This window comes from Lithobates pipiens, unplaced genomic scaffold, assembly GCF_037356315.1.
Source record: "Lithobates pipiens isolate NorthernLeopardFrog02 unplaced genomic scaffold, aLitPip1_a1.2 Scaffold_16, whole genome shotgun sequence".
Classification (NCBI taxonomy): Eukaryota; Metazoa; Chordata; class Amphibia; order Anura; family Ranidae; genus Lithobates; species Lithobates pipiens.
The window spans coordinates 213,822,582-213,894,670 of record NW_027507748.1 but is presented as its reverse complement, the minus strand read 5'-3'; the positions used below and the strand labels follow the sequence as shown (position 1 = coordinate 213,894,670).

Genomic DNA, 72,089 nt, shown 5'->3' with positions numbered 1-72,089 from the left:
CAGACCCTAACGGCAGATATGCTATCTTGGTTTGTTAAATGTTTAATGTGTGTTTGACTCTGGTATGTGTGTATGTTCCACCGCCATTCTCCTTCCAAATATTGGACAGTATTCTACATGAAGCTGTACTGATAGCACAAGGCCCACTGCTGTTGATGGGAGATTTTAATGTGGTGTCGGATGGGGTTCTGGACAGGCACGGGTGTGCATCTGGCTCACGTAATACCCTTGCATCATGGCTGGACAGTTATGCTCTCACGGACATGTGGCGCTACAAAAACCCGGGGGTCATTGCATACTCGTGCCACTCGGAGACCCATAAGACGTTGACTAGAATTGATATGCTCCTATCCTCAATAGTTGGTCTCCCCATTATCTCCAGGGTTAGGTACCTTCCCAGGGCACTGTCGGACCACTCGCCTTTGGAGGTCACGTTGGACCTAAATATCCCTACTGGGAGACGACAATGGCGACTGCAAACACAGTGGCTGCAGGAGGAATATGTGACGTTGAAATGCAAGGAGGCTATGGGTCACTATTGGAGGGAGAATGGTGCTGTGACCACGGTAGGCCTTTAAAGGTCTTTAAAGCTACCATGAGAGGAATTTTTGCTAAAGAGACGAAAGACTTTGCAAAGGCCCTGGACTGTGAGGTGAAACAGCTAGAATGTGACATTACTCTTGCAGAACAGACATACATACAGGACCCATCCCCTGACGCTTATAAAGCATGGCAGGACCTGACGAGGCAGTTTAGATTGCTTCTGATGGACCAGACCACAAAGAAACAGCTCCGGCAAACCCGCTCCATTTTTGAATTTGGGGACAAGGGTGGTCGCTTGCTAGCCTTTTTGGTGAGACCTCTATATGCCCCTACATCTGTGTTAGGTATCAGATGCCTGGCGGGTGACCTAGTGACTGATACGCAGAATATCTTGAACACTTTTTAAAAATTTTACTGTGACCTTTATCAATCCCAATCCAACTGTACGGACCGAGACCTCTCCTCTTATTTAGAGGATATAGATCTTCCACTACTGCCCCTAGAGGACAGTGCTATTTTAGAGCAGTCTATCACCTCTGAAGAAATAGCTGGTGCCATTTCCTCCTTCAGACCGGGTAAATCACCTGGATTGGACGGTTTTCCGGCGGAATGGTACCAGCTCCACACGTAGAGTTTAGTTCCTCGCCTTCTAAAAGTGTTTGTGGCTGCAGAAAAAGAGGGTATCTTGCCGGAATCCATGTGCGAAGCTTTGATCGTTTTGATTCCAAAGCCCGGCAAGAACCCACAAGAATGTGAATCATATAGACCGATCTCTTTGATCAATACTGACGCCAAAATACTGGCCAAAATTTTGGCCGGTAGATTGCAGTCGGTGATTCTCAAACTGATCAACGCCGATCAAACAGGTTTTATCCCAGGCCGCTGCACTCAAATGAACCTCAGGAGACTCTATGTGAATATGCAAATTTCCCATGCTAATATCGGTAGTCGAGTGATAGCCTCACTCGATACAAAAAAGGCATTCGATTCGGTCGAGTGGATAAAATGGGTTTTGGTCCGAGGTTTGTGAATTGGGTTAGATTACTATATAATGACCCCCGAACATGTGTCAGAGTGAACGGACACATTTCGGACTCTTTTCAGATTGGGAGGGGGACACGACAGGGATGTCCCCTATCCCCTCTCCTTTTTGCTCTGGCTATAGAGCCCCTGGCTGCCAAACTTAGGACTCGGGTGACATTAAGTGTCTTTTGGTCAGGGAGTTGGAGGAACGTGTTTCGTTATACGCAGACGATATGCTGCTTTATCTTGGGGACCCTGACCAATCGCTAGCCAATGCATTCCGGGTGATCGAGGAATTCTGAGACTTTTTGGGGTTCGGATAAACTGGGCCAAATCAACGCTAATTCCCCTAGACCCGCAGCCAGGTTTAGTGCCCCCTCCTCGCTGTCCTCTGACAGTCACAACCCAATTTAAATACCTAGGGATACACGTTCAATTGCCTGTTGAGTCATTCACGGAGGTGAATCTATGGCCGGTAATTCGAGACTTTAGAGACAGAATACAAAAAATGGAAGGAACTCCCGCTCACTTTATTAGGAAGAGCCAACTTGTTTAAAATGATTTATCTCCCGAAATTTCTATACATAGTCTCCAATGCCCCGCGATTTATCCCTAAAAAGACTTTCGGTTATATTGACTCCTTGCTGACCTCCTTTTTATGGGGTGGCAAGGCAGCTCGAGTATCGCTGACCATTCTGCAACTACCGGTGGGGAGAGGGGGTCTGGCAATCCCTAATCTTCGAATGTACTACTTGGCGTCACAGTTAGTTCAGGCTCATTGGCGTATGTTTCCGCAGCTGAACAACGCAGCGACAGCAGTGGAGGCAGCTGTGGCTTCCTCCTATGAGACGCTCTTACATTTTTTCTTTACAGGTGAAGTACCGACGGAAAGTGGCATGACTGCACTCAAACCGGCTAAACAAGTGCTAGAGACATGTACAAGGCATATACGGGACACACCCTCCTACGTATCGCCAAATTCCCCCCTGTGGTTTAACCCCTGTTTAAAGATTTTTTCCTCCTGGACGATGGACATAAGTGGGCGAGGCATGGCCTTGTCTATTTGCATCAGCTCTTTGACAATGGGGACCTTAAAACCTTTGCACAATTGAAAAGAGAGTTATTCCTGACTCATGGGCATTCCAGTACGCCAGACTGAAACATGTGGCTCATGCTCAATTTGGGACTGGGCCAATACTTTTGGAAAACACAAGAATGGAAAAATTGCTTGCAGAACCGGAGCACACAAAACGTGTGTCTCTACCTATTATGCGGTCCTTATGGCCAAAAAACAGCCCAGTGAGGAAAAAATGAGGAGCAGATGGACGGAGGTGATTCCGGAGATGACTGAGGCCCAGTGGGAGGAAGTTCTAGCCTCCTATGGGCCTACAGTCATTTTAGCTCGGGACAAACTTATACAGTTACGATAACTTCACCAAATGTATTATACCCCACACAGACTATTTAGGATGGGCAGAAGAGATGACCCTACTTGCCACAAGTGCCAGGTGGCAGATGGCACCTTTATTCACATGGTGTGGGAGTGTGGTAAAGTAAGACTGTTGTGGTCACAGGTGTCCCAGTTTATTGCAGACACTTTTAATCTCCCAAATATATGTAGCCCACTCTTGGGACTCCTGGGGGTAATAGATGATGAGGTGATGAATAACAATACGAGACAGTTCCTACGATTGCTGTATTACTATGTCAGAAAACTTATAGTCTTGAACTGGATTAAGAGTGAGGTTCTTACCTTATCCGCATGGAAAGGACTGGTTAATGCAAATATTACCCTGTACAGAATGACTTAAGAAGCAAGAGGTAGTAAGATTTTTTTTTATAAAATCTGGGGTAGATGGATAAATTCTAAGGAAACTACACCATGCGACACCTAAAGGACATGACTATATACCACTGTTGAATAAATATTCAATGAGAGATGCTATTGGTGAGGGCATATCTGGGAGGGGGGGGGGGGAGATGACGGCACACAGCACAGATAGATGTGGGGGAATTAACCTCCATAGTTTTGGTTTATAAATTGTTTATTAGTTTGTTCTTTGCTTTGACATACCACATGCTGATGATGAACGATATGACCCGTAACTAATATGGGTAAATGGTAAATTATACAGAAAAAAAAAAGCTATATGTGCTAACATATCTTTATCTGTGGACCGTGCAACCTTGTAAACAGTCCATACTTCTGCTGCCTTGTTGACTATGGTTGAGATTGTATTCTGTAAATGATGCCTTCTTTTTTTATGTATGTACACTTGGCAAATAAAACTAAAAAAAAAAAAAAAGAATCAGACTGGCTGTCAGAAGAACCTTTATACAAAGATCCTGTAAGAAAACCCATATCCCATTTAATTTAGATGCTCGTGTCTCTTTAACTACCATGGCTTACTGGTTACTTATTAAAAATGTGTTAGTAACCTGTGCCCTATCAAGGTAATGATACCCTATAAAGCACAGCAACAGAGTAACTACCGTATTTATCGGCGTATAACACGCGCCGGCGTATAACACGCACCCCAAGTTTAGGAGGGAATTTTAAGGAAAAAAACTTTTAGGAGGGAAGTTTAAGGGGGAAAAAAAAAACTTACATTTATATGCCCATCAGTGTCATCTGCAGCCTTGTCCACCATTGCAGTCTTATGCAGCCTTGTCCACCATTGCAGCCTTATGCAGCCTTGTCCACCATTGCAGCCTTGTCCCCCATTGCAGCCTTATGCAGCCTTGTCCACCATTGCAGCCTTATGCAGCCTTGTCCACCAGTGCAGTCTTGTCCCCCATTGTAGCCTTATGCAGTCTTGTCCCCCATTGCAGTCTTGTCCCCCATTGCCGCCGTGTCCCCCATTGCAGCCGTGTCCCCCATTGCAGCCGTGTCTATTTTATTTTTAAAAAATGCTGCCGCCGAGATACAGAGGCGGATGTGTATCTCGGCGGCGTGCGACCACCTTCGGCTCTTCTCGCCAGCTTTCAGCCGCCTTCGGCCATTCTCGGCAGCTTTCGGCCGCCGAGAAGAGCCGAAGGCGGCCGAAAGCTTCCGAGAACGGCTGAAGGAGGCCGAAAGCTGCCGAGAAGAGCCGAAGGCAGCTGAAAGCTGCCGAGAACGGCCGAAGATGGGCGAAAGCGCAGATAATGGCCGAAGGCGGCCGAAAGTTGCCTTGAAGAGCCGAAGGCGGCTGAAAGCCGCTCAGAGGCTCAGAATTTCGGGGGATCGGCGTATAACACGCACCAACGATTTTCCTCTGCTTTTAAGGGGAAAAAAGTGCGTGTTATACGCCGATAAATACGGTAATTACTTTTCCAATGTAGTAACCGAGTTACTAACGCAATTACTTTTTGGGAGAAGTAATTTGTTACTTAACTCATTAAATTTTTAACCTCCCTGGCGGTAGGATTATTTCGGATTTTAGGTGCTAAAAGCGGTACAATTATTTTGCATGAAAATTTGGCGTTTTATATTGTAGTCCTGCAATTCTTAGGAATAACTCTCTTAAATCTGTTCAAACCAGAGTCTAGCAGACATCCCGGGTATGATAAAATTTGAAAAATGAAATCATAAATTATAATATAATAAATAACTATAAATAATTATACCAAATAATAATATAACAATAATACAAATTATTCAATAATGTAATCAAATCAAAAACACTCAAATTTGCTCAGTTGCAGAATTGCCACTATCATTACTTTTCAATATTTGATGGCGGATCTCCGCACAAATCGCTATCCCTCAATTCTGCGAGTGATTTCAATTTATTATCGCTGTTTTCTAGCTGGCCTAAAATCATTTTTGATGTAAAGTGTCAGCTTTGGTTGCTATGGACAATCTCCAGTTTCCAGGCATAAAGAACAGTTTTTATATTATAAAACTACATGCAGGACACTGGGCAGAACACTAGGGACAAAGGGGATGTGAAATAATTACATACAGCAATGTAATCTGTTACATTATACTGTATGTATAGTATGTGTTTCACTTTTTGAATTTGGTGCCGATCTCCGTCCCCGTGCATCGCGGGGGGACATCGCTGGATCCAGGGGACAAGGTAAGTAATCTCCTCCTGCATTCAGCGATGCGGTCCCGAGTCTGGCTCGGGGTTACCGCTTTTGGTACAAAACTTCCACCGCGAGCCAGACTCGGGAACACCGCCAGGGGGGGTTAAAGTGAGATGACCAACACAGGTGACATCCTACAAGGCCCTGCATGTATATTTATTTATTCACTTTGAATGTTTTAGTTTTCACTTTCACGGTTGTCACTTTTGATTTTATTATCACTGTTTGAGTATATTAAAAAAAATTCTGGATGAATTAGCACTACACTATTTTGCTGTATGTAATCTTTGGACTTTGTGTGAGTGTTAGCAGCTTTTTTATAATTTTTGGCTTTAGTGCAGTATTTTTTCACTTTCACATTATTGAGTGTATTGTCACATTACATGGGTTGCAGTCAGGGGTGGATCCAGTCTCAGGAGGGGCACTGCCAGAAAATACTTTTTTTGTGGGCAATTTATCAGGGAAATGGCTGGTGTTGGCGCCTCAATCATCCTGGCACCATGGTTGTTATGGTGGCATGATGATTGAAGCACATTATTTCTATCATTACATTGTTATATAAAATTAAATAGTTCAACTCACCTTAATGCAGAATCAGTGGGAACCCTGGGCATGTCACTTGCCATCGTCGCCTGCCACCAGATACAGATTGTCACTTGCCACTTCACCTGCCATAAGTTGCGGATTGTCACTTGCCACATGTTGCTGATTGTCACTTGTCACGTCACCTACCGCACTTTGCGGATTTTCACTTGCCTGCTACAATTGCCACTTGCTGTGTCACTTTCCTGCTAAGGTGGGGATTCTCACTTCCTGTGTCCCAGAGTGAAGTCAGGCAGCAGAGAGATGATGTAATCTCTCTGCTGCCAGCGGCTGCCTGCGCATTGAGAGCGAAACTGCAGGGATGCAGGGCGGGCGCCAGACGGTGAAAGATGATGTCATCTCTCTGCTCCCCCGCCCCCGCTGACCCACTGATTGGCCAGCTGCCCACTCACCCGCTGAGCCACCAACTCACCCACTGAGCCGCCTGCTCACTCACTAAGCCACCAATTTGCCAGCTGAGCTGCCCGCCCGCCAAACCGACCGTGCTGCTTGCACACTCATTTTAATAATTTCTCGGAAGGGAGGAGGGGGCTATTGCCCCGTTGCCCCCCCCCCCGATCTGCCCCTGGTTGCAGTATGTCCCTTTTTTTGTTTTTTGCGTTGCACTTTTTATGTTACTACTGTATGTAGGCTACATACTGTTCATAAAGCATACACAATGGTCACATCTTGTGGTGAAGGTAATATTACGTTTGGACGAGCTTGGAACTAACAAACTATTAATATTTCAATAAAAGCTGTAGAACGTAGGTATTTGGAAAGATATGGTGATTTTAGGTAACCTGGGCATGCTGAGAAAGTGCGCTGTAATGGGTGATCAACTAAATCAGGGTGATGGCAGACACAGCAGAGACTCAGTATAATGTGTGAGAATGCAGTGTGTTTGGTGACTACGCATACACTTTACAACCAAAGATTTGTTTGTGACTAAATCGAGTGTTGTGTGTGCAAACACTATATACACATTACAAATCATGCCTTCCACAAAGACAATTTGCTGTTTCTCTGTTACAAAGAATGAGATCAGAGCAGGAAAAAACATGATCAACAATCTTGTGATCTGTCTTATATTAGTGTGCCCTTTTTTAGCTAGAATAGCACATTTCTTGTTTCCAAGAGATGGTTTGTAAGGTTACAATTCCTACTGTACAGTACTCTGTTCACTGCAGAATTCCAATACTCTCCTTTCACCACCCACATGAATGCCCAGAAACACCCATAGCAACCCTAGGATCCACCCACATCATCTCCCAGAACTGGCACAAGCCCACCCTGAAATTACAGAGGCTCAAAGCATGATGGGACCTGTAGTATCAGGACCGGTAAAAGAAGGAAACAGGAGTAGAAAGTGACATCACAGACATAGAAACCACAGCTAAAAGAGGTAAGTTGCACATAATCTGACACTGGGGTTGCGATTCATTTACATGCACCTGAAATGGATATTTTGATGATAGGCAACTCCTATACTCATATTGATTAGTGGTTCCAAATTAATAACTACTGCAGTAGGGAACAGACACAAAAGATACGCTCAGTATCTTTCCAAATAACTGTTCTTCTTTATTATGACGCATGTGAAGGTTTTTATACACATGATTACGTAGGTATCACATTAATATTACAATTGTACGTTTATGGTAACAAGGGGCGTTACATAGGCAGGCTTATTCTAATCAGAAGTCGAAAGAATGCAAAACATGTACTGAAAACATTATTAGTGCCGTGTGCACAGTGAGGGCATTGTGCAATACATATAAAATAGAATACAATTATATACAGAACCTACAAATTTCCATTACAGTCTCCTCTCTTTTGATCAATATTTTGATCACTAACCATACCAGCTATCACCAGAGGCGTAACTAGAAACCTCAGGGCCCCGATGCAAGAAATCAGGAATTTCCACTGTAGAACAAAGTGAAACATTTCTGTGCAGCCTGTGTCCCGAGTGAAACCTGTGTCACCAGTGCAGTGGTGGTACTGGAGGGGGGTGGCGGTGGTACTGGAGGGGGATGGTGGTCCTGGAGAGGGGTGGCGGTCCTGGAGGTGGGTGGCGGTGGTAGTACTGGAGGGGGATGGTGGTCCTGGAGAGGGGTGGCAGTGGTACTGGAGGTGGTGGCGGTGGTACTGGAGGTGGGTGGTGGTGGTGGTACTGGAGGGGGGCTGGTGGTGGCACTGGAGGTGGGTGGCGGTGGTGGTACTGGAGGGGGATAGTGGTCCTGGAGAGGGGTGGCGGTGGTACTGGAGGGGGATGGTGGTCCTGGAGAGGGGTGGCGGTGGTACTGGAGGTGGGTGGCGGTGGTGGTACTGAAGGGGGGTGGCGGTCCTGGAGAGGGGTGGCGGTGGTACTGGAGGTGGGTGGCGGTGGTACTGGAGGGTGGGTGGTGGTACTGGAGGAGGGTGGCGATGGTACTGGAGAGGCATGGTGGTCCTGGAGAGGGGTGGCGGTGGTACTGGAGGTGGGTGGCATGGTGGTGGTACTGGAGAGGGGGTGGTGGTGGTACTGGAGGTGGGTGGTGGTGGTACTGGAGGTGGGTGGCGGTGGTGGTACTGAAGGGGGGTGGCGGTCCTGGAGAGGGGTGATGGTGGTACCGGAGGTGGGTGGCGGTGGTACTGGAGGGTGGGTGGTGGTACTGGAGGAGGGTGGCGATGGTACTGGAGAGGCATGGTGGTCCTGGAGAGGGGTGGCGGTGGTACTGGAGGTGGGTGGCATGGTGGTGGTACTGGAGAGGGGGTGGCAGTGGTACTGGAGGGGGGGTGGCAGTGGTCCTGGAGGTGGGTGGTGGTGGTACTGAAGGTGGGGGGCACGGTGGTGGTACTGGAGAGGGGTGGTGGTGGTCCTGGAGGTGGGTGGTGGTGGTACTGAAGGTGGGTGGCACGGTGGTGGTGGTGGTACTGGAGGAGGGGTGGCGGTGGTACTGGACATCAGGGTTCACAGAGGGCCCCCTTGCTTCAGGATCCCCAGATACCCCCCCTTACATCAGGGTCCCCAGAGAGCCCCCCTTACTTTAGGATCCCTAGACAGTCACCCCCCCTTAAAAAGGTTTCTCTGTACCTTGCTGGACTCCGATGTGCACCTTGGCCCCCAGCAGATCTCTGTAACCCCCCCCCGCACCTGGGGGAGGCAACGATCAGCAGCTCTATGATGTTGATAGGCGGCGGGATCTTCCTGAGTCTCTACACACACTGGAGAGGGGTCAGCACGGCTGTGAGTGGAGAGCGTGTCTGTCATTTAACAGCAGTGCAGAGACACCGGGACTGACGTTTAATTTTCCCTCGTTCTCTCTCCCAGGGAACACAAAACACACAGCTGATCTGCTCCCCCTTCGGCCCCCCTCCCCTCCTCTCCTGTGTTCTCCACGGGAAATGTGAGCTTGTTAGCTTCACACCTGAATGCCCGCGGAGAACACAGGAGAGGAGGGGAGGGGGGGCCGGAGGGGGAGCAGATCAGCTGTGTGTTTTGTGTTCCCTGGGAGAGAGAACGAGGGAAAATTAAACGTCAGTCCCGCTGTCTCTGCGCTGCTGTTAAATGACAGACACGCTCTCCACTCACAGCCCTGTGGATAGCAACCACGTCGGGCCCCCCCCACAGTGATGGAATTCCAGGGCCCAGTTGCAACTGCGACTGTTGCGACCCTGATAATTCCGCCACTGGCTATCACCTTTAACCTGGAACCTCCACACGTTTAGGTGGAGGTAGTCCTGGCCAAAGAGGCAAAAACTCCATTGTGGAGAAAATAATAGCTCAGCAGCTTTTTTCATTACAAAATGACTTTTCATTGTGAAAAACAAAGACATATTTACAGAGTACTGGCTGTACACTCCTGTGGCCAGAATTGCCTTCTAGCTTAATTGCTGGTATGCTAACTTATCAGCACATGTAAACACAGACAATTCTACATAAAATGGAAGAGGTACAAAAGACAAATATGACTTCAACATGGCTAAACTACTTTTCAAATATATATATATATCCCTTACAATTAAAGTAATTGAATCAAAAATTGCCCTAGACTGTGATCACAAGAGGGAAACAAATCAAACACAGATATTTCTTTCATTTAGTCATATTACAGTGTCTGGTGTGGATCCAGGTGACTTTTCCTTCAAGTTTTGCAAAACTGTACATGAAATAGATGCTGTATTGAGTCTCCAAACATTTCCTTATATATAAATGTCTCTTAACAATCCACATGTCACCTGGCTTTAGTTTTAGATCCTTCCAAACTTTTGGATCTGGAATTGGGGAGAAAACACATAAATAAGTTTGTCAAAAACCTTAAAAAATCAGCACCATTCTCTGTGAGATCCGAATGGAGGACTTCAGCTGGTGAGACAAAATATAAGCAAGTGAGTAACACACTCCCAAACCAAATCCCGTAGGGAGAGAGTCCAACATCCCCTCACGGGCTTGATAAAATATAATAAAACATTCAGGCAAAAGTTTTCTAGTTTCTTACTCTACTTTGTCCGCTACATTGTAGACAGTAGGGGGTGTAAAAATAAAACCTCAAAACTTCTAGTAAGGACTCTCCTATAAAAATGATTTCCTCTGTTACTCTCTGTAGATTCTGCACTCTGCACTTAAAAACTACTTCTGAGAACACCTTTTTACTGTGGCCTTTGCAGTAGCATTTGCCACTGGACATCCATAAAACATGTCCATACAAACAAAATACATACTCGTAAAATCCTGACTTGGGCATCTGGATATATCTTTTTGTTATCTTTGGAAGGGATGTTCAGCTTTTGGTAACACCTTTGGTAACAGGTAAAACAAAAAGTGGTATGTTATAAAAACAACTGTGGTGAACCCTGGCTCTATCCCACGCTCATTTACTAAGGCAGCCATAACTACTTGTGACTGATGACACGGTCCATGTGTCAAGCTGGAGGGAAAAGAGTGTCTGGCAGACATAAATGATCACCTTTTCCAAAGTCTTGTTTCGTAAGAAGTTGCCCTCTGTGGACCACTTGTGCTTCTCGTTCTGGGGTCCTTAAAGTTGAATTATTAATCCCAGCTATACTGGGCCAGAACTCGGGTGGAATCTGTGAGTTGCACAGACCCAGCAAGTGTCCGGGGCTGTAAATGCAGCATCCTTAGAGTCGCCTGGTCTGCTTCCATATGTGACTTTTACTGTTAGTATGGCTACCTCAGCAAGAACCTGGAAGGCTGAAAACAGCCAATCAAATTAACTTGGCATGCTTGATTGGTTTACACGCCGAAGTAAAAACAAACTTCTGGCCCTTCAAATGGAACCAAAAGCTCTCCCTATCTCAACTATCTATATAAATATATACTCTTTTTATAGCTCACAGGCTTTTCTAAAACATGGAGCTCTGCTTCTTAAGCTGGGGAAAAAGGATCCAATGACTCTGAATACAGAGAATCCTTCTGGGTGATAAACTTCATCCTCGGTATAAAACCAGGAATAACACTACAAAAAAGTAAATACTCGGGTCTTCAGGGAGTGTGTCCTGCACTGGGCTCACAGCAGCCGATTCCTATGTCATCAGTTTAACACATGTGCTTTTTCTTTGTATCCAGCCTCCTCCAATAGAGGCAATAAAGTGGCTGGATTCAAATGTACACATTTTTCATTGTTAGATTCATACATAAACACACAAAACAAATTCATATTTTGAACCTTTCATTAGACAAACACTTAGCTATATATTTGCTGTGCAGAATGTCGGACTATTAAAAATTAAATATTCAACCAAAATAATATCTGTAACTTTGTCTAATAGCAACTTTGCATAAAGCTACAGCTCTGATACATCGGAGTGAACCCTTGATTACTGGGTCCAGCTTGCATAAATATAACAATGGCTTGTTTTCTATCATGCTGTTTGTGTAAGAACTCCAGTTTCATGTTTCAAAAAGACAACTTTTTCCTAGCAATATTATAATAAATGATAAGAATACCCTGCAGTCATGCAGAGATGTCCATAAATCCAAAATATTCTTCTACTTATACCCACTGCACTTACAAGGAGAAGGGGCACACCATTTCACAATCCACACATTCTGCTTTGGATTTCAAAAATAAAAATACATAAAAACAAAAGGACCAACAATATGTATGATGGACCAGAAAGCACTTGGCCATCAAAAACTATAAACCAACTGGCTGCAGGCAGCAGCTATCCTAACAGGGTGTGTGGACTTGATGTGATGGGTCTGTTATATTTAAATGTTATTATTACTCTCACATCATGGACCACACATCAAGTTATTATCAGACTTTAAGATTTCATTTCTGTAGAAAAACGTCTTTATGTATCCCATTCATCTTGGCTTTGTTAAACATTATTGCAGCTGTATTCAAATTAACAACCTCATCTTAATCTTTTTTTTCTTTCCACTCCATAAATGTAAAATTACAAAATTGTTATCTTAATCTAAACTAATTCCATTTTTATCAATTTCCCCATTAACCTTGATTTCATTTCCAACCAAAGGTTGTCTAAACCAGTTTCAATATATCTATATTTATTAATAAAATTGTTAAACTCATATTAGAAATTAATACTCATATGATAATTTCAATATCACACACTAATATATATGCACAGATAAATGTCCTTAAAGGGGGACATATTACTTAATTTTACTTAATTTCTCTTTCTTTTTTTTTAATGCACTGTTTCCACTATCACTGGATATTAAATTTGTGTAAGACACGGTTAATTTGTAACCTTCATTTTACCATGTTTGGAAAACAGATTAAAAAATAATTGTGATCACATTGTTTATCATTAGATTCGTTAACCCGGCACATTTTGTTATAAATGTTTTGTCTAAAAAAACTGAAAGTGGCATGGTGTCCTTACAGCTTATCACCAAACTCTGATCGCAGCTACATTCTTTCAGGAGAGCACAAAGGAGGGGGTCACATCTGCATACATGACACAAGCGATAGAACTAAAGGTTCCAGCATTCACAAACATACTCAAATATATCTCTAAAATCGCTTACATTGTTCCCATTTGTACACAACACATGCCTATGATTCTCTCACTTTCTTTTAACGCTTTTTAATACTTCCTTGCTTAAATTTCTGCTTTCTTTATTTTATTCTTATATCCTTTGCATCAAATGTATTGTAATTCCATACTTCACATACTGTACCTTCTATGATCAGACGGGCAGCTATAGTGCTCATCCCATCTTCCCTCTCTGACAACATATAAAGCATTCTGTTTTAACTCTCATTACTGTTTCTTGACTTTACTAGTTGTAGTGCCTGACCCCAAATTCATCCCACAACTTAACATCAAAAAGTCCCTTTCTGTCTAGTGTTAATTGTCACCCTTGACCCATCCTGCACACATAGATGGCTGTTTCTCTAGCTGTATACTCTGCATGATTCTTTGTCCCTGTGGACTTTAGTGGTAACCCAGTTACCCTTTGTGGATCCCTGTCCACTTTAACTATTAATCTAGGGACTCAGTATAGGGGGAACTGCACCTTCGGTTCATATATAGCGCTCCTCTTGCGCTGGGCATTTTTGAGGGTCTCTTACCTTTCATTCCCTTACTTAATTTAATGCCCATAATGACTGGCCAGTCTTCTCTACGTGTGCCTATACCCTCTTGCCTCTAAACTACTTTATCTAGCAGATGTACTACATTATACTCTGTGAACAGCACTATTCTTCCCTTTCTCTATAACACTCTGATGAACAGTAGACAGTGACAACATAACATATAACCACTAATCAATACAGTTCGATTAAGGGGAGTAAAATAGGTACCCTTTGTCCTGAAAATGCCTTACCGATCAAGGAAGTCTGATAACTCAAATGTAAGCAAAAGGCTTACCTCAGCCGGCTGATTATCCGAAATTCCCGGATCATCTCAAGCTCCTCGTTTCGGATACTCAGGGTCACCTGATAACCCCTCCTGGCTGGCTCACCACCTGAAATGGATATTTTGATGATAGGCAACTCCTATACTCATATTGATTAGTGGTTCCAAATTAATAACTACTGCAGTAGGGAACAGACACAAAAGATACGCTCAGCATCTTTCCAAATAACTGTTCTCCTTTATTATGACGCATGTGAAGGTTTTTATACACATGATTACGTAGGTATCACATTAATATTACAATTGTACATTTATGGTAACAAGGGGCGTTACATAGGCAGGCTTATTCTAATCAGAAGTCGAAAGAATGCAAAACATGTACTGAAAACATTATTAGTGCCGTGTGCACAGTGAGGGCATTGTGCAATACATATAAAATAGAATACAATTATATACAGAACCTACAAATTTCCATTACACACAATACATCTGCTGTTTTGGGGAGGAAAAGCTGGAGTTCTTCTTTAAAATACTCCTATGATAAAAATTATAGACCCTTAAATTCTTTGTAAGTGGGCAACCTTACAAAATCTGCAGGGGATCAAATAATTATCTTCCCCACTACCGACAGTGGAGGAAAGCAAACATGCAGGTGTTGCCCATAGCATCTACCTGTCTTTTGTAGATTTAAAAACCGAAGGAAGAATCAGACTGCGACTAGCAGCCGGCATGTGAGCATCATCGAGTCAGAGCTCCGTGCAGGACATCAAATCCTTTGGCCATCCTGGGTGTCACTGACACTGATCCTGCTCCGCACAGCCTCCGTTACACTACCCGGCGGAACGCAGCGGCATGGTAAAATACGGGCGCACACCTCTGGAATCTCCAGCGGAGCGCCTCTCTCAGTTTGCATGGGGCTCTCAAGATGGCAGCGGCCATGAGGCGGACGAACAAGGCCGAGTAACACGAAGCAGCGCGGCGCTGGGAGGTCCTCCTCACATCCTGACAAGGTGAACCCGCTACCCCCTAGAGCTGAGGGACCACGCAGGGGTCCCTCCAAAGACAGGCTTCGGGGGGAAGAACTAGACGGGATGGGCCATTCAGAGGGGGAGGGTGAGCCCTCCTTGAAGCAGATTATGGAGGCTATATGCACATGTCAGGCCACTCTAACTGAACATATAGATGGCAAAAGAGCTGAAATGTTTTTCCTAAAGAATGATGTACAGAACATTAGAGAAAGGGCCACCAAAGCTGAACGGCGAATTAGTGACCTGGAAGATGTAGTGCGCCCACTAGAACATAAGGTGCAGGATGTTCAATATGAAGTAACTGCTCATACTGATAAGCTGGGGGACATGGAAGACCGTCAGAGGAGGAACAATATCCGCCTTGTTGGTTTCCCTGAAAAGGCTGAGGGCAAACAACCTGAGGACTTTCTTGAGCTATGGCTTAAGGATAATATGGCGGAAACCACCTTTTCACGCCTGTTTGCCATAGAGAGAGTTCACAGGGTGCCATCGAAACCCCCCCCCCCCTCCTGCTGCCCATCCACGCCCGATGATCGTCCGTATTCTGCACTTTAGAGACCGTGAAAGCATCCTGCGTGCTGCACGCACAATAGGAAATCTGCAATATAACGGAAACAGAATCTCTATATATCCTGACTTCTCTGCGGCTACACAGAAGCAAAGAGCCAGCTTTGTGCATGCTAAGAAGAGTCTTAGAGATCTACAAGTGGCTTATAGCATGCTCTACCCGGCAAAGCTGAGAGTGGTAGACGGGGGTAAAGTATCCTTCTTTAACTCCCCTACTGAAGCATCGCGATGGCTGGATGTTAGGGGACGCCCGCACCCTGAAGCTGGCAGCTGACTGCATAGTCTACATTCTTTGACCAAACCTGCAACACCGTGACATCTTTTCCTGAAATTAGCCAGGAGGCTGAAGATCATTTCCCTCGTTATGTTGTGACACTGCAATTACAAAGTAACTAGTCCTGTGCGGTTCTATATGATATCCAGACGAACTGCCTCTACCGCTCCTCCAAAATAAGTTGGGGTATATTTGCCCCCCCCACTTTTCCCCTTATTTAAACAGTTTTTTTCTCTTGTCGACCTTTTTATACAAGGTCGATATAGCTATGGTTATAGGGTATAGGCGCACGACATGTTTGGGTTGTGTGCAGGGTGGGATGGGTTGGGTAGTTCTGTTGTGCTGGTTGGTGCTGTGTGCTGTTTTCTCTCTCTGTTTGTATCCCCTCAGGCTGGAAAAGATGGCCGAGACCTGGATAGGCAATGCTCTCCCAATGCATACGTTATATTATAACTGTCTTATTGTCATGGTTCTGCAGTGATCTTCCTGTTTGCTTACCTCCCCTCATGTGTTCAGACTAAGAGGCCAGCCACTTCCACCTGGTGGTTTTTATAACCTCTCCTCTAAGCATGGCTCCACCCCAGGCCCTATCAGGGAACCTTATATTAACCTGTGCAATGCAAGCCAACAGGGCTGATCAACCTTTGTGTGTTAGCTTCCTGTTACCTGCCGTGTGCTCTTCTGTTGTTCCGTTACTGACTTTGGCGTGTCTTTAACTATCCCTGTTTGCCTGTGATCCTGACCTTTTGGCGTGTCCCTGACTATTCCTGTCTGCTTGTGGCCCCGACCTTGGCTTTTTCCCTCACTATCCCTATCCTCCTGTTGCCTACTGTGGGTGTGAGCTGAGGGACCCTGGGGGTCACGACCTGGAGCCAGTTGCAGCCAAGTCCATCCTCACCACTAGAGGCGCTGGTGAACACCTGCTGGCTCTTAGACTCCGAGCCCCAGGGAATCTTATGCTCTAACCCCAACGGGATCTGTCTCCCGTCTGCAGCAGTCAGCTGTAGGGTCCACAACTTTGCGGTGCACTCCTGATCCCTACAGTGTGCATCTGTCACCTTGCCTCAAGGTGACCTGACACTTATACATGGTACGTGAAATAAGTATATTATCATGGAATGTCCGTGGTATGAACTCAAAGGTAAAACGCTCCCTTGTCTTTGACTTTATACGACGATATAAACCACATATAATCCTGCTTCAAGAAACACATCTCCAAGGTTCTAAGGTTATGGCTCTGAAAAAAGCCAACATTATGAGAGTCATACATGCTGAATATTCTACGTACTCCTGAGGGGTGGCTATTTTAGTCACAAAAAAAGCAGCAGCTCATATTGTGCAGGTTAAATCAGACCCTAACGGCAGATATGCTATCTTGGTTTGTTAAATGTGTGTTTGACTCTGGTATGTGTGTATGTTCCACCGCCATTCTTTTTCCAAATATTGGACAGTAGAATACTATTCTACATGAAGCGGTACTGATAGCACAAGGCCCACTGCTGTTGATGGGAGATTTTAATGTGGTGTCGGATGGGGTTCTGGACAGGCACGGGTGTGCATCTGGCTCACGTAATACCCTTGCATCATGGCTGGACAGTTATGCTCTCATGGACGTGTGGCGCTACAAAAACCCGGGGGTCAGTGCATACTCGTGCCACTCGGAGACCCATAAGATGTTGACTAGAATTGATATGCTCCTATCCTCAATAGATGGTCTCCCCATTATCTCTAGGGTTAGGTACCTTTCCAGGGCACTGTCGGACCACTCGCCTTTGGAGGTCATGTTGGACCTAAATATCCCTACTGGGAGACGACAATGGCGACTGCAAACACAGTGGCTGCAGGAGGAATATGTGACGTTGAAATGCAAGGAGGCTATGGGTCACTATTGGAGGGAGAATGGTGCTGTGACCACGGTACACACGCAGTGGGAGGCCTTTAAAGCTACCATGAGAGGAATTTTTGCTAAAGAGACGAAAGACTTTGCAAAGGCCCTGGACTGTGAGGTGAAACAGCTAGAATGTGACATTACTCTTGCAGAACAGACACACATACAGGACCCATCCCCTGACGCTTATAAAGCATGGCAGGACCTGACGAGACAGTTTAGATTGCTTCTGACGGACCAGACCACAAAGAAACAGCTCCAGCAAACCCGCTCCATTTTTGAATTTGGGGACAAGGGTGGTCGCTTGCTAGCCTTTTTGGCGAGACCTCTATATGCCCCTACATCTGTGTTATCAGATGCCTGGCGGGTGACCTAGTGACTGATACGCAGGATATCTTGAACACTTTTTTTTATTTTTACTGTGACCTTTATCAATCCCAATCCAACTGTACGGACCGAGACCTCTCCTCTTATTTAGAGGATATAGATCTTCCACTACTGCCCCTAAAGGACAGTGCTATTTTAGAGCAGTCTATCACCTCTGAAGAAATAGCTGGTGCCATTTCCTCCTTCAGACCGGGTAAATCACCTGGATTGGACGGTTTTCTGGCGGAATGGTACCAGCTCCACAAGGAGAGTTTAGTCCCTCACCTTCTAAAAGTGTTTGTGGCAAGGACCCACAAGAATGTTAATCGTATAGACCGATCTCTTTGATCAATACTGACGCCAAAATACTGGCCAAAATTTTGGCAGGTAGATTGCAGTCGGTGATTCTCAAACTGATCAACGCCGATCAAACAGGTTTTATCCCAGGCCGCTGCACTCAAATGAACCTCAGGAGACTCTATGTGAATATGCAAATTTCCCATGCTAATATTGGTAGCCAAGTGATAGCCTCACTCGATACAATAAAGGCATTCGATTCGGTCGAGTGGAAATACATGTTCTCTCTACTGGATAAAATGGGTTTTGGTCCGAGGTTTGTGAATTGGGTTAGATTACTATATAATGACCCCCGAGCATGTATCAGAGTGAACGGACACATTTCGGACTCTTTTCAGTTTGGGAGGGGGACACCGAGACACAGAGATGTCCCCTATCCCCTCTCCTTTTTGCTCTGGCTATAGAGCCCCTGGCTGCCAAACTTAGGACTCGGGTGACATTAAGTGTCTTTTGGTCAGGGAGTTGGAGGAACGTGTTTCGTTATACGCAGACGATATGCTGCTTTATCTTGGGGACCCTGACCAATCGCCAGCCAATGCATTCTGGGTGATCGAGGAATTCTGAGACTTTTCGGGGTTTCGGATAAACTGGGCCAAATCAACGCTATTTCCCCTAGACCCGCAGCCAGGTTTAGTGCCCCCTCCTCGCTGTCCTCTGACAGTCACAACCCAATTTAAATACCTAGGGATACACGTTCAATTGCCTGTCGACTCATTCACGGAGGTGAATCTATGGCCGGTAATTCGAGACTTTAGAGACAGAATACAAAAATGGAAGGAACTCCCGCTCACTTTATTATGAAGAGCCAACTAGTATCGCTGACCATTCTGCAACTACCGGTGGGGAGAGGGGGTCTGGCAATTCCTAATCTTCGCATGTACTACTTGGTGTCACAGTTAGTTCAGGCTCATTGGCGTATGTTTACGCAGCTGAACAACGCAGCGACAGCAGTGGAGACAGCTGCGGCTTCCTCCTATGAGACGTGAAGTACCGAAAGTGGCATGACTGCACTCAAACCGGCTAAACAAGTGCTAGAGACATGTACAAGGCATATACGTGATGCACCCTCCTACGTATCGCCAAATGCCCCCCTGTGGTTTAACCCCTGTTTAAAGATTTTTTTCCTCCTGGACGATGGACATAAGTGGGCGAGGCATGGCCTTGTCTATTTGCATCAGCTCTTTGACATTGGGGACCTTAAAACCTTTGCACAATTGAAAAGAGAGTTATTCCTGACTTATGGGCATTCCAGTATGCCAGACTGAAACATGTGGCTCATGCTCAATTTGGGACTGGGCCAATACTTTTGGAAAACACAAGAATGGAAAAATTGCTTGCAGAACCGGAGCACACAAAACGTGTCTCTACCTATTATGCGGTCCTTATGGCCAAAAAACAGCCCAGTGAGGAAAAAATGAGGAGCAGATGGATGGAGGTGATTCCGGAGATGACTGAGGCCCAGTGGGAGGAAGTTCTAGCCTCCTATGGGCCTACAGTAATTTTAGCTCGGGACAAACTTATACAGTTACGATACCTTCACAAAATGTATTATACCCCACACAGACTATTTAGGATGGGCAGAAGAGATGACCCTACTTGCCACAAGTGCCAGGTGGCAGATGGCACCTTTATTCACATGGTGTGGGAGTGTGGTAAAGTAAGACCGTTGTGGTCACAGGTGTCCCAGTTTATTGCAGACACTTTTGATCTCCTGAATATATGTAGCCCACTCTTGGGACTCCTGGGGGTAATAGAGGATGAGGTGATGAATAACAATACGAGACAGTTCCTACGATTGCTGTATTACTATGTCAGAAAACTTATAGTCTTGAACTGGATTAAGAGTGAGGTTCTTACCTTATCTGCATGGAAAGGACTGGTTAATGCAAATATAACCCTGTACAGAATGACTTATGAAGCAAGAGGTAGTAAGAAAAAATTTAATAAAATCTGGGCTAGATGCATAAATTCTAAGGAAACTACACCATGCGACACCTAAAGGACATGACTATATACCACTGTCGAATAAATATTCAATGAGAGATGCTATTGGTGAGGGCATATCTGGGAGGGGGGGTTTAAATTGTTTATTAGTTTGTTCTTTGCTTTGACATACCACATGCTGATGATGAACGATATGACCCGTAACTAATATGGGTAAATGGTAAATTATACAGAAAAAAAAAAAAGCTATATGTGCTAACATATCTTTATCTGTGGACCGTGCAACCTTGTAAACAGTCCATACTTCTGCTGCCTTGTTGACTATGGTTGAGATTGTATTCTGTAAATGATGCCTTCTTTTTTTATGTATGTACACTTGGCAAATAAAACTTAAAAAAAAAAAAAAGAATCAGACTGGCTGTCAGAAGAACCTTTATACAAAGATCCTGTAAGAAAACCCATATCCCATTTCATTTAGATGCTCGTGTCTCTTTAACTACCATAGCTTACTGGTTACTTAATAAAAATGTGTTAGTAACCTGTGCCCTATCAAGGTAATGATACCCTATAAAGCACAGCACCTTTCTGATTTTTACAGTCAGCATAACACAGCAATGCCTAGTAAAACCATTCTCCCCACAGCCCAAGAGGCTCTACCAGGGCGGGCTGAAGCCAACAGGCTAGCAAGGTGTCAATCTTGCTGATGGAGGCGGCGACATTCACTTCCTTCGCTAGTCCCATTTATAGTATATAAAAAAAAAAGGAACAGTTACTTTGCTGAGTAACTAATTACTTTTGCAATGTAGTAACCGAGTTACTAACGCAATTACTTTTTGGGAGAAGTAATTTGTAACTTAACTCATTACATTTTTAACCTCCCTGGCGGTAGGATTATTTCGGATTTTAGGTGCTAAAAGCGGTACAATTATTTTGCATGAAAATTTGGCGTTTTATATTGTAGTCCTGCAATTCTTAGGAATAACTCTCTTAAATCTGTTCAAACCAGAGTCTAGCAGACATCCCGGGTATGATAAAATTTGAAAAATGAAATCATAAATTATAATATAATAAATAACTATAAATATTTATACCAAATAATAATATAACAATAATACAAATTATTCAATAATGTAATCAAATCAAAAACACTCAAATTTGCTCAGTTGCAGAATTGTCATTATCTTTACTTTTCAATATTTGATGACGGATCTCCGCACAAATCGCTATCCCTCAATTCTGCGAGTGATTTCAATTTATTATCGCTGTTTTCTAGCTGGCCTAAAATCATTTTTGATGTAAAGTGACAGCTTTGGTTGCTATGGACAATCTCCAGTTTCCAGGCATAAAGAACAGTTTTTACATTGTAAAACTACATGCAGGACACTGGGTAGAACACTAGGGACAAAGGGGATGTGAAATAATTACATACAGCAATGTAATCTGTTACATTATACTGTATGTATAGTATGTGTTTCACTTTTTGAATTTGGTGCCGATCTCCGTCCCCGTGCGTCGCAACGCTCGCAGGGAACGGAGATCGGCTCCGTGATAGATCCGGTGGAGGACGAGCCGCTCGTACAGCGGGGGACATCGCTGGATCCAGGGGACAAGGTAAGTAATCTCCTCCTGCATTCAGAGATGCGGTCCCGAGTCTGGCTCGGGGTTACCACTTTTGGTACAAAACTTCCACCGCGAGCCAGACTTGGGAACACCCCCAGGGGGGGTTAAAGTGAGATGACCAACACAGGTGACATCCTACAAGGCCCTGCATGTATATTTATTTATTCACTTTGAATGTTTTAGTTTTCACTTTCACGGTTGTCACTTTTGATTTTATTATCACTGTTTGAGTATATTAACATTTTTTCTGGATGAATTAGCACTACACTATTTTGCTGTATGTAATCTTTGGACTTTGTTTGAGTGTTAGCAGCTTTTTTATCATTTTTGACTTTAGTGCAGTATTTTTTCACTTTCACATTATTGAGTGTATTGTCACATTACATGGGTTGCAGTCAGGGGCGGATCCAGTCTCAGGAGGGGCACTGCCAGAAAATACTTTTTTTTGTGGGCAATTTATCAGGGAAATGGCTGGTGTTGGCGCCTCAATCATCCTGGCACCATGGTTGTTATGGTGGCATGATGATTGAAGCACATTATTTCTATCATTACATTGTTATATAAAATTAAATAGTTCAACTCACCTTAATGCAGAACCAGTGGGAACCCTGGGCATGTCACTTGCCATCGTCGCCTGCCACCAGATACAGATTGTCACTTGACACTTCACCTGCCACAAGTTGCGGATTGTCACTTGCCACATGTTGCTGATTGTCACTTGTCACGCCACCTACCACACTTTGCGGATTTTCACTTGCCTGCTACAATTGCCACTTGCTGTGTCACTTTCCTGCTAAGGTGGGGATTCTCACTTCCTGTGTCCCAGAGTGAAGTCAGGCAGCAGAGAGATGATGTAATCTCTCTGCTGCCAGCGGCTGCCTGCGCATTGAGAGCGAAACTGCAGGGATGCAGGGCGGGCGCCAGACGGTGAAAGATGATGTCATCTCTCTGCTCCCCCGCCCCCACTGACCCACTGATTGGCCAGCTGCCCACTCACCTGCTGAGCCACCGACTCACCCACTGAGCCGCCTGCTCACTCACTAAGCCACCAAGTTGCCAGCTGAGCTGCCCGCCCACCAAACCGACCGTGCTGCTTGCACACTCATTTTAATAATTTCTCGGAGGGGAGGAGGGGGCAATTGCCCTGTTGCCCCCCCCTGATCTGCCCCTGGTTGCAGTATGTCCCTTTTTTTGGTTTTTGCGTTGCACTTTTTATGTTACTACTGTATGTAGGCTACATACTGTTCATAAAGCATACACAATGGTCACATCTTGTGGTGAAGGTAATATTACGCTTGGACGAGCTTGGAACTAACAAACTATTCATATTTCAATAAAAGCTATAGAACCACAAAAAATGTAGGTATTTGGAAAGATATGGTGATTTTAGGTAAGCTGGGCACGCTGAGAAAGTGTGTTGTAATGGGTGATAAACTAAATCAGGGTGATGGCAGACACAGCAGCGACTCGGTATAATGTGTGAGAATGCAGTGCGTTTGGTGACTACGCATACACTTTACAACCAAAGATTTGTTTGTGACTAAATCGAGTGTTGTGTGTGCAAACACTATATACACATTACAAATCATGCCTTCCACAAAGACAATTTGCTGTTTCTCTGTTACAAAGAATGAGATCAGAGCAGGAAAAAACACGATCAACGATCTTGTGATCTGTCTTATATTTGTGTGCCCTTTTTTAGCTAGAATAGCACATTTCTTGTTTCCAAGAGATGGTTTGTAAGGTTACAATTCCTACTGTACAGTACTCTGTTTACTGCAGAATTCCAATACTCTCCTTTCACCACCCACATGAATGCCCAGAAACACCCATAGCAACCCTAGGATCCACCCACATCATCTCCCAGAACTGGCACAAGCCCACCCTGAAATTACAGAGGCTCAAAGCATGATGGGACCTGTAGTATCAGGACCGGTAAAAGAAGGAAACAGGAGTAGAAAGTGACATCACAGACATAGAAACCACAGCTAAAAGAGGTAAGTTGCACATAATCTGACACTGGGGTTGCGATTCATTTACATGCACAATACATCTGCTGTTTTGGGGAGGAAAAGCTGGAGTTCTTCTTTAAAATACTCCTATGATAAAAATTATAGACCCCTAATTTCTTTGTAAGTGGGCAACCTTACAAAATCTGCAGGGGATCAAATAATTATCTTCCCCACTACCGACAGTGGAGGAAAGCAAACATGCAGGTGTTGCCCATAGCATCTACCTGTTTTTTGTAGATTTAAAAACCGAAGGAAGAATCAGACTGGCGGCTAGCAGCCGGCATGTGAGCATCACCGAGTCAGAGCTCCGAGCAGGACAACAAATCCTTCGGCCATCCTGGGTGTCACTGACACTGATCCTGCTCCACACAGCCTCCGTTACACTACCGTGACCCGGCGGAACGCAGCAGCATGGTAAAATACGGGCGCACACCTCTGGAATCTCCTGCGAAGCGCCTCTCTCAGTTTGCATGGGGCTCTCAAGATGGCGGTGGCCATGAGGCAGACGAACAAGGCCGAGTAACACGCAGCAGAGCGGCGCTGGGAGATCCTCCTCACATCCTGACAAGGTGAACCCGCTACCCCCTAGAGCTGAGGGAGCACGCAGGGGTCCCTCCAAAGACAGGCTTCCGAGGGAAGAACTAGACGGGATGGCCAATTCAGAGGGGGAGGGTGAGCCCTCCTTGAAGCAGATTATGGAGGCTATGTGCACATGTCAGGCCGCTCTAACTGAACATATAGATGGCAAAAGAGCTGAAATGTCTTTCCTAAAGAATGATGTACAGAACATTAGAGAAAGGGCCACTGAAGCTGAACGGCGAATTAGTGACCTGGAAGATGTAGTGCGCCCACTGGAACATAAGGTGCAGGATGTTCAATATTAAGTAACTGCTCATACTGATAAGCTGGGGGACATGGAAGACCGTCAGAGGAGGAACAATATCCGCCTTGTTGGTTTCCCTGAAAAGGCTGAGGGCAAACAACCTGAGGACTTTCTTGGGGTATGGCTTAAGGATAATATGGCAGAAACCACCTTTTCGCGCCTGTTTGCCATAGAGAGGGTTCACAGGGTGCCATTGAACCCCCCCCCCCCCTCCTGGTGCCCATCCACGCCCGATGATCGCCCGTATTCTGCACTTTAGAGACCGTGAAAGCATCCTGCGTGCTGCACGCACAATAGGAAATCTGCAATATAACGGAAACAGAATCTCTATATATCCTGACTTCTCTGTGGCTACACAGAAGCAAAGAGACAGCTTTGTGCATGTTAGGAAGAGTCTTAGAGATCTACAAGTGGCTTATAGCATGCTCTACCCGGCAAAGCTGAGAGTGGTAGACGGGGGTAAAGTATCCTTCTTTAACTCCCCTACTGAAGCATCGCGATGGCTGGATGTTAGGGGACGCCCGCACCCTGAAGCTGGCAGCTGACTGCATAGTCTACATTCTTTGACCAAATCTGCAACACCGTAACATCTTTTCCTGAAATTAGCCAGGAGGCTGAAGATCATTTCCCTCGTTATGTTGTGACACTGCAATTACAAAGTAACTAGTCCTGTGCGGTTCTATCTGATATCCAGACGAACCGCCTCTACCGCTCCTCCAAAATAAGTTGGGGTATATTTTGTTCCCCCCCCTACTTTTCCCCTTATTTAGACAGTTTTTTTCTCTTGTTGACCTTTTTATACAAGGTCGATATAGCTATGGTTATAGGGTATAGGCGCACGACATGTTTGGGTTGTGTGCAGGGTGGGATGGGTTGGGTAGTTCTGTTTGCTGGTTGGTGCTGTGTGCTGTTGTCTCTCTCTGTTTGTATCCCCTCAGGCTGGAAAAGATGGCCGAGACCTGGATAGGTAATGCTCTTCCAATGCATACGTTATATTATAACTGTCTTATTGTCATGGTTATGCAGTGATCTTCCTGTTTGCTTACCTCCCCTCATGTGTTCAGACTAAGAGGCCAGCCACTTCCACCTGGTGGTTTTTATAACCTCTCCTCTAAGCATGGCTCCACCCCAGGCTCTATCAGGGAACCTTATATTAACCTGTGCACTGCAAGCCAACAGGGCTGATCAATCTTTGTGTGTTAGCTTCCTGTTACCTGCCGTGTGCTCTTCTGTTGTTCCGTTACTGACTTTGGCGTGTCTTTGATTATCCCTGTTTGCCTGTGATCCTGACCTTTTGGCGTGTCCCTGACTATTCCTGTCTGCTTGTGGCCCCGGCCTTGGCTTTTTACCTCACTATCCCTATCCTCCTGTTGCCTACTGTGGGTGTGAGCTGGGGGACCCTGGGGGTCGCGACCTGGAGCCAGTTGCAGCCAAGTCCATCCTCACCACTAGAGGCGCTGGTGAACACCTGCTGGCTCTTAGACTCTGCGCCCCAGGGAATCTTATGCTCTAACCCCAATGGGATCTGTTTCCCGTCTGCAGCAGTCAGCTGTAGGGTCCACAACCTTGCGGTGCACTCCTGATCCCTACGGTCTCGCCTCAAGGTGACCTGACACTTATACATGGTACGTGAAATAGGTATATTATCATGGAATGTCCGTGGTATGAACTCAAAGGTAAAACGCTCCCTTGTCTTTGACTTTATACGATGATATAAACCACATATAATCCTGCATCAGGAAACACATCTTCAAGGTTTTAAGGTTATGGCTCTGAAAAAAGCCAACATTATGAGAGTCATACATGCTGAATATTCTATGTACTCCCAAGGGGTGGCTATTTTAGTCACAAAAAAAGCAGCAGCTCATATTGTGCAGGTTAAATCAGACCCTAACGGCAGATATGCTATCTTGGTTTGTCAAATGTTTAATGTGTGTTTGACTCTGGTATGTGTGTATGTTCCACCGCCATTCTCCTTCCAAATATTGGACAGTATTCTACATGAAGCTGTACTGATAGCACAAGGCCCACTGCTGTTGATGGGAGATTTTAATGTGGTGTCGGATGGGGTTCTGGACAGGCACGGGTGTGCATCTGGCTCACGTAATACCCTTGCATCATGGCTGGACAGTTATGCTCTCACGGACGTGTGGCGCTACAAAAACCCGGGGGTCAGTGCATACTCGTGCCACTCGGAGACCCATAAGACGTTGACTAGAATTGATATGCTCCTATCCTCAATAGATGGTCTCCCCATTATCTCCAGGGTTAGGTACCTTCCCAGGGCACTGTCGGACCACCCGCTTGGAGGTCACGTTGGACCTAAATATCCCTACTGGGAGACGACAATGGCGACTGCAAACACAGTGGCTGCAGGAGGAATATGTGACGTTGAAATGCAAGGAGGCTATGGGTCACTATTGGAGGGAGAATGGTGCTGTGACCACTGTACACACACAGTGGGAGGCCTTTAAAGCTACCATGAGAGGAATTTTTGCTAAAGAGACGAAAGACTTTGCAAAGGCCCTGGACTGTGAGGTGAAACAGCTAGAATGTGACATTACTCTTGCAGAACAGACATACATACAGGACCCATCCCAATCCAACTGTACGGACCGAGACCTCTCCTCTTATTTTGATGATATAGATCTTCCACTACTGCCCCTAGAGGACAGTGCTATTTTAGAGCAGTCTATCACCTCTGAAGAAATAGCTGGTGCCATTTCCTCCTTCAGACCGGGTAAATCACCTGGATTGGACGGTTTTCTGGCGGAATGGTACCAGCTCGACAAGGAGAGTTTAGTCCCTCGCCTTCTAAAAGTGTTTGTGGCAAGGACCCACAAAAATGTGAATCGTATAGACCGAACTCTTTGATCAATACTGATGCCAAAATACTGGCCAAAATTTTGGCCGGTAGATTGCAGTCGGTGATTCTCAAACTGATCAACGCCGATCAAACAGGTTTTATCCCAGGCTGCTGCACTCAAATGAACCTCAGGAAACTCTATATGAATATGCAAATTTCCCATGCTAATATCGATAGCCAAGTGATAGCCTCACTCGATACAAAAAAGGCATTCGATTCGGTAGAGTGGAAATACATGTTCTCTCTACTGGATAAAATGGGTTTTGGTCCGAGGTTTGTGAATTGGGTTAGATTATTATATAATGACCCCCGAGCCTGTATCAGAGTGAACGGACACATTTCGGACTCTTTTCAGATTGGGAGGGGGACACGACAGGGATGTCCCCTATCCCCTCTCCTTTTTGCTCTGGCTATAGAGCCCCTGGCTGCCAAACTTAGGACTCGGGGTGACATTAAGTGTCTTTTGGTCAGGGAGTTGGAGGAACGTGTTTCGTTATACGCAGACGATATGCTGCTTTATCTTGGGGACCCTGACCAATCGCCAGCCAATGCATTCCGGGTGATCGAGGAATTCAGAGACTTTTCGGGGTTTTGGATAAACTGGGCCAAATCAACGCTATTTCCCCTAGACCCGCAGCCAGGTTTAGTGCCCCCTCCTCGCTGTCCTCTGACAGTCACAACCCAATTTAAATACCTAGGGATACACGTTCAATTGCCTGTCGAGTCATTCACGGAGGTGAATCTATGGCCGGTAATTCGAGACTTTAGAGACAGAATACAAAAATGGAAGGAACTCCCGCTCACTTTATTAGGAAGAGCCAACTTATTTAAAATGATTTATCTCCCGAAATTTCTATACATACTCTCCAATGCCCCGCGATTTATCCCTAAAAAGACTTTCGGTTATATTGACTCCTTGCTGACCTCCTTTTTGTGGGGTGGCAAGGCAGCTCGAGTATCGCTGACCATTCTGCAACTACCGGTGGGGAGAGGGGGTCTGGCAATCCCTAATCTTCACATGTACTACTTGGGGTCACAGTTAGTTCAGGCTCATTGGCGTATGTTTCCGCAGCTGAACAACGCAGCGACAGCAGTGGAGGCAGCTGCGGCTTCCTCCTATGAGACGCTCTTAAATTTTTTCTTTAGAGGTGAAGTACCGACGGAAAGTGGCATGACTGCACAAGTGCTAGAGACATGTACAAGGCATATACGGGACGCACCCTCCTACGTATCGCCAAATGTCCCCCTGTGGTTTAACCCCTGTTTAAAGATTTTTTCCTCCTGGACGATGGACATAAGTGGGCGAGGCATGGCCTTGTCTATTTGCATCAGCTCTTTGACAATGGGGACCTTAAAACCTTTGCACAATTGAAAAGAGAGTTATTCCTGACTCATGGGCATTCCAGTATGCCAGACTGAAACATGTGGCTCATGCTCAATTTGGGACTGGGCCAATACTTTTGGAAAACACAAGAATGGAAAAATTGCTTGCAGAACCGGAGCACACAAAACGTGTCTCTACCTATTATGCGGTCCTTATGGCCAAAAAACAGCCCAGTGAGGAAAAAATGAGGAGCAGATGGACGGAGGTGATTCCGGAGATGACTGAGGCCCAGTGGGAGGAAGTTCTAGCCTCCTATGGGCCTACAGTCATTTTAGCTCGGGACAAACTTATACAGTTACGATACCTTCACCAAATGTATTATACCCCACACAGACTATTTAGGATGGGCAATAGAGATGACCCTACTTGCCACAAGTGCCAGGTGGCAGATGGCACCTTTATTCACATGGTGTGGGAGTGTGGTAAAGTAGGACCGTTGTGGTCACAGGTGTCCCAGTTTATTGCAGACACTTTTGATCTCCTGAATATATGTAGCCCACTCTTGGGACTCCTGGGGGTAATAGAGGATGAGGTGATGAATAACAATACGAGACAGTTCCTACGATTGCTGTATTACTATGTCAGAAAACTTATAGTCTTGAACTGGATTAAGAGTGAGGTTCTTACCTTATCCGCATGGAAAGGACTGGTTAATGCAAATATTACCCTGTACAGAATGACTTATGAAGCAAGAGGTAGTAAGAAAAAAATTTAATAAAATCTGGGGTAGATGGATAAATTCTAAGGAAACTACACCATGCGACACCTAAAGGACATGACTATACACCACTGTCGAATAAATATTCAATGAGAGATGCTATTGGTGAAGGCATATCTGGGGGGGGGGGGGTTAAATTGTTTATTAGTTTGTTCTTTGCTTTGACATACCACATGCTGATGATGAACGATATGACCCGTAACTAATATGGGTAAATGGTAAATTATACAGAAAAAAAAAAAAAAAGCTATATGTGCTAACATATCTTTATCTGTGGACCGTGCAACCTTGTAAACAGTCCATACTTCTGCTGCCTTGTTGACTATGATTGAGATTGTATTCTGTAAATGATGCCTTCTTTTTTTATGTATGTACACTTGGCAAATAAAACTTAAAAAAAAAAAAAAAAAAAAAAAAAAAAGAATCAGACTGGCTGTCAGAAGAACCTTTATACAAAGATCCTGTAAGAAAACCCATATCCCATTTCATTTAGATACTCGTGTCTCTTTAACTACCGTGGCTTACTGGTTACTTATTAAAAATGTGTTAGTAACCTCTGCCCTATCAAGGTAATGATACCCTATAAAGCACAGCACCTTTCTGATTTTTACAGTCAGCATAACACAGCAATGCCTAGTAAAACCATTCTCCCCACAGCCCAAGAGGCTCTACCAGGGCGGGCTGAAGCCCTTCAAGTGTCAGGTAAGAGCAGGGTAATGGAGTTCATCAACATGAACATTGTTCTTAGAAGATATTTCCTGGAAAACACACATCCTCACAGCTTGAAGTTTACCCTTATCATTCAGTAACCAATAATTTACTTAACGGTTCTATTAGATCACTGCTGTACTACCTGTTTCAGAATTTTTCCATTTTTGATTTAATCCATTTTTTTTTCACAGCCAAACATGCTATCAATGGAAACTCAACAATGGAGCCATTCCCAATTGGTCATGAGCTGGCCATGTTTGGTAAGTTCATAAAGACAGGTTTCATAGAGCAGAAGTATGGATCTGTGTTTCTCTATCAACTGATTGTAGTTTCTGGTGCTTTTTAGGTATGGGCTGCTTCTGGGGAGTAGAGCGGCTGTTCTGGAGACAGAAGGGTGTCTTCTCCACGCAGGTAGGATATGCAGGAGGGTACACTCAACATCCCACATATGAGGAAGTGTGTACAGGTAATTTTCTTTTTTGTTATACTTTTATGTCTATTATGTCTATTTTCCACTTTGTCCTGTATCATATTTTAATAGAAAAGCATCTTTCATACAAATTTTGCCCAAAAGTTTGAATTTTTTTGAGGGATATGACTTCCCCCAAGACATTTACAGTACATATTGCAAGGATTTCAGCAAACAATACCGTGGATCATTGTCTGCTTTTGTTGCGCAGACATTAAAATTGTTCTTATTATACAGGATTTATATAGATATACGATATACAGGGAGACTGTACAGTTATGGTACAATTTATTACACAAGGGTTAGGAGGGCAAAAAATCTTAGGCACTTCCTCAGAACTTTCCATATCAGAGGACTTGCTTTTATAGTAAGTATGTGATCAGTCTCCGTTTTGTAATTAGAAACATAACGGCACGCCCAACCTATTTTTTAGGCAGACAAGGGTGTTCAGCAATATCGCATGCTGAGTTCCTGTTAAAATCCATACAAGACCCAAAGGGCCTGGTATGGATTGGGAGGGGACACCCACGCCGATTATTTTAACATTTTTGTATTGCTGGCAATGGAATTGTATTGCCAGCAATTTAAATGTAATTTTTGTTCTTTATAAATGTCCATTTTGCTGCAGCAGGTTCAGTACAGATGCGCCACTTTACAGGTAGACTAATGCCCTGTACACACAACTGGACTTTCCAGCAGACTAGGTCCACCGGACTTCCCAGTGGAATTCCGACGGAGTTCTGGCGGACTTCCAAATGAACGGACTTGCCCACAATTGGACTAAAGTCCGTTCATTTTGAATGTGATGAGTTACGACAGGACTAGAAAAGGAAGTCAATCTCGCCACTTTTATTGGTGAGATTGACACCTTGTTAGCCCCGTCGCCTGGTATGGATATTAAGGGGAAGCTCCTACGCCGAAAAAACGGCGTGGTGGTCCCCCCAGAATCGATACCAGACCCTTATCCAAGCACGCAGCCCGGCCTGCCCCCCTCCTGAGCCATACCAGGCAGCATGCCCTCAACATGGGGGGATGCCCCCCGCCCACAGACCTCGGCAACCAACGGACAGGGTTGTTGGGAAGAGGTCCTTGTCCTCATCAACATGGGGACAAGTTGCTTTGGGGTGGGGGGCTCGCAGGGTGCCCCCTTCCTCAAAGCACCCACCCCCCCATGTTGAGGGCATGTGGTCTGGTACAGCTCAGGAGGGGCTCGCTTGTCCCCACCCCCTTTACTGACCGGCCGGGCTGCGTGCTCGGATAAGGGTCTGGTATCGATTTTGGGGGGACCCCACTCCATTTTTCAGCGTAGGGGCTTCCCCTTAAAATCCATACCAGACCAAAGGGCCTTCCCTCTCATGCTTACTGCGATAGGAAAATGTGTTTTTTCTATTGCAGCATGTTGCGGAATGTACAGTACCCCATCACGAGATCCTATTGCGCTGGAAACATTCTCGCAGGCAGGTGCTGTAGCTGCCCACGCGTCGTATTTGGTCCATCGGACCAGCATACAGACGAACGGGTTTCCCACTAGGAACTGAGTCTGGCGGAGTTCCGTCAGGAAAATTAAAAACATGTTCTATTTCTAAAGTCCGTTGGATTTTTGGCATGCAAAAGTTCTATGGAGCCCACACACAATTGGAATGTCCAACGGATTCGTTCCGTCGGACCTTTTCTTTCAAAAAGTCATGTGTACGCGGCATTAGGGGGCACTTTATTTAAAGGAATTTTTCTTTTTTATTGTTTCACTTTAAGCATCATTAAAATCACTGCACCTGTAAAAAGGATCTTTTAAAAAAAAAAATGTTTTGCATTGATACATGTCCCCCAGGCCAGTACCCAGGCCCCTATACCCCTTTTATGGCCAATAACTTGGATATACAGTGCTTTGCAAAAGTATTCACCCCCTTGGCTTTTTACATATTTTGTTACATTACAGCCTTTAGTCCAGTGTTTTTAATCTGAATTATATGTGATGGATCAGAACATAATAGTCTAAGTTGGTGAAGTAAAATTAGAAAAATATATACATAAATCTATTTTTCAGAAATAAAAAAATGATAATTGGCATGTGCAAATGTATTCACCTCATTTGTTATGTAGCCCATAAAAAGCTCTGGTGCAACCAATTACCTTCAGAAGTCACATAATTAGTGAAATGATATCCACCTGTGTGCAATCTAAGTGTCACATGATCTGTCATTATATATACACAACTTTTTAAAAGGCCCCAGAGGCTGCAACACCTAAGCAAGAGGCACCACTAACCAAACACTGCCATGAAGACCAAGGAACTCTCCAAACAAGTAAGGGAAAATGTTCTTGAGAAGTACAAGTCAGGGTTAGGTTATAAAAAAATATCCAAATCTTTAATGATCCCTAGGAGCACCATCAAATCTATCATAACCAAATGGAAAGAACATGGCACAACAGCAAACCTGCCAAGAGATGGCTGCACACCAGAACTCACGGACTGGGCAAGGAGGGCCTTTATCAGAGAGGCAGCACAGAGACCTAAGGTAACCCTGGAGGACCTGCAGAGTTCCACAGCAGAGACTGGGGTATCTGTACATAGGACGACAATTAGCTGTACGCTCCATAGAAGTGGGCTTTATGACATAGTGGGCCAGAAGAAAGCCATTACTTTCAGCAAAAAACAAAATGGCACGTTTTGAGTTTTTCCGAAAAGGCATGTGGGAGACTCCCAAAAATGTATGAAGGGAGGTGTTTTGGTCTGATGAGACAAAAATTTTACTTTTTGGCCATCAAAGAAAATGCTATATCTGGCGCAAACCCAACACATCACATCACCCAAAGAACACCATCCCCACAATGAAACATGATGGTAGCAGCATCATGCTGCGGGGATGTTTTTCAACAGTCGGGACTGGGAAACTAGTCAGAGTTGAGGGAAAGATGGATGGTGCTAAATACAGGGATATTCTTGAGCAAAACCTGTACCACTCTGTGTGATTTGAGGCTAGGACGGAGGTTCACCTTCCATCAGGACAATGACCCCAAACACACTGCTAAAGCAACACTTGAGTGTTGACTTAGTCAAAGCCCAGACCTCAATCCAATAGAAAATCTGTGGTCAGACTTAAAGATTGCTGTTCACTAGCGCAAACCATCCAACTTGAAGGAGCTGGAGCAGTTTTGCAAGGAGGAATGGGCAAAAATCCCAGTGGTAAGATGTGGCAAGCTCATAGAGACTTATCCAAAGTGACTTGGAGCTGTGATAGCCGCAAAAGGTGGCTCTACAAAGTACGGTATTGACTTTGGGGGGGTGAATAGTTATGCATATTGTCTTTTTCTGTTATTTTGTCCTATTTGTTCATTTGTTGTTTGCTTCACTATAAAAAAAATCTTCAAAGTTGTGGGCATGTTCTGTAAATTAAATGATGCAAATCCTCAAACAATTCATGTTAATTCCAGGTTGTGAGGCTACAAAACACGAAAAATGCCAAGGGGGGTGAATACTTTTGTAAGACACTGTAAAGCCGCGTACACACGGGCGGACTGTCTGGCCAACTTAGTCCGTCGAAACACATTTCAGCGGACAGTCCGCTCGTGTGTGGGCTTCAGCGGACTTTTTCAGCGTGCAGTCTGGCGGACTAAGTATTTCGGAATTTCCGTAATATTGTCCGTTAGACTTTGGTTTCAGCGGACAATCCGCTCGTGAGTAGGCTAGTTCGACGGACTAAGTATGGCGCATGCTCAGAAAGGATTTACACGGCGAAAGGTTGCATTGCTGTGTATTGGACTTCCTATTTCTAGTCCCGTCGTACGTGCTGTACACGTCATCGCGCAAACTTTCGACGGACTGTTTTGCATCCGTGTGTGGTCAAGTCCGTTCATTCGAAAGTAGGACGGACTGTCCGTCGGATTGTCTGACGGACTAAGTTGGCCATACAGTCCGCCCGTGTGTACGCGGCTTTAGCCTTCAAAATGGGGACTTTTGCTTTTTCAAGTTCAGGTCCCATAGACTTTAATAGGGTTCGGGTCTGAACTTTTGCGATGTTCGAGAGTTCTGGCGTGAGCCAAATTGGGGGGGTGTTCATCCCAACTCTATCTAGGATGCTGTAGAAACTTCTCGTAATTCTTGTAATTTTTTTAAACTGGATCAGTGGACCTTACTGATTCTGCATGGGCCCTTGGGCTCTACTAAGTCTGCAGGGCCGCATCCTGGTTATCTCACGATGCATTCACATGCCATATTCCAGTGCAAAATTCTACTTCTCTGCCTTCCTAACATCCTCTCAGGCTTTCAACCTCCGCATCTTTCTTTTGCACACCCAGTGTCACACTGTGCAATGCAGTAGAACCTCATAGGCTTGTAATGATGATGTAACTACTTAATATCAAGAGAGATTCAAATTCTTTTGCCATCGGTGTATATCTAAACCCAAAAACAAAAGTGTAATATATTACATCTTACCAGTCCTTAGAAATGATAATTGCATTAGTTTCCTTTTTTCTGGTTAAGAACTTGTTTAGCAAGTACAGAAACTACCTGTGTTTATATCCCTGATGCATCTAAAACATAACAATGATAGGTATCAGCCCAAAAATGTGTACAAAACAAAGTCCACAAGGGAAATGGGGAGGAGAGAACAACGGGGCTTTGTGATACCAAAGGAAAATACAGCATGTCATGCAGCATAAAAGACAAGTATTTTATTGAAAAATATTAAAATGATACCTGTAAACACTATAGGGGGAAGTAAATGTAAATGTTGTTGACAAACAATAAAAGAAAGGTTTCATACAACATATAGCAATATTCCTGATTCTAGGATTCCAAGAAGCCCCGATGTGTTTTTCGACCTTGAGGGTCTTCCTCAGGAAGTTGGCCTTGGATAACAAATCAAGAATCTCTCTAGGGTACAAAAATTAAGTAAATATGTCTATATGTATACTCATTATACTTTTGTACCCTAGAGTGCTTCTTGATTTGTTATCCAAGGGCAATACCCTGAGGAAGACCATCAAGGTTGAAACGCGTCTGTGAAATGAGTCAATGCTTCTTGGAATCTTACAGTCAGGAATATTGCTATATGTTGTATGAAACTTTTATTTTATTGTTTGTCAACAATGTTTAGATTTACTTTCCCCTATAGTGTTTACAGGGGTCATTTTAATATTTTTCAATAAAATACTTGTCTTTTATGCTACATGACATATTATATTTTCCTTTGATATCACAAGTCCCGGTGTTTCTCTCCTCCCCATTTGCCTTGTGGACTTTGTTTTGCACAGAAAATACCTGTTCATCTTGTAGTGGTTCATTTTAGTTTCAAACTATGTTTAAATGGTACAGTGTACATACACCTACCTACAAGATTCTGAACATGGGACTTTAGTGTGCATTTTTAAAGAATGAGAAAATGGTTGTTTTGGGACTGTATAAAAAGAGCACATGAACTGTGAAAAAAGGTTTAAATACATTACAGTTATAAGTAAACAAAAGTCTTATGCCCCATACACACGATCAGAAATTCTGCCAGTCAGATGTGAGCTTTTGTTCAGAAATTCTGACAGTGTATATGCTCCATCGGACTTTTGCTGGCAGAATTCCAGCTAGCAAAAGATTGAGAGTAGGTTCTCTATTTTTCGGCCGTAAAAAGTTCCTATCCGAAAATGCGTCGTCTGTATGCATTTCAGATGCGCAAAAAAATCACACATGCTCGGAAACAATTTGACGCATGCTTGGAAGCATTGAACTTCATTTTCTGGGCTTGTCGTAGTGTTGTGTGCCACTGCGTTCTTGATGGTCAAAAGTTCCAAGAACTTTTGTGTGACTGTGTGTATGCAAGGCAAGCAGAATTCCGTCAGAAAAACCATCCAAGTTTTTTCTGACGGAATTTCCGATCATGTGTATGGGGCATAAGAGTTTCTTAAAAAAAAAGAAGAAAAAAAGCAGCTGCAGCCTGAGTAGAAAAGGCTCTCCCCTGCCAGCATGCTTAGAGTAGGATCTCTCTTCTCTATGTGGAAGCAGTGGTCTCTCTGCAGATGCCTAACACACCCCCTGCCGAGTTAGAGCTAGAGCTCTCCAATCAGCATGGAACATGAGTTTTGCTGATTGCAGACTATGGACTGATTCATAAGGGGTATACCAAACCTCTGCAGAGTCCACTTCCATATGGAGGGCAAGGGTCCCTCTCTACGACATGCTGACAGGGAACAGTCTTCTCTACAATCTATTCTAAAAAAAATATTCTTAGGAGTCTATTTATAAAACATTTGTTTTGCATTCTTGCAGACTGAATGAATTGTGGATATCATTTCAGTAATAGATTAATTCTGATGATCATTGGCGCAATCTAGTGGCCAAAATGTGGTATATTTTCTCATTGAGGTATTTCAGAAAACTATACTGCATATTGGCCACTAGGTGGAGCTGACAATTTTAGGAATGAATCTGTTACAGAAATGACGAATTACAGCCTGCACAAAGGCGCGTGACATTCATCCAACCAGAAATAAACCCCTAAAACTTTTAACAACTTTTGTTTTGAATTTACCTGAAATGCATTTGGCTAATTTAAACTAAAATTAAAGTCTAAGTTTAGTTAAAATTAAAATAAAATAAAAATTTTTAAAATAAAATCAGCACAAGGGGCGGTACTCAAATTTAATAAGAAGTGTCCCTAGTGCTGGTGCCAGCGCCAGCTGCCCTAGTTGAAATCTGCCCAAAATCACCCTCCCTCACCCTCCAAACGCACACACACTTGCAGCAGAAAATGTAAAACGTTCGGTGCTGCGGGTATTACACCACTGGGCTTGTCAAAGGCACTTGTTGAGAGCGACGACTTTGCCCGCCCTTTTCTGCCCTCTCCTCCATTCATAGAATCTGTACTATAGCTTCCATCAATGAAAAGCTCTCTATGAATGGAGGACTTTTCATTCCTCTGCCCTCCCCCACTGATAGAGTGTTTTTCATCAATGGAAGATATAGTACAGTTTCTGTGAATGGATGAGGAGGATAAAATGGGGTGGGCATAGACGGCACTCTTGACGAATGCCTATGACAAATCCAGTAGCTGTATTAACTCCTGCGGTAATAGAAGATTACTGCTGTGGGGGGAAGGCCGAGGACGAAAGATTTCAACTGGAACATCTGACACCAGCACAAGGAACACTTCTCTTTAAATGTAAGTACTGTCCCTTCTGCTGAAAAAAACAAACAATAAATGACTGTGCAGAGGAGGCGTGTCAGGACAAAGTCTGTTCATTGGAGGAGATCACACTGAAGTTCCCAGCATAGCTAGAGAACAGATCACGGTGTGCTCTCCTGCTTAGTGTGGTCAGTTTTTAATTGGAACGCAGAGGGACTGGCAGGAAAACCAGGAATTTCACATTAAGGAAGCAATAGAAAGAGAACAGAAGACTTTTTCATACATGGTACAGCAGGTACATATCAGGAATATCATATGTTGGGGCAACAAACGCTTTATGCTTTAAACTGGGCTTAAAAAAAATAATTCTGTTAACATATCATTTCGATCCATCTGTCATGCTGAAATGTTGAACTCGTTGGAAAATTTCCACTCAATCAGTGCATGCAGCCAATGGGTGCTGCAGAGCTGATCAATGAATTCTGAATATGGGGGAGTCCTGCTGTCAGAATACAATGAGACAGCGGGGAGGCTGATCGATTATATAAAAAAAACTGAACCATGTATGGCCAGCTTTAAAGACGACATACACAAATTAATAGCAATTCAAATTTTTACCAGTTGTACGCCACATTATGTCACTAGGGGGCAGTCTAGGACTTGTATTTGCTATGACTTCAACTGAAGAACTACTGGACTCTTCACTTTGGATGCTAAAACCAATCATGAAGTCAGATGTGTAAGTAATGGGTTTACCCATCTAGTGTTGCATATGATAAAGTGTATCTATTCCAGTCTTAGTTGTGCATTATTGTTTTTTTTTTTCACTACAGGTTCTTTATATCACTGATCATTTTCATACTTCAATACTTTTTATTTTTGTATTTAACAGACCATTTTGGAGCAAATAAACAGAAGTTCACTGTTAGCGTTTACATATACTTTAGAAGGCCATTACACCCATGATTGATAAATAGGTTATTTATACAAGTTTATTAACCACTTCAGCCCCGGAAGGTTTTACCCTCTTAATGACCATGCAGCACGGCGTTGTTTTAACTGATGCGGCGCTGTACCAAAATAAAAATGATGTCCTTTTTTTCCCCCACAAATAGAGCTTTGTTTTGGTGGTATTTGATTACCTCTGTGATTTTTATGCACTATAAACAAAAAAAGCAACAAATTTGAAAAAAAAAAAAAAAATGTTTTAATTTCTGCTATAAAACACATCCAATAAAAAATGTAAAAAATCGAATTTCGTCATCAATTTAGGCCAATATATATTCTGCTACATATATTTTGTATATTTTTTTTTTGTATTGTCAGCAATCAGAAATTTTTAGCGGGACTGCAACATTGTGGCGGACAAATCAGACACTTAACTGACACTTTTGACACATTTTTTGGGGACCAGTGAAATGATTGCAGTGATCAGTGCTAAAAGTATGCGCGGTTACTTTACTAATGACACTGGCAGGGAAGGGGTTAACAAAGGGTTAACTGTGTGCCTAGATGGTGCTTGCTAACTGTGTGGCAGTTGCTCTGACTGGTTGATGGCAGAGATCGGTGTTCCTGCTTATGTAAACAAGGCAGATTGCCGTCCTGCCTCTCTCGGGAATGATTGCGGGTGGCCGGTGGACATTGGGTCCTGCTTATTGGCTCCCCCTCTGTCCAATCAGCATGCGATCACGCCTCTGGTGGCATGCACCCGCCCCCCAGTGTCTATTGCATGAAATCACGTACAGGTACAAGATTTCGTGCAATAGAGCCGGCCTGCTGCAGTACAAATACGTTAGGTGGTCAACAAGTGGTTAATCCAATGTTTTGTTATGTCCCACAAGCTATAAGGATTGAGTACCTATGTATGTACTCCTTTTACAACAGCTACTTAAAAATATCCCTTATCTTGGATTCACTGTTTTAATGGTCACAGACCTGCAACAATTCTGCAGCCAGTGAAATTGAGGTTATTAGTGGTAGCCTTACATTTGTTTTATTGTTCCTTTTATTCTTACTTTGTACATATCTTTCAACTTTCCAGGTATTTTATAGTAGACAAATGGTATATATGCCTGTGAATAATAGAATAATATGCCCTTTCTGTGTAAGACTTAGGCAAGCCATACATGATTCTTTTTTGATGGAATAATAAAAAATAAAAAAGAGCTATAGTATTCTGGAGCCTTTCCCGCTGTCAGAATACAATGATCAGTATCACTGATAATTTGATAAACCCAACAGGCTGGTTGTACACAAATCGCTCAATAGATCAGGTTGTGTACCAGCTAGCCCATACATGGTTCGAAATTCAGCCGGTCACTGCTGAACTGGCCAAATTTCAATCCATGTATGGCCTGCTTTAAAGGACCTGAACTGAGTGAAATGGGTAGACTCACACTGCTGATCTTCTCTTCAGAAGTTCATCTAGTGCAGTGCCCTCCAAACTGTGGCCCTTTGCTTGCCTTTATCTGGCCCTTGGAGCACATTTCCTTCCACTCATGCAACGGGACACTATTCATCCCACTGACACCAAGGAAGGGGCACTATTCCTCTCACTGACACCAATGATGAGGCACTATTCCTCCCATTGACACCAAGGAAGGGGCGCTATTCCTCTCACTGACACCAATGATGGGGCACTATTCCTCCCAGTGACACCAATAATGGGGAACTATTCCTCCCACTGACATAAAAGATGAAGCACTATTGCTCCCACTGATACCAATAATGGGACACTATTCCTCCCACTGACACCAACGATGAGGCACTATTCCTCCCACTGACACCAACAATGAGGCACTATTCCTCCCACTGATGCCAACACTGGGGCACTATTCCCCCCACTGATACCAACAATGGGGCACTATTCCTCCCACAGATACCAACAATGGGGCACTATTCCTCCCACTGATACCAACACTGGGGCACTATTCCCCCCACTGATACAAACAATGAGGCACTATTCCTCCCACAGATACCAACAATGGGGCACTATTCCTCCCACTGAAACCAACAATGGGGCACTATTCCTCCTCCTAATGCCAAAGTTGCACTGTTTACTCCCACAGACACCAGGAATATTTCTTCTCCCGCTGGCCACAGTTTGGCCCCCTTAAAGCCTGAAGGACAGTAGACTGGCGCCTTGTTTTTAATGTTTGGAGACCCCTGATCTAGTGCTTTCAGAAATTAAAGTCAGTGCCTGAAACAAATATGCAGTTAAGAAATTTGCACTTCTCTCCAGTTTTGTAATCTGAATAATTAGTTCAGGCAATTAACATGGAAAGTACTAAAGCCAGAGTCAACTAAGCTAGTAAAGTTTAAAAATGGATGTCCCCCTTATTTTTCTCAGTACAGGTTTGTAAAAAAAAAAATATTACCAAGAACAATTGCAAAAAGGTTTAACATACTTTTGCTTTTCTCCCAAGGTCTCACCGCACATATCGAAGTTGTCCGGATTGTATTTGACCCTAAAGTTATAACTTACGCAGACTTACTGAAGTTGTTCTGGGAGAACCATAACCCAACTGAAGGTACATTACTTGTTCATGCATATTTAAAATAGGGTGGTTATCAGTGAAGAATTCCTTGATAGGAAACTTTCAATAAATAAAAAAATTTTAAGTAATTTTTTTTTTATCATTATGTTCAGTACTAGAAAAATGAAAAAACAAATACAAAAAACGATTTTACCATCTGCAGACAGAAGAGGGAGCTATAGGCAGAAATAGAAGCATCCTCTTTGCAGCTCTTGTGTTAAAAATAGACCTGAATAGCAGACAAAAAGTCCGATCGGATTATGTTGTCTGAAAATCCGATCGTGTGTGTGCTGTGGGATTCTGGCACTTTGAATGGACTTCTTCTCACTTCCCTTTTTTTGGTTATGGACAAGAAATAAAGGGAAATTTCCCCAAAGGGACACAGATAGTAAGGGCTATAACCCTTCCTTGCTGAATTCAAAACAAAAAAAGGTCAGCTTTTTTACCCAAAATAAAATGACCTAAAACCATCATAAAAATTATCAACCTGCAGGGAATCAGAAAAGAGCACAAAAGTCTATTAGACTTAAGTTTTTATTAGATGTAAGGCAGTAAAATTGGAAATACATATTACAGCCTCACTTTTTTCTGAATCAGTCTTTTTATTACTCTTTATTACTATTACGTTTATTACTCATAAAATCTTTTGAAAGTAAACACAACTGAACTTGCTGATTTTTCTTGAAAGTGTTTCACCCACAGTAAAGTGGTGTCCTTAGTTTTGATGAATAATCATTAAGCCCTGGTTCACAACAGTGAGATTTGTCATGCGATTTGACAGTTCAAAAATCACATGACAATTTGCATTCCATTGCGGCAATGGAATCCTTCAAATCTTTGTGACTTAAGTTGTAGCGACTTTGAAGAAGGTTCCTGCACTACTTTTTTGCAATTTCATTGTGACTTGCACTGACTTCTGTTAAATAGAGTCACAAGACGCAATTTAATGGCACATCAAAATCGCACTGATTGGCAGCATTGAAATCGTTCTAAAGTAGCGTGATTTCAAAGCCGCACTGGTGTGAACCAGGTCTAAAGTGTATCTAAACTCCAGAACAAAAATGGATTATATTGCAACTTACCACTCCATAGAAACGGTGGCTATGTTAGTTTTCTTTTTTTTTTTTTAGCCTTTTTATTTATTTATTTTCACCTGGTGATCCTGTGAATAACACAATTAGGGGGTTGATTTACTAAAGGCAAGTAGACTGTGCACTTTGCAAGTGCAGTTGCTCCAGGGCTTAGTAAATCAGGTAAAGCTACACTTTGCAAAAATACTCAGTCACATGCAAGGAAAATTTAAATGCAGCATTTGTTTCCATGTGATTTGATGATGGCAGTCAGCAGAGCATTCCCTTCTTTACAAAACTCTGAAGCAACTGCAGTTCCAAAGTGCACTATTTACTTTTAGTAAATCAACCACTTCCTGTCTTATGGGTAGAGATGGACGAACTTCCGACGGGACGTTTCGCGAACGCGAACCGCGAACGCGGCCAAAAGTTCACGAACCACAAAGTTTGCGGCGGGCCCCATTGACTTCAATGGCAGGTGAACCTTAAAAACCTACAGGTCATATTTTCAGCCACAAAATACTTACTAGCTGTGCACACATAGCCCCACCTCATGGCCACTGACATAACACATGTATGAAGTGAATCTGGGATCAGCAACTACAAGCATTCTTTTTTTATCTGTGAAATTTTGACAATTCAGGACTCAGGAGCGCATGAAGGCAATGGAGGCGAGGAAAGGTCAGGGTAGGCAATGAAGAGGGTGCAGGAGATGATCACCAGCAAAGTGATAGAGAGCACTGACACCAGCACCGTGATAGAAAGCACTGACACCAGCACTTTGATATAGAGCACTGACACCAGCACCGTGATAGAGTGCACTGACACCAGCACCGTGATATAGAGCAATGACACCAGCACCGTGATATAGAGCACTGACACCAGCACCGAGATATAGAGCACTGACACCAGCACCGTGATAGAGAGCACTGACACCAGCACCGTGATATAGAGCACTGACACCAGCACCGAGATAGAGAGCACTGACACCAGCACCGAGATAGAGAGCACTGACACCAGCACCATGATAGAGAGCACTGACACCAGCACTGTGATATAGAGCAATGACACCAGCACCGTGATATAGAGCACTGACACCAGCACTGTGATATAGAGCACTGTCACCAGCACCGAGATAGAGAGCACTGACACCAGCACCGTGATAGAGTGGAAGGGCAGCAGATAGAGCAGAATAGGGCAGCAGTCAGCAGCAGTGCACCACAACCCTATATATTGTACACCTATACCAGTCCTTACAAGGACCTTTGTGGACCTAGTAGCTAGTGATTTGCAGACTGTCCCTCAGTCCCTACACTGATAAAAGACTGCTGCAGAAACCAGCAGTAATCTGCAGCACAGCCCTGCACCAGCACCCTATATATTGTACACCTATACCAGTCCTTAAAAGGACCTTTGTGGACCTAGTAGCTAGTGATTTGCAGACTGTGCCTCAGTCCCTACACTGATAAAAGACTGCTGCAGAAACCAGCAGAAATCTGCAGCATAGCCCTGCACTAGCCCCCTATATATTGTACACCTATACCAGTCCTTAAAAGGACCTTTGTGGACCTAGTAGCTAGTGATTTGCAGACTGTCCCTCAGTCCCTACACTGATAAAAGACAGCTGCAGAAACGAGCAGTAATCTGCAGCACAGCAATGCACCAGCACCCTATATATTGTACACCTATACCAGTCCTTAAAAGTACCTTTGTGGACCTAATAGTAATAGCTAGCTAGTGATTAAACTGACTGTCCCTGCTGCACACAGCGTCCTGTCCCTACACTGACAAAAGACAGCTGCAATCACCAGCACAGCAGTGCACTGAACCCTATATACTGTACTACCCCTATACCAGTCCTTAAAAGGACTTTTGTGGACCTAATAACTAGCAATTTGTGTCACTACAGTCTGTCCCTGCTCCATACAGCAACCTCTCCCTACACTGACATAAGACAGAATGTAAAATGGCCGCCAGATCAGGTCTATTTATAAGGTGGGGGTATGTCCAATTGTCCATGTGCTGAAATGTCTCAATTTGCTGTCCTGTACCCCATGATGGATGTATCATCATGGGTCAAAGTTCTTTCACACTGTAAACACATATGTCCGTCGGGAGAACAGCGGCAATAGTCTGCCGGTTTGGGGAATCACGAACACGCAAAATTTGCCGCAAACCGACCGCCGGGCGAACAGTTCGGCCATCCCTACTTATGGGTAACAATGCTGACCCAATGTACTGTATCTGTGCATCAGTGTTGTCACCCTAGGGCAGAACTGTGTTACGAAAACAGACATATAATGTATCTCACATATGTGAGTAAACCCCTCACATTTTTGTAAATATTTTATTAAATCTTTTGATGTGACAAGACTGAAGAAATTACACTTTGCTACAATGTAAAGTAGTGAGTGTACAGCTTGTATAACAGTGTAAATTTGCTGTCCCCTCAAAATAACTCAACATACAGCCATTAAAACCGTTGGCAACAAAAGTGAGTACACCCCTAAGTGAAAATGTCCAAGTTGAGCCCAATTAGCCATTTTCCCTCCCCGGTGTCATGTTACAAGGTCTCAGGTGTGAATGGGGAGCAGGTGTGTTAAATTTGGTGTTATCGTTCTCATTCTCTCATACTGGTCACTGGAAGATCATCATGGCACTTCATGGCAAAGAACTCTCTGAGGATCTGAAAAAAAATCATTGTTGAACTACATAGGCCTAGGCTATAAGACGATTGCCAAGACCCTTAAACTGGGCTGCAGCACGGTGGCCAAAACCATACAGCCGTTTTACAGGACAGGTTCCACTTGGAACAGGCCTCGCCATGGTCGACCAAAGGAGTTGAGTACACATGCTCAGCGTCATATCCAGAGGTTTTCTTTGTGAAATAGATGCATGAGTGCTGCCAGCATTGCTGAAGAGGTTGAATGGGTGGGGGGTCAGCCTGTCAGTGTTCAGACCATACGCCGCACACTGTATCAAATTGGTCTGCATGGCTGTCATCTCAGAAGGAAGCCTTTTCTAAAGATGATGCACAACAAATCCTGAAAACAGTTTGCTGAAGACAAGCAGACTAAGAACTTGGATTACTAGAACCATGTGCTATGGTGAGATGAGACCAAGATGAACTTATTTGGTTCAGATTGTGTCAAGCGTGTGTGGCGGAAACCAGGTGAGGAGTACAAAGACAAATGTGTCATGCCTACAGTCAAGCATGGTGGTGAGATTGTCATGGTTTGGGGCTGCATGAGTGCTGCTGGCACTGGTGAGCTACAGTTCATTGAGGGAACAATGAATGCCAACATGTACTGTGACGTACTGAAGCAGAGCATGATCCCCTCCCTTCGGAGACTGGGGCGCAGGGCAGTATTCCAACATGATTCCAACATGATAACGAAACACACCTCCAAGAAGACCACTGCCTTGCTAAAGAAGCTAAGGGTAAAGGTGATGGATGGGCTAAGTATGCCTCCAGACCTAAACCCTATTGAGCATCTGTGGGGCATCTTCAAATGGAAGGTAGAGGAGCGCAAGGTCTCTAACATCCACCAGCTCCATGATGTCATCACGGAGGAGTGAAAAAAGGATTCCAGTGGCACTGGTGAACTCTATGCCCAAGAGGGTTAAAGCAGTGCTGGAAAAAAAAAGGTGGCCACACAAAATATTGACACTTTGGGCCCAATTTGGACATTTTCACTTATGAGTGTACTCACTTTTGTTGCCAGCGGTTTAGACATTAACAGCTGTGTGTTGAGTTATTTTGAGGGGACAGCAAATTTACACGGTTATACAAGTTGTACACTCACTACTGTAGCAAAGTGTAATTTATTCAGTGTTGTCACATGAAAAGATAGAATAAAATATTTACAAAAATGTGAGAGTGTACTCACTTTTGTGAGATACTGTACATACATAAGATATCTGGAAACAATATTTATGGCAGGATTAACAGGTATATTTTCATATTTAACCACTTCAATACAGTACATTTATACACCCTTCCTTCCCAGACAAATTTTTAGCTTTTACACTTTAAATGCCAATTAGTCAGTCATACAACACTGTACCCAAACAAAATTTTTATAATTTTTTCATACAAATAGAGATTTCTTTTGGTGTATTTAATCACCACTGGGTTTTTTATTTTTTGCGTCTTTAAGTGAAAAATAAAAAAATATAAAAACTTTTTTTTAGTTTCCATGATAACATTTTGCAAATAAGTAATTTTTGTTCATAAATCTGGGCCAAAATGTATACTGCTACATCTCTTTGGTAAAAATAACCCAAATTAGTGGATATTATTTGGCCTCTGTGAAAGTTAGGCTCGGTTCACACAGCGGGCGGCACGACTTGCAGCGCCGCGACCTGCCGCGACCTGCCGCGACCTGCCGCGACCTGCACACGATCAGCGGCGACTTGCAAAACGACTTCTGTATAGAAGTCAATGCAAGTTGCCCGAAGTCGCCGCAAAAGTAGTACAGGAACCTTTTTTCTAAGTCGGAGCGACTTGAGTTGCTCCTATTAGAACGGTTCCGTAGTACAGAACGGAGCGCGACTTGTCAGGCGGCGAAGTCGCCTGGACAAGTCGCCCCTGTGTGAACCGAGCCTAATAGAGTCTGCAAATCATTGAAAATTGATCACACCTGATGCACCGACCTGGCCTGTCTCATTTCTTGAGGCCCTGAAATGTCAGGAAAGTACAAATACCCCCCAAATTACCCCTTTTTGAAAAGTAGACAGTCAAAGGTATTTAGTATGAGGTATGGTGAGTTTTTTGAAGTTGTAATTTTTTCCCACAATTCTTGGGAATATTATTTTTTATTATTTCTTACACACAGCATATGCATACTTCCAATTACACCCCAATAAACATTCTGCTACTCCTCCCGAGTATGGCAATACCACATGTGTGTGACTTTTACACAGCCTGGCCACACGGAGAGGTCCAACATGCAGAAAGCACTATCAGGGATTCTAGGATCATAAATTATACCTCTAATTTCCTAATGACCTATTACATTTGTGAAGGCCCTGGAGCACCAGGACAGTAGAATTACCCACTTGACCCCATTTTGGAAAGCAAACACCCCAACGTATATTCTATGAGGCATGGGCTGCAGATAGGTACTCGGGTACTCTGATGGGCTGCAGATAGGTACTCGGGTACTCTGATGGGCTGGTGATAAGTCCTTGGGTACGCTGATGGGCTGGTGACAGGTACTTGTGTACTCAGATGGGCTGAAGTAGATGCTCGAGTACTCTGATGGACTGGTGACAGGTACTCGGGTACTCTGATGGCCTGGTGACAGGTAATCGGGTACTCTGATGGCCTGGTGACAGGCACTCGGGTACTCTGATGGCCTGGTGACAAGTACTCAGGTACTCTGATGGGCTACAGATAGGTACTCAGGTACTGTGATGGGCTGGTGACTGGTACTTGGGTACTCTGATGGGTGCTGACAGGTACTCGTGTGCTCAGTTTAACTGTGACAGGTACTCGGGTACTCAGAGGAACTGTGACAGGTACTCAGGTACTCAGATGGGCTATGACAGGTACTCAGGTGTTCGGGTACTCAGATATACTGTGATAGGTACTCGGGTACTTGGGTACTCAGATGGGCTGTGACAGGTACTCGGTACTCAGATATACTGTGACAGGTACTTGGGTACTCAGAGGAACTGTGACAGGTACTCAGGTACTCAGATGGGCTATGACAGGTACTCAGGTGTTCGGGTACTCAGATATACTGTGATAGGTACTCGGGTACTTGGGTACTCAGATGGGCTGTGACAGGTACTCGGTACTCAGATATACTGTGACAGGTACTCGGTTACTCAGATGGGCTGTGACAGGTACTCGTGTACTCAGATATACTGTGACAGGAACTCGGGTACTCAGATGGGCTGTGATAGGTTCTCAGGTACTCAGATATACTGTGATAGGTACTTGGGTACTCAGATGTGCTGTGACAGGTACTCAGGTAGTCGGTTACTCAGATATACTGTGACAGGTACTCAGGTACTCAGATGTGCTGCGACAGGTACTTAGGTACTCGGCTACTCAGGTACTTGGGTACTCAGATGGACTGTGACAGTGTCAGGGCTGGCTTAGCCCTTCCTTCTCTGGGCTGGCCGCTCAGCTGTCGGCTAATTGCCAGCTCTCTTCTCTTTCCACAGTTACCAGCTGTTCCCAATGATACTCGTCTGACCTGCCTATTTAAAGCCTTCCTGCTCACTTTTCCATTTGCCTTCGCCTTGGTCACATCACAAGGAACCATTTCCTGCTATTTGTTTCAAGACTGGCTTGCTGACATCCCTCCTGGCTTCTTATCTTGCTTGCAGTTGCTCCCCTTGGGTCCCTGACTTCTGGCCTGGCTGATTACTCGATCTGGTTTATGAACTTTGGACTGGCTGACTACCCGATCTGGCTACTGGAATCTGGCTATGCTTGACTACGCTTTTTTCTATTTACCTTTTATTTTTATTAATAAACAAGATTTGATTGTACTTCTGTCTCAGTCTGTTTCATGGATTCTGACAGTATGCGAAGGCCATGAATTTAGAAGATACAGTCAATCCGCTTGTTGGTAATATTTTTTCCAGGCTGGATGAGCAAGATCACAACATGGATCAGTTTGCCTTGGCGTTACAAATGCTCCTAAATCACATGGCTCACCTGGAATCCCCCACGGTGGCTGCTCCGGTACAACCTGAGTCGCAGGCCGTCCCTGCTGCTGCGCCAGTCTCTCTGCAGGCACCTGGCTCGAGTATTGCCTCCGCTCTGCTTCCCCAGCGATTTGGGGGCAATCCAGTTCAATGCAGAGGGTTTCTCAATCAGGTTGAGATTTGCTTCGAAATGCTGCCCCAAGTGTTTCCCACGGACAGAAGAAAAGTAGGTTTTGTGATATCTTTGCTTTCTGAGAGAGCCCTGGCCTGGGCTAACCCTCTATGGGAAACGCAAAAACCTGTTGTCTTGAGTTACCCTCAGTTTGTGGCCTCCTTTCAAAGGGTTTTTGATGTTCCCGCATGCTCCGCTTCTGCTGCCAAGTGCCTCATGTCCATCAAACAGAGTACGAGAACTGTTGCCGACTACGCCATTGAATTCCGTACTCTGGCAGCAGAGGTTGCTTGGAACAATGAGGCCCTCGTGGCTGCTTTTTCTCATGGTCTCTAGGATTCCATCAAGGATGAGATAGCAGCCCGAGATATAGCCACTGAGCTGGAGAGCTTGATCTCGTTTGCCATCCTCATTGTTTCCAGACTCAGAGAAAGACTTTCTCTTAAGGAACGCTAGCGGAAGCCTCCTGTACATTTGCCTACGAGCTTTGTAGTCCTACCCATGCCTCCCTCACCTCCCATGCCTCCTGGTACCGAGTTGGTCAGTGAAGATGAACCCAGGCACCTGGGCTTCATGTGTCTCTCTGCGTATAAGAGAGGTTTTAGGAGGAGGGAGAGATTGTGCCTTTATTGTGGCCAGGCAGGTCACTTTTTGAAGTCTTGTCCTACCCGTCCAGGGAACACCCGAACCTTGAGACCCTGTCATGGACAGACCTTAGATGGCGTTGTTTCGTTCCCAGTTATCCAGAAGGATAAGCCCCTGGTTTCGGTCACCCTTTCTTGGGCTGAGTCGTCCATCGAGATACAGGCTCTAATCGACTCTGGGGCTGCAGGCCTGTTCATTGATGCTGCATTTGTTTCGCAGCACTCGATTCCGCTGCAGCTGCGTGACACTCCACTTGCCATTGAGGCTCTTGATGGGAGACCTTTACAGCCTGCCCATGTGACTGATGAGATGGTTCCGTTGTCCATGGCCGTAGGGGCTCTACACCATGAGATAATCCAATTCCAACTTATTTCCTCACCCAGATTTCCGCTGGTTATTGGTTATCCTTGGTTACAGAGGCACAACCCCTCTTTTGATTGGCTCCATGCTGAGGTTCTCTCCTGGTCACCACAATGCAGTGAGACATGCTTCCTGAAGGTATCCAAGGTCCTGTGCACCGCTTCACTCCCCTCCTTGCCGGAGGAGTACCGTGATTTTGGTGATGTCTTTGATAAAGGTCAAGCTGGTAGTTTACCTCCACACCGGCCTTATGATTGCGTAATTGACCTTCAACCTGGTGCCATACCTCCTCATGGCTGGGTTTACCCTTTGTCGGTCTTGGAGGATAAGGCCATGGAGGAGTATGTTGCTGAAGCACGTCCTCGTCTCCTGCTGGTGCTGGTTTCTTCTTTGTGAAAAAGAAGAGCGGTGAACTGAGACCTTGTAGAGATTATAGGGGTCTCAATTGTGTCACGATTAAGGATGCGTACCCGATTCCACTGATTATGGAGTTATTTGACCGCATCAAGGGAGCAACGGTTTTCACAAAGCTTGACCTGAGAGGGGCATACAATCTCGTGCGCATTAAGGAGGGCAACAAGTGGAAAACTGCGTTTAATACATGAACAGGCCATTATGAATACCTGGTAATGCCTTTTGGCCTTTGTAACGCCCCAGCAGTTTTCCAGGAATTTATTAACGATGTCCTCCGAGATTTGTTGCAATTGTGTGTGGTGGTTTATCTCGATGATATCCTCATATTTTCATAGTCCCTGGAGAGCTACCACACAGATGTCTGTCATGTACTTCAGAAACTAAGAGAGAACAATCTCTATTGTAAACTGGAGAAGTGCGAGTTCCATCGTGAACAGGTTCCATTCCTGGGCTATGTCATTTCCACTGCTGGTTTTTCGATGGACCCAGAGAAACTGTCGGCAGTCCTACAGTGGCCTCGACCCATGGGTTTACATCCTCTGCAGCGTTTCCTGGGTTTTGCCAACTACTATTGGAAGTTTATTCGTAACTTCTCGTCTCTGGTCAAGCCTCTGACTGATATGACCAGAAAGGACGGTAACCCACAGAGTTGGTCTCCGGAGTCCATTAAGGCCTTTGAGACTCTCAAGGCTGCCTTTGTTTCTGCTCCTGTGTTGGAACATCCTGATCCTACGTTGCCTTTTATCCTAGAAGTTGATGCTTCTGAGACTGGAGTTGGTGCCCTTCTGTCTCAGCGTCCTAACTCTGAGAGCACTATGCATCCGTGTGGCTACTTTTCCAAGAAATTGCAATTATGAGATTGGTGACAGAGAGCTGTTGGCGATCATTTTAGCCCTGAAAGAATGGAGACATCTCCTTGAAGGTACCACTGTGCCCGTTCTTATTCTTACTGACCATAAGAATCTTACATTCTTGTCTGAGGCTAAGCGACTCTCTCCCAGAAGGGTGCGATGGGCTCTTTTCTTGTCGAGCTTTAATTATATTGTCTCATTCTTACTCGGTACTAAGAATGTAAGGGCTGATGCCTTGTCACAACAATTTTCCTCGACTTCCAATTCGGAATCGGTTCTGGTTCCTATGATTCCTCCTGATCGTATCTTGGCTATGGTTCGCACCAGTCTTACTTCTCCTTTGGGTGACAAAATTCTTGCTGCTCAGGTCCATGCTCCTCCTGATAAACCTTGTGACCGCTGCTTTGTCCCAGAGAGTCTCCGTACTGCAGTGCTCCAGACTTACCATTCTCCCAAGGCAGCTGGCCATCCTGGGAAGAATCAACTAATTTGGGCCATCTCCCAACAATTCTGGTGGCCTAGTCTACGGGCCGATGTTACTGCCTTCGTAGTTGCCTTTCCTGTGTGTGCTCCACGACACCTTCCAGTGGGCTTCCTACAACCCATACCCAATGGAGAGAGGCCTTGGACTCACCTGTCTATGGATTTCATTGTGGAATCGCCCAACTCCCAAGGCAACACTGTTATCCTTATGGTGGTTGACCGGTTCTCAAAGATGTGTCATTGTATTTCACTGAAGAAGTTGCCCACCTCTAAGGAACTGGCTTTCATTTTTGCTCGGGAGATCTTTCGCTTACATGGGCTACCCCAGGTGATTGTCTCGGATAGGGGCGGTTAGTTTGTCTCCTGCTTCTGGCGAGCCTTTTGTGCACAGTCGGGAATCCAGCTTGAGTTCTCTTCTGCGTATCACCTGCAGTCTAATGGGGCCGCAGAATGAGCCAATCAGTCCTTGGAGCAATTTCTATGTTGCTATATTTCTGACCATCATAACAACTGGTCTGACCTATTACCTTGGGCAGAGTTTGCTCACAACAGTGCCTTGAATTCTGCCTCCCGATTGTCTCCATTTATGGCGAATTATGGTTTCCAACCTTCCATGTTGCCTGACTCGTTTGTTCCGCAGAGTAGTCCTGCGTTAGAGGAGCATCTCCGTGGTCTTCGTTCCACTTGGTACAAGTCCAGGAGGCTTTGCGTCATGCTAATGATAGGTAAAGACTCCATGCTGACTGCAGACGCCTGCCTGTGCCTTCCTACCAGGTTGGGGACAGGGTGTAGCTGTCATCTCGCAACCTCTGGCTTCGTGTTCCCTCACTGAAGTTTACACCTCGGTTTATTGGGCCGTTCCATATCCTTCGCAGGATTAACCCAGTAGCTTACGCGTTGGACCTTCCTCCTAGTATGCGCATCTCTAATGTGTTCCATGTCTCCTTATTGAAACCGTTGGTCTGTAACCGATTTACCACCTTAGTGCCACGTCCTCACCCTATTCTGGTTGAGAACCATGAGGAGTATGAGGTACAATCCATTGTTGACTCCCGTAGGTTCCGTGGGCGCATACAGTACCTGGTGCATTGGAAGGGGTACGGTCCGGAGGAACGCTCCTGGGTTTCATCCTCTGACGTACATGCCCCTGTCCTCCTCCGCGAGTTCCATAGATGGTTTCCCCTCAAGCCCCGGGTCAGGGCTGGCTTAGCCCTTCCTCCTCTGGGCTGGCCGCTCAGCTGTCGGCTAATTGCCAGCTCTCTTCTCTTTCCACAGTTATCAGCTGTTCCCGATGATGCTCGTCTGACCTGCCTATTTAAAGACTTCCTGCTCACTTTTTTATTTGCCTTCACGTTGGTCACATCACAAGGAACCATCTCCTGCTGTTTGTTTCAAGACTGGCTTGCTGACATCCCTCCTGGCTTCTTATCCTGCTTGCAGTTGCTCACCTTGGATCCCTGACTTCTTGCCTGGCTGACTACTCGATCTGGTTTATGAACTTTGGACTGGCTGACTACCCGATCTGGCTGCTGGACTCTGGCTATGCTTGACTACACTTTTTTTCTATTTACCTTTTATTTTTATTAATAAACAAGTGATTTGATTGTACTTCTGTCTCAGCCTGTTTCATGGTTTCTGACAGACAGGTACTCAGGTACTCAGATGGGCTGTGACAGGTACTCAGATGGGCTGTGACAGGTACTCGGGTACTCAGATGGGCTGTGACAGGTACTCAGGTACTCAGATGGACTGTGACAGGTACTCTGGCACTCAGATGGGCTGTGACAGGTACTCGGGTACTCAGATGGGCTGTGACAGGTACTTTGATGGGTGGTGACAGGTCCTCTTTATTAGGGGGGGAGTCAGTGTGGTTGGTGTGTACTGTAAGCGGTAACGAGATGTTACCGCAATCTCCTTCTCACACACGATCAGTGTATGAGGAGGAGAACCCGGTAACATCTCGTTACCCCAGTTTGTTGACATTCTGTGACCGGCTGTGATTGGACACAGCCGGTCACATGGTAAAGAGCCAATTTGATTGGCTCTTTACTGCGATCGGGGTTGCGCTGTGTCAGGGTAAAAAGCCTCGTCCCCGCTCGCCGCTCTGTGCGTGCCCTAGGGGCGTGCATGAGCACCATGCACGTGGGCAATACATGTGACGGGCTGTGATTGGACACAGCCAGTCACGTGGTAGAGACATTTTTTATTGACTCTTTACACGAATCTGGGATGGGCTGTGTCCGAGGGACACATCTCATCCCCGATCGCTGTGCTGCGGGCCCCCAGGAGCGTCGAGAAACCGAGGACGTCATATGACGCCCACCCAGGATGGGCGATGCCATCTACGGACGTCATATGACTATAGCCCGGTAATGAAGTGGTTAAAATGAAAACCAATGCAGACACTGCATCTAAGGACTGGTAAATTGCAATATATTATTTTGTTTTTACACTTTAGATGTACTTTGGATCCAGTTGTGTTTGATTTACTCCCACTAGACAACCCAAAATGTGAATGACTGGAAGCCTTAATGGCCTTTATACATGATGCTCTCTGCCAATCCTTTCACTGGCTTCCATTACCCCACTGTATAAAATTCAAAATACTAACCACAACATACAAGGCCATCCACAACATTGCCCCCAGCTACATCACCAATCTCATCTGCAGTTATCACCCAAATTATCCTCTCCGCTCCTCCCAAGACCTCCTGCTCTCTAGCTCCCTTGTTGCCTCCTCCCATGCTCGCCTCCAGGACTTCTCCAGAGCCTCTCCCATCCTCTGGAACTCCCTGCCCCAGTTTGTCCAGTAAGCCCCTATCCTGTCTACCTTTCAGGCGATCCCTGAAATCTCACTTATTTAGGGAAGCCTACCCTACCTCCACCTAAGAAATGTACCCAAGCTACCTCCAGCAGATCACCCCCTGCAGCTATTACTTTTTGTACCACCTCCCCCTTCCTTTAGATTGTAAGTTCAACAAGCAGGGACCTCCTGTCCCTTCTGTATTGTATTGTCCCCCCTCTACATTGTAAAGTGCAGTGCTATATAAATCTCATATAATAACAATAATAATATTAATAATTATTTCTATGTTTTTACAACTCAAATTAAATTTAGTAACTTATATAACCAGATAGTGCCTTATCAGATTTAGCCGAACATGGTTTTTTAAGTGTTTTTTTTTTATTATTTACTTTACCATAAGAGTATCGTTGTTTCCCTAACATGACACTCCATCTGTCACTGCAGGAATGAAGCAAGGGCAGGATGTTGGCAGTCAGTACCGCTCAGTGATATTCACCTATGGAGATCAACAGAGAGAAGCAGCTCTTTTATCAAAGGAGACCTTCCAGAAGGTAAACACTCTGCTATCTACATTCATACATTCCATAGAACAAGTTTGGTCTGTTGGTCAGGAACAAAAGTGGGGACTCCCTGAATTTTATTTACATATGTCTAAATCATTGGTGTCAGACTAGTGACCCAGTGCAGTCTAAAGTTCTTCCCCTGAAGTCTTTGTTCTTTTTTTTTTCTCTTTCCTTCTCTGTTTCTACAAAGTTGAAGAAGTAAATGAGGTGTCCAGCAGTGGACATCAAAGCTAGTTCCAGCCTTTCACTGGGCAATGCTACCGCTCATAACTTCTTATGGTGATTACAGTGGCACTGTTGGCTTGGTACCAAGGCTGGATTCACCATTAAGCTAGATTCACCGTTCTGTGGGTGCAGGACTGAGTGTAAATTGCATGCTTTCCCACATTGGCAGCATCGGTGTATAACATGCGCCCCACGTTTGGGAGGGAATTTTAAAGAAAATAACTTTTAGGAGGGAAGTTTAAGGAAAAAATTTACATTTAAATGCCCATCAATGCAGCCTTGCCAATGTCATTTTCAGCCTTGCATTGCAGCCTTGTCAGTAATTTGCAGCCTTGTCAGTCATTTGCAGCCTTGTCAGTGTCTTTGCCGGCTTGCCGTTTAAAAATGGCACCGCCGAGATACAGAGCGGATGTCCTGTGCATCTCGGCGGCGCTCGGTAGCTCTCGGCTGTTCTCCGCTATTTTTGGCTATTTTCGGCGGCACTCAGTCGTTCTCGGCTATTTTCGGCAGCACTCGCCTGTTATTTGGTGGCTTTCGGCTTTCCGAAAGCCGCCAAGAGTGGCTGAGAGCAGCCGAAGGCCTCCAAGAGTGGCAGAGGGCAGCCAAAAATAGCCGAAAGCCGCCGAGAACGGCAGAGAAGCTGAGAAACGTCAGGGGATCGGCGTATAACACGCACCCATGATTTTCCCCTGAATTTAAGGGGAAAAAAGTGCATTTTATATGCCGATAAATACAGTACCTCTAGGGCCGGGCCTTTTAGCTGGGACCAGAGGAATTTTTAATTCCTGGCTGAAGGGCCTGCTGTGGTATTGCACCATGGCACCTTAGCACTTTTCCCCTTTCATTCATGCCTTCTTTATGTGTGTTTGTTATGCTTGTCACTTTTGCATTGTATACTTTTCACTGCACAATTAGTAGGCTGTAGGTCCTTGGGCCTGCCCTGAAAGTCTTGGGAGGGGAAGGTCTGTTTTGACGGACCTCCCAGAGAACAGGGTCCTCCTTGTTTTTGGCTAGGTGGGCCTTGCTTTGTGCACTGTTTCCAAATCATTTGGTGAAGGGGGGATGATGATGTGGGGTTGTTTTTCAGGGGTTGGGCTTGGCCCCCTAGCTCCAGTGAAGGGAATTCTCAAGGTGTCAGCATACCAAGACATTTTGGACAATTTTATGCTCCTGACTTTTTGGGAAAAGTTTGGAGATGGCCCTACCCGTTCCAAAATGACTGTGCACCAGTGTACAAAGCAAGGTCCATAAACACATGGATGAGCGAGTTTGGGGTGGGGGAACTTGACTGGCCTGCACAAAAGTCCTGATCTCAACCCAATAGAACATCTTTGGAATGAATTAGAGTGGAGACTGCAAGCCAGGCCTTCTCATCCAACATCAGTGCCTGACCTTACAAATGTGCTTCTGGAAGAATTGTCAAACATTTCCATAGACAAACTCCTAAACCTTGTGGACAGCCTTCCGAGAAGAGTTGAAGCTGTTCTAGCTGCAAAGGGTGGGCCAACTCAATATTCATCCCTACGGACTAAGACTGGGTTGCCATTAAAGTTCATGTGCGTGTAAAGGCAGGTGTCCCAATACTTTTGGTAATATAGTGTATTTGTATTAGGCTACCGCATGATACACCAAAAAGGGATATTGATCTCTTATAACTTGATGATCACATTGATCTGGTAAGAGGCTAAGGGCTTGATTTACTAAAACTGGAGAGTGCAAACTCTGGTGAAGCTCTGCATAGAAACCAATCAGCTTCCAGGTTTTATTGTCAAAGCTTAATTGAACAAGCTGGTTTCTATGCACAGCTGCACCAGATTTTGCACTCTCCAGTTTTAGTAAATCAACCTCTATATCACTTTACAAGCACTTTGGAGCACTGAAGCACTTTGTGTGATTGGAGCACCTGGGACTCGCACAAGAGCACTATAGATTTGTTTGAAAAAAAAATTACGCTACAATTTTTATGAACTTTTTTCAATTAATATGTACTGTGTGTTATCAATATTTATGTGAGATTTTAATCACTTTTATATGTTATGAGATGATATTTTGCAACTATTCATGAGGTTTTTGAAATGTTTAACTTTATTTATATGTGATCAATAATTTTTGCATGTATTAGGCCTATTTATTTTTTATATACCAGGGGATGAATATTTTATTTTCAAAATGATCATGAATTATTATAAGTTAAATCCAGATGCTGTTATCTGTTGCCCTGGGTGTACTGTATTACTTTTCTTTATTTTTTTCTAAGCAACACTGATACATGAACACAGCCAGACAAGGATTCTAGCATTACCGCCACTGGTATTTACTAGGGATGCACCAATACCAATACCGGTATTGGTATCAGCGCCAATACCAAGCATTTGTGCGAGTGTCAGTACTTGCCCAAATACTTCCGATACCGAATACCGATACTTTGCATACTACAAAATGACTGGGTGCAAATTGCACTACAAAGAATCGCATGCAAATTGTTCAGGCATGTGGTGTGATTCTTGTCCGAATCGCATGCTTTTCCCCACTGCTCCTGTGTGTGTATAGAAAGGGATGAAAGCGCCATCTAGTGGGCAATTAAAAAATGTTAGAACTCACAGTACAAAGAGCCTGCATGCACAGGCTGCTGGAAGTGCTCACAGGGCTGGAGATGTAGAGGCGTTCCGCCCCCCAAGCTGACATCACTTCCGTCCTATACCCACGAGATCCTGAAACTTCTCCTCCAGCCCCGTGAGCACCCCCCAAGCTGACATCACTTCCGTCCTATACCCACGAGATCCTGAAACTTCTCCTCCAGCCCCGTGAGCACCTCCCTGATTTGCTACTATCCGCGGACCGGGACACCTATGTAGATTATTTGGCATGTGGCCAGATGTACTGTGAGTTCTAACAATTTTTAAACTGCCCACTAAATGTCGCTTTTGCCTTTTTATACACACATATATAACGGAACAGTGCAAGAAACTACATGCGATGCGGCCAGGAATCACACTGCATTCCTGTTCAAAATTGCATGCATTTCTTTGCAGTGCGATTTTCTCCAATTTTGTTTGTGATGACGCAAATTGCACCGCAAAGTAATCCAAAATTTGTAATAGTTTATTGCAGTTTTTCAGCAAAGTTGATGGCTTCGTGGAAGGCCCAATAAATGTAGCGAGCACCTTGTTTCTTCATGGTAGAAATACGGTGCCCCGGCTTATAAAGAAAAGAAAACCATTCACTGATTTCTAAATGTTTCCAGAACAGATGTATTAACTAGCTGCTCTATAATTACAGGAGCTGAACCGCGTCAGCCTGGGCACCATCACCACAGAGATCCGTCCAGCTCCGGCGTTTTATTATGCAGAGGATTATCACCAGCAATATCTGCACAAAAACCCAGATGGCTACTGTGGCTTGAAGGGAACCGGTGTCAGCTGCATTCTCTAGGGACCAGAGGATATGGTCTCTTTTATAGGGTTAGCTGCATTTGTGCATTTAATAAAATATATGTTACACAACCTAACTTGCTGTCCTATAGTCAATGTGATGCTGCATAGTTGCATTTTATCTAATATAAAAAAAAAAAAGTACATGAAAGAATTGTCTTTGGTGCTGTAACAACCAATACGCTTCTCCCTATCATGTAACATTTTATTAAAGAAAGAAAAAAAATAATAATATATATATATATATATATATATATATATATATATAAATTAAGAAAATTTGGAGTTGTTACTTTAGTGACCAATTAAAGCGGTTGTATACCCACTGAAGTTTTTTTTTTTTCCTGACCTGCAAAGGAAAAGGCATAATGAGCTAGTATGCACCACATACTAGCTCATTATGAAATACTTACCTTATAACGAGGCCCCGACATCTGGCCCGATCCACGCCAAGGGACATGTTCCCTCTGCGTTTCTTCCGGGTATCGCGGCTCCGGCGCTGTGAGTGCCCGGAGCCGCGATATCGTCACTCCCGCTCATGCGCACGGGAGATTTCTTTCCAGCAGGGTCTGGCGTCTGCCGGACTTTCAGCCGAGAATCCCCTGTGCGCATGCGCCGCTGCAGTCAGCGGCACATTTCGAGGGGAATATCTTCTACACCGTACAGGTTTAGGAGATATTTTTTTTACCTACAGGTAAGCCTTATTATAGGCTTACCTGTAGGCTAAAGTCAAAAATCACTGACATGACAGCTGTCATGCCACAAGCCAGAACAGGGAAATGCCTTGTTTACATAGGCATTTCCCCTGTTCTGAGGCTCCGCGACACGATCACTGGGAGACCGGTGGATATTGAGTCCGTGGGTCCTGCGGGCACAGTCACCCTGTACGCAACTGGCGCGTGCGTGCCCACTAGCCCCGCCATTTAAAGGGTACGTACAGTTATGCCCATTTGCCCACCACTGCCATTGTAGTTACATTTCATCTTTTGGACTGAGGCCGCGTACACACGGGCGGACTGTTCGCCCAACTTTGTCCGCTGAACAGTGTTTGGGCAGACAGTCCGCTCGTGTGTGGGCTTTCAGCGGACAGTTTCAGCGGACAGTTGGACGGACAAGGTTTTTCGGAAATTCCGAAAAACTGTCCGCTGAAACCTTGTTTGAGCGAACAGTCCGCCCGTGTGTAGGCTTGTTCGTCAAACAAAGTTGCGCGCATGCTCAGAAAGGATTTTCACGCCGAAAGCTATAATGCAGTGTATAGGACGTCGTATTTTTTGTCCCGTCGTATGTGCCGTTCACGTCATCGCGCACGGTTTCAGCAAACTGTTCGTTCGTCGTGTGTGGGCATGTCCGTCCATGCTAAGTTTGAGCGGACTGTTTGCCGAAACTGTTGGACGGACAAAGTTGGGCAAACAGTCCGCGCGTGTGTACGCGGCCATAGAGTTGGAAGTGTTTGGCGGTAGTAGGTGACAATTGTATGTAACCTTTCTAACGCAAAAAAAGGCAGTAAAAACGTTTTAATAGAAAAAATCATCTTTGAATGACAAAAAGGGGTTGGTTGCTTTACCCAAGGCAAATAGGTTGTTTACTTTGCATGGGAATTTGCACTTGCAAACGAATTTTCCCTTAGCTTAGTGAATGTGGTGAAAATTCACTTTTCAAAGAATACCCAATCACTTGCTAGGAAAAAAAACGGATTACACACGATTAGATGATGGAAGTTAGCAGAGCTTCACCACATTCGCTGAGCTAAGATAAAGTCCCCTTGCAAAGTGAAAATTCTCTTGCGAAGTTAACAGTCTTTAGGCTTTTAATAAATCAACCCCAAAGAGTTTGGCTGGTCCCTATTGGCATCGCTATGACTTTTGTTTGGATTTTGTTTTTCTGGGTTTGAATAGGCCTCAATCAGTTGTTTAAGCCATTTTCATTCAGGGAGCCCTACTGTGTTTTTTTTTTTTTTTTTTTACTCCTTTATAAGAGCCAGTTGCAGTTTTGGTACTAGCGGTCATTGTATTTAAATGCTGTAATCACATTTACAGTATACACATTTGTTAGAGCATGCTGAGAAGCAATAATGGTACATCAACAAAAGGGCACATATGTCATGTATATAAAAGAAAAGAGCTTTTTGTTTGGTACTGTACAGGAATGACCCAGATGTGCATAACAGATGCTGAATGTTAAAAAAAAACCAAATATCTCATTGAAAAATCCTCATTTTCAAGCAGAAAGCATGTAAAATCCTGCAATGTGTGTGTGAAGTGCAGTCTGTGCAAGCCTCTTTGTACTTTACTAACAACTCGTCATGGCAGATAATCAAATATTGTAAAAAAAAAAAAAAAAATGCGTTTTGTCCGTTCTGTTGCGTCCCGCTTGCACAGACTCCTGAAATATTCTTTTTTAGCCAACTGGGATTGTTAAAATATTGCTGGTGGCTTTAGACGGTAAACACAACTATGGGATATTTGTGTTATGTCAACTGAATTGAGTTTGGATAGTGCTGTGTGAGCAGAGCTGTATTCCGTGGACACAGCTGTGTCTATATTTCTCCATGGCAGTGAGCAATAAGTCGCTACAATGAATGCTTAGTAAACACAAGTAATTGTACTATACAGTACACTGTTGATTTTATTTTATGAATATCTGATTTCACATTATTTGTGGTCAGGTATGCATAGCTCCCAACTGTCCCTGATTTCGAGGGACTGTCCCTGATTTGGAGCAAAGTCCCTCATTCCTCCTCATTTGTCCCTCATTTCGGTCTGATCCATATAGTTGTATATAAAATGCACTTTTTTTTCCTTTCTGTCCCAGTCTGTGTGGCCCCTTAATCTATTGCCTGGGGACCCCATAATCTCCTATTGCCCAGGGGCCCCATAATCTTCTCCTTTTGCCCGGGGCCTAGTTGTTGAGGTTAACAGCCTGAAAAGCTGTTTTCTACCACCTGTGCCAGTTCATTACATACCATATTGGCTGATATCAGTGATAGTCTGTCCCAGTGCTAAACCTTTCATCCAATTTCTAAATTGATGCATTTGTACATTTTAAAAACCAATATAAAGGAATAATAGTGGTAAAGAAAAGTCCTTGTGGATTTAATTAACACTTTTTTTATTAATTGTCCTTTAAGGGGGTGTGGCAGGGGGCGTGTCTTATGCCTACATACGTTTCTTTGTAGGTGTCCCTCATTGCCATCCAGGGGTGGACTGACAACTCATGGGGTCCCCGGGCAATAGGAGATTATGGGGCCCCCGGGCAATAGGAGAAGATTATGGGGCCCCTGGGCAATAGGAGATTATGGGGGCCCCAGGCAATAGATTATGGGGCCACACAGTATGCACACACATATAGTATACAGACACATACACACAATATACACACACAGAATACAAATACACACACTGAAAAGGTACTGGAGAGGCGGGGCAGCTATCTTGGGATTTAAAAAAAACACAGATTTTTACATATTGTCCCTGGTTTTATTGAGGCTGGCAACCCTGATGGGGCCCCTTAATGGCATAGGGCCCTTGGACAGTGCCCGAGTGCCCGAATGGTCAGTGTGCCCCTGTTGCCATCTCAAAATGTTGGGGAGTATGAGGTATGAGCTCCTTTGGACTGCTCAGGGCCAGGCACCAGGTTTTTATTAACTGTGAAATCCCCTGCAGTGCAATTCCTTTGCTCAGCTCATATCCATTGATCGCACTCAGGATGCTGACCAAAACTGAACCAGGTAGGGGAAGAAAGCTTCAGCTCTGCTCTCCACTCACAGTAGAGGGCCTTCAGATGTGTTTCCCCCCCTAGTGGGCCTAATTGTTGAGGTTAACAGCCTGAAAAGCTGTTTTCTACCACCTGCGCCAGTTCATTACATACCATGTTGGCTGATATCAGTGATAGGAGCATTAGAGTGCAACTTTTTTTTATGTTTGTCTACAAGCCTATACTCAGACACCCTATAGCTGGGTACACACGGGCCAAATGTCGGGAGACATCAGCCTAGGGTTGCCACATTTTCTTCCAGTCAAACACAAACACTTTAGTGGTGCACAGCATTTTTTTTTATAGTATAAACTATACATATATTTTGCAATTAAATAACATTTATAAGCATATAAAGTTAATCGCAAGAGTCCCTCTTTACATCAGAGTCCACAGAGTTCCCCTTTTACATCTGAATCCACAAAATTCCCCTTTTACATCTGAATCCGCAAAATTCCCCTTTTACATCTGAATCCGCAAAGTTCCCCTTTTACATTTTAATCCGCAAAGTTCCCCTTTTACATCTGAATCCACAAAGTTCCCCTTTTACATCTGAATCCGCAAAGTTCCCTTATGCCCTGTACACACGGTGGGACTTTCTGATGGAAAATGTGCGAATCGGATCTTGTTGTCGGGAAAATTCGATCGTGTGTGGGCTCCATCTGACTTTTTCTGTCGGAATTTCCGACACACAAAGTTTTCCAACAACAAAATCCGATCGTTTAAATTCTGATCGTGTGTAGACAATTCCGACGGACAAAGTGCCAGGCATGCTCAGAATAAATTACGAGACAAAAGCTATTGGCTACTGGCCTGTTTATAGTCCCGTCGTACGTGTTCTACGACACCGCATTCTGAACGATTGGATTTTCCAACAACTTTGTGCAACCATGTGTATGCAAGACAAGTTTGCGCCAAAATCCGTCAGAAAAAATCAGACGGATTTTGTTGTTGGAATGTCCGACTGTGTGTACAGGGCATTACACTGTAAGGGGGGACTCTGCAGACTCTGATGTAAGGGAGAACTTTGGGGAAGAGAAGGGGGTAGACTTCAATCACAGACAGGGATGGATGGTGAGCTCGCTCACCTCATGGCAGTCAGCACCTCTCATCCAGATGCATCTGAGGCTGCTGGACTTCAAATTTCCAACCCCCCGCTACCCTTTTCTGAGGCACAGCCCCGGGTATTGGAGTGTGGGCAGACACAGAGAGATAGGGGCAGGAGGAAGAGGAGCAGATCGAGCCCTCTCTCCTCTCCCATCTGAAAGAGAGGCAATTCAGTTTGCAATTGTAGCGCTATACAAATCATTCATTCATTCATCTGTATGTGGGGGGAATTGTTAGTGCTGGTTTTGGGCAGTGTGAAAGAGAGTGTAACATACACTGTCAGCTTAGACAACTGCAGGCAGCAACCCTGCTGGGAGGCCATAGTCCGGTCTGAATAATGTGTCTGGGTTTCAGGCAGTTTGAAACCCGGACACCTGATTCCAAACCCAAACTTTCCGGGTGAATCCCGGACAGGTGGCAACTCTACATCAGCCGGTTCAAAAGACCTATCCGACATTTGGCCCGTGTGTATGTCGGTCTGTCCGACAGAAATCGGCCTTTCGGGTGGCTTCTGTCAGACCTGCATGCTGGAAAACCAGCAACCGATCGACTCCTGATCAGCACTCTCAGCCACTGACAGAGTGTGTTCTGCTGGGGGTGGGTGGGGGGTGGATGTGTGTGCCCCTGTCAGAGCAGAACAGGTCAACGAGGGTGATTGCTTTACTAATGTTGGATGGTTAGTACAGCTTTTTTCGACCATAGCTGACCATTTATTTTTTCGTTCAAACCGCTGGGTTGTACAAAAAAGAAACTTGCAGTGTGTAGTTGGCTTAAGGCAGGCCATACAAGCTTGCCCCATAGAACAAAGTGATCCAAGCATCCCAAGGTTTTATATGCTATGCTTAGACACTGGTATTTACTTTGACCGGGCTCATCTGCTTATGTGCAAGAAGTCTTAAATTGCAACCATAGCGAAAAAAACGATTGTTTGTTTTTTGCAAATGTTAAAGTGGTTGTAAACCTCTGAAATGAAAAATGAACAAAACATATCCCTCTATAGGGTGTACTTGTCTCAATCCAAAGCACCTAAGCAGTATGGTTCCTATCTGCCCTCCCCCTTCCTTCAGCTATCTGCATGAGTCACTTCTAACAGGTTATGCTGCCCCCCAGCACACAACAGGTGATTAACAGCCTGAGATGTGATTGTTTCCCTATGCGACTGTGTGGAGGGGGGTGTGTCCCTTCACTCAGGTCTCAGAGTACACTCACTGCTCTATTCTGTGCAATCTGCATGACCCCCTTCTGAGGCCCCAGAAGTGCTCGACCCCCGTCTGGAGCTGGGGAATGATGTGTAAAATGTGTGCTTTGAGAGGCTGTAGAGGAGATAAGACTGCAGGTAAACAGGTACAACTTGCATAGGAGCATTTGTTTCATCTCTGTGTATCACCTGCGAATAGACACTTCACTTGGTATAAATAAGGTATAAATAAGGGTTTACAGCCTCTTTAAAATAAAACTCCTGTCCATTTTCCATATCTGTAACCTCGCGGTATGATTATGTCAGATTTTTGCGTCTCAAAGCGGTACAATGTTTTGCATAGAAATTTGGCGTTTTATATTGTAGGCCTGTAATTTTTAGTAATAACACACTTAAATCTGTCCAAAAAAGAGTCTAGTAGATATTACGGGTATGATAAAGTTTGAAACACAAAATCATAAATTATAATATAATAAATAACTATAAATAATTATAAAAAAATAATAATATTATAATAATAAGATGAATTTCCCCACGATTCACTGTCACTCAATTCTGCAAGTGTTTCTAATTTATTATCGCTGTTTTCTAGCTGGTCGAAAACCACATTTGTTGTAAAGGGACACTTTCTGGTTGCTATGGACAATCAAGTTTCATGGCAGAAAGAACAGTATATATAATATAAAACTGCATGCAGGGCACTGGACAAACCACTAGGGACAAAAGGGATGTGAAATAATTTCGTACAGTAATGCAATCTTTAAAATCACAGTGTACTGTATGTAGGGCCGGATTAAGAACATCATGGGGCTGGTGCTGAGGATTATGGTGGGGCTTTTTATTTAAAAAAAAATAGTAATAATTAAAATTTCAAACAATTTTTTGTTATAACAAATTAAATTAAATAGAGAGAGGGAGGATGAGAGATGAGTGAGGGGTAAGGGAGGGAGGATGAGAGATAGAGAGAGAGGGGATGCGAATGAGCATGCGTGGAAGTGACAGCAACACAGCCCGGCCAAGGCAAGTGACCGAAGGCACAGAACCCGGAAGGAGGACAGGGTGAAGATGGAACAAAAGTGTGCCCATTTTAAAGCTGGTAACATTGAGGATATTAAATATCATTTTAAAGAACTGTTTTTGTGTGTAAGAGGCATAGGGGAGGAGTATGGATGTATAAAATTGGGAAGTATGTGCAGGTGAGGGAGAGGAATGTGGAGGATATAACAGTGGGCGGTATGTACAGGAGAGGCGTGTGGAGGGTATAATAGGGGCAGTATGTACAGGAGAGGAGTGTGGAAAAAAAGATTGTTGGCAGTATTTACAGTAGAGGAGTATGGAAGGTATGACAGTAAGCAGTATGTACAGGAGAGGAGTGTGGAAGTTATGACAGTGGGCAGTATGTATAGGAGAGGAGTGTGGAGGGTATGACAGTGGGCACTATGTACAGGAGAGGAGTGTGGAGGGTATGACAGTGGGCACTATGTACAGGAGAGGAGTGTGGAGGGTATGACAGTGGGCACTATGTACAGGAGAGGAGTGTGGAGGGTATGACAGTGGGCACTATGTACAGGAGAGGAGTGTGGAGGGTATGACAGTGGGCACTATGTACAGGAGAGGAGTGTGGAGGGTATGACAGCAGATACTATGTACAGGTGAGGAGGATGAAGGAATCTGGGAAGGAAAAATGTAAAGGTTTGTGGAAGGATGTTTAGGTACTGCGTATTGGTTAAGCGGGCCATACATGGATTGTAATTAAACAGAGACCAGCCATAGTTGATCTATGTATGGGCTAGATGGTTGTACACAAGTCAATCTATTAATCGACTTGAGTACGACCAGCCTGTCAGGTTTACCCCAAAACAATCAGTGCTGTCAGCTATAGTTAGCAACACTGATGATTGTATTCTGTAGGGAGGGAAGGCTCCCCATTGGCAGAACACAATAACACTGCAGGAGTGATTCCCCCATCCACAGATCAGCGGGTAAGAGGGTGTGTGGGGACAGGCTGGGGAGAGATGTCTGTCAGCAGGGGGTGTGAGGTGGTCATGGAGTCACTGGGAGTAATATCTTTTGGAGTAGGGTCTGTCATCTGCAGGTTGGGAAATGGTCACCTGTGATATAAGTTGAAGGGAGGTGGCTAACATGAGAAGTGGCCGTGGAGTGACCTGGTTGGTGGGGAGTGTGAAATGGATGATGTGGTTCAAGCTTCTTTCACATTTGCAGTAATGCTTACTGCCCTCTGAAAAGTGATCTGTGGTGGATTGCTTTTCAACGAGTGGTATAGCAGCAGCTGACAGGCATTCATGAGGTGCTACTGCCACCTCCTTGTTTTTTTTGTTTTTTACATTGCTGAATGGCAGTTTTACATTGTTAGACTATGCTGCTACTGAAGGCGAGTTTGACAGGTGGTGCTGCCCATCATACTCTGCAGGGTCCAACCTATACATTGAGATCAGTGACTCTGACAAGAAGTGAGGAGAGGCACTGTGAGCTCATCCTCTCAGTCTGCTGCAGAGTGTGCCAGCTTGTATTTAAATTGGCCACTCTGTATGTAGCATCTGACAGGCTGTGCAAGGAGCCTCGCATCTCCAGGACCATAGGTGATAGGAGCCAGCTACCTACCCCCTAAATTTGGACTGTATGTGAACCCTGGTCACCGAGCCATCACCCTCTGAAGTCAATCGTTTTATTTTTATTTATTTTTTGTTTGTTATTTAATGGGCCTATCTCAAGCTAAGGGGCATGGAGCTGCAGCTCCACTAGCCCCTATGTTAATCCAGCCCTGACTGTTGTTGCTATAAATTTTAAATTTTTTTTATTTTGCTGCCAGGCTTTGTCCCCCGTGCTCGCATGGAACAGAGCCCGGTACACAGGACATCAGGGCAGAGAACACAGCAGGATCCTGGGGACAAGGATCGGGGTTACCCAGTGTGGCTCGGGGTTACCGCTAATGGTACTGAAATTTAACCCCGAGCAACATTCGGGAAAACCGCCAGGGAGGTTAAAGTCTATGGGCACAAGTCAGATAGAAGTCATTTTGAAGTAGTACAGTAACCTTTTCGAAATTTTCTAATTAAAGGCCTGTAGACACGATGTGACTTTTTGACAACAAATATGCAAATTAGCTGTTTTAAGGCAACATCCCCCCGTGTGTACGCTCCATCAGACAAACTTTTTTGGTTTTCATCTGACTTTTGTTGGCTGTGTGAACAGAAAAACTTTTTGACACCATAAGTCCGATGGAGCAAAGTCCCATCATGTGTACAGAAAACCATCAAACTTTTGTACAAATTACAAACACGCATGCTCAGAACCAATGCAAAAGATCAGACAACAATACCGAAGCTGACCAATGGGTGGCGCCGGAGTAATTGAACGTCCTCTTTTAAAGTGTCGTCAGTACGTTAAAAAGTCACTACGTTCGTGTTTGTTGCCTAAAAAGTCAGATCGTGTGTATGCAATACAAATTTACGGCCAACGCCTTTTGTACGAAAGTCCACAGGAAAGTTTGTACAAAGTGCGATCGTGTGTATGAGGCTTAAGACAGCTCTCATTGGCTAACACGGGATTTCACAAGTCGGATCCCAATGTGTATGTGGCCATCAAACTATTTCTTTTTCTCCCCTTTTAAACTCTGGGCAGGCAAGTGCAAGTGCTTCTGCAGGGTCACTTTACTTTTACGTGTATACACGCATTCGTTGAGAATTGTATTTAAAAGCATTTTTTTTTTTTAAAACATATTTCTTATCAAATAAGTGAGATATAATAACGGCGGTTTACAAAATGTACCTAGCCATTGTTTGGAAAGGGTTTTGAATAACAGATTGTGGAGTAAACGCTTAGTTGACAGGGAAATGAAATTGCCTTGTCTACTGCCTGGTTGCGTCATAGTGTGGGATGGTTGCTGATCCTGATATATGAAGATACAGAACAGACACGAGCGGCGCTGATCACAAAGGCAGATTGACGGTGGCCGAGTCCTGCTTCCTGGAAGCACAGATGCTGTGTGAGGACTCAGATATTACACCCACACACTTCCCGTTACACACCTGTACTCTGCGCTGCAGGTGGCTTTGGGCTACAGTGCTCTGCGTGGGAGCTTTATGTGTAACTCTGCATACAATAATCAACACTCCCATCATTCACACGCCGGTGAGGACTCTATACTGTACAGATTACACACTCATCCATCGAAATGTATAACCGCACATTCCTGAGGTCATCCAGAAAGTCTTGCAAACAAATTTATTTTTTTATATTTTTATTCCTTTTTTTTACTATTCCTTTATTTTTTTATTCCTTTTTTTTTTATTATTCCTTTTTTTATTATTTCTTTTTTTTTTTTTTTATTTCTTTTTTTTTTTTTTTTTTGACAATTATACTAATATAATCACTGGTGCACAGTCATGTTGGAACAAGAAGGGGCCATCCTAAAACTGTCCCCACAAAGGTGAGAGCATGAAATTGTCAAAAATGTCTTGGTATGCTAATCTCTACTCTCTAATCTCTAAAAAAAAATCATTAATCTCCACTTAGATTTTCTATTCTTAAAATTAATAAAAATATTTATAAAAAAAATGATATCTCTACTTAGATTTTCTTTTCTTAAAATTAATTAACATATTTATCAAAAATAAAAAAATAAAAAATCATAATTCAAAATAAATAAAAATATTTATAAAAAAAATGATATCTCTACTTAGATTTTCTATTCTTAAAATTAATAAAAATATTTATATATAAAAAAAAAAAATCATAATTCCCTACTTAGATTTTCTATTCTTAAAATTAATAAACATATTTATCAAAAATAAAAAATCATAAATCTCTACTTAGCTTTTCTATTCTTAAAATAAATAAACATATTTATAAAAAAAAAAAAATCATAAATCTCTACTTAAATTTTCTATTCTTAAAATGAATAAACATATTTATCAAAAAAAAAATATAATTCTCTACTTAGATTTTCTATTATTAAAATTAATAAAAATATTTATCAAAAAAAAATCATAAATCTCTACTTAGATTTTCTACTCTTAAAATTAATAAAAATATTTATTAAAAAAATCATGATTCTCTACTTAGATTTTCTATTCTTAAAATTAATAAAAATATTTATCCAAAAAAATCATAAATCTCTACTTAGATTTTCTATTCTTAAAATTAATAAACATATTTATCAAAAAAATTTTTTTTATAATTCTCTACTTAGATTTTCTATTATTAAAATTAATAAAAATATTTATAAAAAAAAATCATAATTCTCTACTTAGATTTTCTATTCTTAAAATTAATAAAAATATTTATCCAAAAAAATCATAAATCTCTACTTAGATTTTCTATTATTAAAATTAATAAACATATTTATCAAAAAAAAATTAAAAATGTCTACTTAGATTTTCTATTCTTAAAATTAATAAACATATTTATCAAAATTTTTTTTTTTATAATTCTCTACTTAGATTTTCTATTATTAAAATTAATAAAAATATTTATAAAAAAAAATCATAATTCTCTACTTAGATTTTCTATTCTTAAAATTAATAAAAATATTAATCAAAAATAATCATAAATCTCTACTTAGATTTTCTACTCTTAAAATTAATAAAAATATTTATAAAAAAAATCTAAATTCTCTACATAAATATTTTTATTCATTTTAAGAATAGAAAATCTAAGTAGAGAATTATAATTTTCTATTCTTAAAATTAATAAAAATATTTATCAAATAAATTTAAAAATCATAAATCTCTACTTAGATTTTCTATTCTTAAAATTAATAAACATATTTATCAAAAATAAATAAAAATTTATAAATCTCTACTTAGATTTTCTATTCTTAAAATTAATAAACATATTTATCAAAAAAAATCATAAATCTCTACTTAGATTTTCTATTCTTAAAATTAATAAAAATATTTATCAAAAAAAAAACAATAAAAAATTCATAAATCTCTACTTAGATTTTCTATTCTTAAAATTTACAAAAATATTTATCCAAAATGTCTTGGTATGCTGACTCCTTCGCTGGAACTAAGGGGACAAGCCCAACCCCTGAAAAACAATCCCAAACCATAATGCCCCCTCCACTAAATGATTTGGACCAGTGCACAAAGTAAGGTCCACAAAGACATGGATGAGCGAGTTTGGGGGTGGAGGAAGTTGACTGGCCTGCACGGAGTCCTGACATCAACCTGATAGAACACTTGAGAGCCAGGCCTTCTCATCCAACATCAGTGCCTGACCTCCCAAACGCGCTTCTGGAAGAATGGTCAAACATTCCCATAGACACTCTCCTATACCTTGTGGACAGTAGTGATGGACGAACGTTTCGCCCGGCGGTCGTTTCGCGGCGAATTTCCGACATTCGCGGTCCGCACGTTCGAACGCCTTTTTCCGTCGTTCGCCGCGGCGGACTTACGTGTTTAATGTATACAAGAACTTTAACCTTTGGTGACACGTTTATCATGTGATACAGGACAGCCAATTGAGACATGACAGCACATGGACACTTGTACATTCCCCCTAACCTATAAATACACCCGA

At 43.8% G+C, this 72,089-nt stretch overlaps 1 protein-coding gene across 1 annotated transcript; it reads left to right on the top strand.

Annotated features, from left to right (window-relative positions):
* Nucleotides 1–30,522: 30,522 nt before the first annotated feature.
* On the top strand, nucleotides 30,523–59,562 carry LOC143982353 (peptide methionine sulfoxide reductase MsrA-like). The gene is made up of 6 exons (XM_077480991.1): nucleotides 30,523–30,670; nucleotides 30,871–30,939; nucleotides 31,026–31,145; nucleotides 41,689–41,793; nucleotides 55,711–55,817; nucleotides 59,334–59,562. The coding sequence occupies exons 1-6, from the start codon at nucleotides 30,541–30,543 to the stop codon at nucleotides 59,484–59,486; spliced, it is 684 nt and encodes a 227-aa protein (XP_077337117.1). The 5' UTR covers nucleotides 30,523–30,540; the 3' UTR covers nucleotides 59,487–59,562.
* Nucleotides 59,563–72,089: the final 12,527 nt, after the last annotated feature.

Coding starts and splice junctions, on each gene's coding strand:
- LOC143982353 (XM_077480991.1), top strand. CDS start 30,541: ATGATACCCTATAAAGCACAGCACCTTTCTGATTTTTACAGTCAGCAT. Junction 30,671..30,870: donor TGAAGCCCTTCAAGTGTCAG/GTAAGAGCAGGG, acceptor TTTTTTTCACAG/CCAAACATGCTATCAATGGA. Junction 55,818..59,333: donor CAAAGGAGACCTTCCAGAAG/GTAAACACTCTG, acceptor CTATAATTACAG/GAGCTGAACCGCGTCAGCCT.